A 72,089-nucleotide genomic window follows, 5' to 3' on the forward strand; every position below is an offset into this window, starting at 1 on the left:
CCAACCGCACTTCAGACTGTCCATTCTCATCTTTTGAACCTGTTACAGAAGAGGAAGTCTCCCAACTATTTTCTTCATCTCGCCCTACAACCTGCAGCAGTGACCCCTTCCCCTCACACCTTCTCCAATCTCTGTCGCCTGCTGTCACTACTTACCTTACTAAAATATTTAACCTCTCTCTCTCTTCTGGAATCTTCCCATCCTCCTTCAAGCATGCTGTTATAACCCCGCTATTGAAAAAACCCTCCCTGGACCCATCCTGTGCTGCTAACTATCGACCTGTCTCTAATCTCCCTTTCATCTCTAAACTCTTGGAACGCCTGGTCTATTCTCGTTTAATCCGTTATCTCTCTGCTAACTCTCTGCTTGACCCCTTACAATCTGGCTTCCGCGCTCTGCACTCTACTGAAACGGCTCTCACAAAAGTCTCCAATGATCTCCTAATGGCTAAATCCAATGGTGACTTCTCTCTTCTTATTCTTCTGGACCTCTCTGCAGCTTTTGACACTGTTGACCATCATCTCCTCCTCAATAGGCTCCGCTCAGTTGGTCTCAATGACACGGCACTCTCCTGGTTCTCCTCTTATCTCTCAGACCGCACCTTCAGTGTATCATTTGCGGGCTCTGTTTCCTCTCCTCTTTCCCTTGCTGTTGGGGTTCCCCAGGGCTCGGTCCTAGGCCCCCTGCTCTTCTCTCTCTACACAGCCCCCATTGGACAAACCATTGCCAGATTTGGCTTCAGGTACCATCTTTATGCTGATGACACCCAATTATACACATGTTCCCGTGACATCACCCCTGCACTCATACAGAACACCAGTGACTGTCTCTCTGCTGTCTCAAATATCATGTCGTCTCTCTATCTGAAACTAAATCTCTCCAAGACTGAACTACTACTGTTTCCACCATCTAATAGATCTGTCCCTGATATATCCATTGCAGTCTCAGGCCTTACTATAACTCCTAGGCAGCAGGCCCGCTGCCTTGGGGTTATGTTTGATGCAGACCTTTCCTTCACCCCTCATGTTGAATCACTTGCACGTTCATGTCACCTCCACCTCAAAAACATCTCCAGAATACGCCCTTTCCTTACCAGAGATACACTAAAGACACTTATTGTCTCTCTGATTCATTCTCGCCTTGACTACTGTAACTCCTTACTAATCGGTCTTCCCCTTACTAAACTCTCCCCTCTACAATCTATTCTGAATGCAGCGGCCAGGCTCATCTATCAGGCTAGACGCTACAGTGATGCCTCCGGTCTGTGCCAGTCACTACATTGGCTGCCTATTCAATATAGAATAAAATATAAAGTTATCACACTCATCCACAAGGCTCTCCATAATGCCGCACCTCCCTACATTTCCTCCCTCATCTCTGTCTACCGCCCAACCCGTGCTCTCTGCTCACTCAATGACCTAACACTTACATCCTCTATTATCAGAACCTCCCATGCTTGTATACAAGACTTCTCCCGAGCTGCACCACTTCTCTGGAATGCTCTACCCCGGACAATCAAATTAATTCCCAATTTCTACAGTTTCAAACGCAAACTAAAGACGCATCTTTTCAGACAAGCCTATCACAATGTCTAACGTAAACCCTTAACCCTCCTCTGTCCCCGTTCCCACATTACCCCACATGATATGATGTCATCTCAGGATAACTTTATAGGTCCAAGCTCCATCCACATATTACAGGACACGACTGGTGACGGCTCATAAAGTTTTATGTTTGTGTAATGACAGTCACCTCTATTACAGAAGTGTCTGACCCCTGTATAAGTAATGCCGCCCCTGCTACCTCTTGTGTCACCCCCTCTACCTCATAGATTGTAAGCTCTTGCGAGCAGGGCCCTCAGTCCCATTGTGTGAAATGATTCTCTTTGTAATGTATCTGTCTGTATTTTAACCCTACAAATTGTACAGCGCTGCGGAATATGTTGGCGCTATATAAATAAAATGTATTATTATTATTATTTATTATTCTGTACATTGTACATAGTTACATAGTTACATAGTAGATGAGGTTGGATAAAGACATGAGTCCATCAAGTCCAACCTATAACCCTACAATCCCCTACAGTGTTGATCCAGGGGAAGGCAAAAAACCCCATGAGGCTCCTGCCAATTGCCCTATTTCAGGGGAAAAAATTCCTTCCCGACTCCAAATCTGGCAGTCAGTATAAAACCCTGGATAAACGTGTCGTTAAAATCTAGAGACCATAACCCATTATATTTTTCTCTTCAAGAAAGGTATCCAGGCCCACCTTGAACTTGTTCAGTGAATCCGCCATCACCACTTCCTGGGGCAGAGAGTTCCAGAGCCTCGTTGTTCTTACTGTGAAGAATCCCCTTCTATGTTTCTGGTGAAACCTTCTCTCCTCCAGACGTAGAGGATGTCCTCTTGTCACTGTCACTGGCCTAGGAGTAAAAATATCCTTAGAAAGTTCTTTATATTGTCCCCTCATATATTTGTACATTGTTATTAGATCTCCCCGTAGACGTCTTTTCTCTAAACTGAATAACCCCAAGTTTGTTAATCTATCGTTGTACTCCAGTCCACCCATTCCCCTAATCATTTTGGTTGCCCGTCTTTGCACTTTTTCAAGTTCACTTACTGAGAAGCCGGGGAAAAAAAACTCTGAATCGGGTGGAATTGAAAAAAAAAGTGCATTTGTGCGACTTTCTTAAAGGCTTTGTTACTTGTATTCTATGTTTCAGCTCCCAAGTGGCCGCCATATTTGAATACGTTCGTCATACTATTACTATTGGGATGGAGGCTGGAGAAGGAGAAACAAAATCATCCACATACGCCCATCCCTGGGCCTCCAGTATGGCCCGCTGCTGTCAGGTCCAGTCTGCGCTTTGCAAGACATGACCGTACATTTGGGGGTGTCAATATACAGCTCGATATAGACCAATCAGTGCTGCCAGTCTCAGACTATACAGGGACACACCCCTTTGTCAAGGAGAACAGTAACGCCCAAATACCAGTTTATAAAAGAAGGACAAGACAATGCAAGGGTCTTGTTATTCAATGATGAGAAACAAGTATTTAGGAAAGGCAAAGGGTCCTCTGACTTAAAGAATGGAAGACTTATCATAGGGCAGAAACTTTGAATACCAATAAATACCCCAACACCTTTACATTTCTTCATCACACCCTCAGCCGATAACCAGCTGGAGGTTAAGGAGTGCTTGAAGGACTCTATCATCAACCTGTCCATCATTCCATCATGACTACCCTCAGCCGCTCTCTCCAACCCTAGGGCATCATAACTCATTCTATCCTCCAGGACGTGTGGACGCATGTCTGTCCGAGAGCCCCCAATCTTCCTTCTAAATCCTCCTTCACTGCATGCGCCATCTGCGCCCAATATCCAGGGACGCCCTTGACAATTCAACACACGGGTGGGAAACTTCGCTAGTCTAACTTTCCGGGGGAGTGACTTCTTCCCCCTCCAGAGCCCTCTTATTCCTTTGTCCTCAAACACCAATTGCTCCAACCCTAAAAGTTGTCAATCTCCCATGCACCTGACTCCATTTCTCAAGTCCCCTATTGCTGGCCCTACTTCTTTCCCCCAAGTGATGCTCCATTGCTCTCCATTAATAATGGTTCACATCTGTTTCCGGTTTCCATTCTTCTGGTCCATCAGATAGGAACCGAGCACAAGGCACAGATGTGAACCCAGCGTAAGAATTGTCTACTTAGGGGTAGATGTTCTTTAGGATTACACGAGCCACCATACATATTTTCAGAACATACAGAATCCACAGGGGAGTCTTAGCGAGTCTGTGGGCAGCCAAAAACTTGACCCGTCTTCTGTCCTGACATGGATGTTTGTGCTGAATGCCAAAGCTAATTCATCCCAACAGTGAAAAGAAGATTTAACGCGACCCTGTGGGTGCAGCAGCTGTCCGGGCCCCTCTCTGCTGCGGGGTGGTCATGGTTTTGGATGTGACTGATCTTATAATGTTCAGTATAAATCATAGACACGTCTGCGTCAGATATCAGAAATTTCTACAAATGAGGCCATAGAAATAGAAATATTCCTTCCCAATAATATCGGACCTTTAGACCTCCCATTTTTCATAGGTTTTTATGGTGTCTGTAATACCAATGGGCTCCCATTTAAGGAGGAAACGCACTAAGTAACCCCTTTGATATATCAGTTCTCAAATTCATCCAATCCATCCAAATTTGTTCTGCATAGACTTCAATGGGTATCAAGAAAACAGATAAAAGCTGCCCATGCTGTGCATGATCAACATGAGACCTAGCGTAATGGGACAAGCCACGGAAATTAAAAATGACTCCCCCATGTGGACATAATGTAATGCAGAAAATTATGGGGAGTCTGTCGGGTCCAACATGGGGAATAAACTAATAATCAAGCCATGTGGGGGCTTTTAATAGGAGCACAAACCTAAACCAATGTGGAGATGTCGTCTTGTTACGGATGTGTCAGATTTGCCTACAAACAACCTGATCCAGACACAACTGTTTGTTAATGTGATATTATATGGAGACCTCCAATTTGTGGTGCAATGTATCCGTAACTTCTAGATCTTCAACCACAAAGATCCTCAATGTGTCTATTGAAGGGATTATTGATCTCTACGATATCTGGCCATTGTCCGCACCAGATAAAACCATTGATCCCATTGGTTGGATGTTATCTTCTCTGTGTGTACAGGCCTCAGTACTCATTTGCTGATCCCTCAGCCATATCTATTTGGTATCCGGAGAGCCATCTGGAGCGCGGCTATTACTGATCCATCTATGTCTATGGGTACTAGAGATTACACATAGGGAGGTTCCTCTGGGACTATTTTCCAGTCTAATAGAGTTACTATTAGTTACTATTAGTTAGAGTTACTGGTATTGTTATTTATGGGGGGAGGGGTCGTCCTTATATTACTATTTTTTATTCGTTGTAATTAATACTAAAACCACAAACAGACCGTGAGCAGATGTGGCACAGAGTTTGGAAGAACATAACCATGTTGTTTTAATTCTGCGCTATCCCTTTCATTTACGATTGTTGAGGTCCATACGCTCTAGTCACATGACTGAGCCAAGTCTATGTCTTGTGTGAGATCTAGGAGAGAATAGAGCGTGCTCATGGCTGACGTCACGTCTATAGGCTCTGTCACACATAGACTGGTTTGTATGTGCCTTTGAATTGCCAATAGGCGGAGTCACACTGGGCTCCAGGTCTCAGGGGCCCCACAGGTAATTACATCTACAGGGTCACCATGGCTGGAGATCGGGGACCCCACAGGTAATTGCATCTACAGGGTCACCATGGCTGGAGATCGGGGACCCCACAGGTAATTGCATCTACAGGGTCACCATGGCTGGAGATCGGGGGTAATTGTATCTACAGGGTTACCATGGCTGGAGATCAGGGGCCCCACAGGTAATTGCATTACAGGGTCACCATGGCTGGAGATCGGGGGCCCCACAGGTAATTGCATCTACAGGGTCACCATGGCTGGAGACCAGGGACCCCACAGGTAATTGCATCTACAAGGTCACCATGGCTGGAGATGGGGGCTCCACAGGTAATTGCATCTACAGGGTCACCATGGCTGGAGATCTGGGGCCCCACAGGTAATTGCCAAAGTCCCCAAACATAATTTTGCTCATGCCCCCCCAAATGACAAGTCCGCCCCTGGGGGCCCCCTTTACGTTAGATCTGTTCACACCACCATTGACATTATTACACGTGGCACTGTCAATAACACAGAAGCAAATGGATGAAATCCAGCACAGGCGTGTGTAACTACAATACGTCCTGCAGAAAGCCATAAATTTTGCTCTTTTAAGCTGTTTTCCAGGACACCCCCCACTGCGGCCCATTGTCTGACCACAATAAATTACAGAATGGGTAGTAATGTGGTGTCTGACCCCAGTCATTGCCTTATCCCATCCCATGTGCATCCAGGAAAGCTGAGTCAGAAGAGCCTGGTGTGAACCACAGGCCGGCCACCCCTCTCCCCCCACCAAGACCGCCCCTCTGCCCCCACCCCGGCCTTTGTCTATTGTGCTCCCATCTCCATATTTCACCTGCGGGTCACACAGACAGGTTCTGCACATTTCACAGCTCTTTGACCCTGTTTCTCACCATTCCCTGAGGACATCTTCTACTTAAGACTAAATTTCCTCATCCTCACATGAGCATGGCCTGCAGGAAATCCAATGTCAGCTCATAATGTTCTGTGAAATCTAGGAAGGCTACAGGTGCAGGCACTATATTATCCTTATTGTGGAGCTTCTGTTCAAGAAGGGGCGTCATACAGGACCCCATTGTTGTAAGGTCAGGGGGACAGTAACATAGGAAGCAATGGAGGCGTTACATGTGCAAAATCTGTACCAGGGCACCCAAAATAATGTATTGTTTAGAGTAGGGGTCTCCTATGTATGGGAACCTAAGGCTCCTGGGCTTGGGTGCAATACTAGGCTCTGCACCACCTTACGTTATGCCCCTGGAAAGCAAGTTCCAAGCAAGTTACACAACATTTACATCTCCAACTATAGCATATGGCTAAATGTGTGTTTAGTTGCCCATACACCTTCAATAACTGTTGGTCAACCATCTGTTCCGCTCACTCCTCCATACACACGCACACTCAGATTGGTCGGGGCATGCATGTATTCTAACTGGGATGAGGAGTAGCTGCAGCAAGACAAATCCCCAACATCGTCTGTCAGGCAAGTCCCCGTTCTCCTACATCTTTCTGTCGTCCAGAATTAGGGGCACTGCTGACCTGTGTCCTGCACAACCTCTTTAATGAACTTTGAGGAAAGATTTGGATTCCAGTAGAGTTTTTCCTTGAAATTGAGGCTAAATATCTAAAGACATATTATCCGTCTCCTTGGGTGACTTTCATTGATCCCGAGCAGGTTCTGAGGTCCTTGTGTCTGTCAGCAAAGTCTTGTTAAGTGAGTCCCGGACATCGGAGGTCCTTAAATCCTCAGTGCACCACCCATGATGTCCCGAGTCCATTAGGATATCGAGTAACTAAGAGGTCTGGCCCTTCACCACCAGGACACAGACGGCTCTGCACCTCCAGGGATGGGATCAAAGGTTCTTTACTGCCTTAGGCATCATTCACACCCCTTGTTATAGGGTTAATTGTGTTGCTCTAACCTTCCAGGTCAATAGGTCAAGCCCTTTAAGTGAGAGGACCAGCCCAAAAACAGACAAGCCCAGTGTCAGGTTTACCATCCTTGAATGGCATTTGCAAGGACTAGACATGAGCCATCTAGCTTGTTACAAAGTCTTCAAAAAGTTCTGGTCCAACTGAACCTTAAATTTTGGGGGTTTGCCAACACAACCAATTACAATTATACACTGGGGTCTCTTCAGATCTCAAAGTATTATAAGTGAAGCCCCAAGGGGAAGGGTCTTCCTGGTCCTCTACTGTTGCCTTCTGATGCCATCGCAGCCCCCCAGGGAACCACTGAGGCCTGTGATTGAGCTTCGGTGGTCACGTGGGTCACACCAACGTCATGAACCTTGTGTTAAAGTTCCATTGTGTTGGCGCAGTGCGTGACCACTGAGATCCACTCACAGACCTCAATGTCCCGAAGCCCATGAGGGCATTCAGGAGGCCAAAAACAAGTTTTGCTCCTCACTAACAAGGACAATGAAGTTCTACCTGGTGCATGACAATGCCCTTATGTGGCAGTATTGGTATTAGATGTAGGTATTTGGGGCCCCATCCTGAACTGGGGCCCCATCTCCGCTATGTAAGACAATGCATATACAGGAGGGCGTTCTACCCCACACTCTCTTTACTTCCAGCAGGGAGAATATTTTGGCTTGAGCAGCTTTAACCAATCAAACAAAATTTTTTTGGTATACTCCTTCTCAGGAAGAGGAAACAATTCCCTCCCGACTCCAAATCCATATCACTAGTCATGCGTCAAGGCTCTACAACTGGTCAGACGTTGTTCTACACTGTAGATACCTATAGGTGGTGCTAGAGACACTGTCTCTTCCTTTAGTGCAAAAATAAGATCACCAGAGCACAACACTATGGACATGTTCACACAGCAGTTTGTACATGCTGAAAAATTGAGCTGCAGTAATTAGAGACCAAGTTGTTCTGCTTCACCAAATTCTGCTGCAAAATCTACCACAAAATTTGTAAATGCCAAACCAGGCAGGCAGAATTTTTTTTTGACTCCCATTCAGTTCAATGGATATTATCAGGTGGAACCGACCTGTAGACCGAGTATAACACTTCATTTTTACCCTTATATGCCAAATGAACAGCTCGATCATTTTGTGGGATAATCCCTGGGCTCTATAGAGTGTCAGATAATCCCAGGGCCCTATGGAGCATCAAATAATCCCAGGGTCCCTATAGAGTGTCAGATAATCCCAGGGCCCTATAGATTTCAAATAATCCCAGGACCCTATAGAGCATTAGATAATCCCAAGGTCCTATAGAGCATCACATAATACCAGGGCCCTATAGAACATCAGATAATCCCAGGGCCCTATAGAGCATCAGATAATCCCAGGGTCCCTATAGAGTGTCAGATAATCCCAGGGCCCTATAGAGCATCAGATAATCCCAGGGTCCCTATAGAGAGTCAGATAATCCCAGGGCCCTATAGAGCATCAAATAATCCCAGGGTCCTATAGAGCGTCAAATAATCCCAGGGTCCCTATAGAGTGTCAGATAATCCCAGGGCCCGATAGAGCATCAGATAATCCCAGGGCCCTATAGAGCATCAGATAATCCCAGGGCCCTATAGAGCATCAGATAATCCCGGGCTCTATAGAGTGTCAAATAATCACAGGACCCTATAGAACATCAGATAATCCCAGGGCCCTATAGAACATCAGATAATCCCAGGGCCCTATAGAGCGTCAAATAATCCCAGGGCTCTATAGAGCATCAGATAATCCCAGGGCCCTATAAAGCATCAGATAATCCCAGGGCCCTATAGAGCATCAGATAATCAACGACCCTATAGAGATTTGTTACTGTATATTACTTGTATTCAGCATCTTTTTGCTATTCTGGTCTGATGGGAATGTTGTGCACGCGTCCCTAATCCATAGGTCAGGCAATGTTCCTTTATTTGGCTCCAGATACGTCCTTCTTGATGCCACCCTATGCCAAACACACACGACTGACTCTCTAGGGAGCCACAGGACCATAAAGTACAGAAACTGGAGGTTTGGACAAATGTGAATGAACGGTAAATTTTTTAAAAAAATTCTATGAAATATTATAATCTGATATCTGGACCTACAAATACAATTATGTAAGGAATTTTCAGGCAGTAAATCATTTTTTGGCTGCCTCCGCCTGATGTTATGTTACGTTGGACAAGTCACTATAAGGCATTCACTTATTATTTAGGTATCTTGCTTCCATAGCACAGATCTCAGTCCTTGTGCTTAGTGGGGCCCTCGGTCTACAAGGGCCAATATACCTGGGTATGTTTTTGGAAGAAGCTGGAGGACTCCTGAGCCCTTGGATGTCAGACATTAGAGCGGTGCACTGCGCCCCTGGGATCCCCTCCCTCCTCTTGTGAGTAGTTTGAGCTCCTGCTAAGGAATGTTCCCCCTCTGCTATTGTACAAGTCTTAGTGGGTGTGTGAGTCACCAATGGAGGGGCAGAGACAATCCTTCCCTCTCCTCGCCCGCCCCATGTAACATAATTCACTTCCCAGCTCGCTCTCCTCATCCTCTCTCTGCACTTTGTGTCTCTTTCAGGAAAGTTAACTTTGCAAAGTTTTTTATTTTCTATTTTTGAGCTTTATTTATAGGCTGGGACCTGCAGATTGTGGATATTTATTCGCCTTATTTCGGGTGTTGGACCTGCTTCGTTCCTCTGACAGTTCACCGCCTGCCATTGTTTTGGAAAATAAGTGACAGCCGGGACTTTGGATATTTTCGACCTGGTAGAAGTTCCTCAAGGTTGGACTCTTTGGCTCAGATGTGGAGTTAACATCTTGTGGGGTCGCCTGGGATTTTGGAGGGGCTACGTCTTGTCATCTTCAGCATGAAACTGATGTCAGGGGTGCTGGTTCTCCTGGGAACATTGGGAGTCGTATTAGCACAGAATGGTGAGTACAGACCCGTCTATTGTCTGCTGATTATCTGAGAAACAATGGGAAGAATGTGTTGTCTGAGGGCGAGACAGACAGGGGAGACCTCCTCCTAAGAAGGAACTCACCTCATCCCAAAATACACATAGCAGGACCTCTCACCTCCTCCTCCTCCTAAATCATAGAAACCAGGACAATGGACTCTATCAGGGATTCATTACAAATAGGTGAAATTCCAAACAAGACTACAGGACATTGAACTCTTCCTAATACTCAGACACAAGTATGAGCGCATAGACCAGGTGCGGACCTTCCAAAACAAGCCAAGACACCCAGCCCCCTCCACCTTATAACATAAAGACATACCTTACCCAACCTCTAACCATAACCACTTAGAGTTGATGTTTAGGTCAATGGTCCACGTCCTAAGGAGGGAGATATACAGACAGATGTTCCACCAACACTTGTAGTCCTTGAGACATCTCCCACCAACAGATCCCCTACAGCTAGTACAACAGGTGTAGGGTCACCTCGGTAGGTCATGTATGGCCATCAGGACGGAGATGTATCATCTCCTTGTAATATACTGGACAGCCAAGGTTGTTCTCCTTGAGTTTGAGACTTTTCAGCTCTTTCAAATAGACTCAGAATGTCCTGAAGAAGAGCTTGTCCTATAACTCAGCGTTATATTGAGATATATACAGGTGTATACATTAAGGGGATGGGTCAGGGTGACAGGTCATCTCAAAGGAACATCTTCTATAAATAGAGTTCCTCAGAAGATTTCTTTAGGACGTTTTGGAGTTCTTGGCTTTTTGGGTTATTCTGAAGGAAGTTTGTAAAACATTTATGGAGATTTTGGTTTATAGGGTTCTGTCACAGAGAGGCTTGTCCACATATTACAGGTGATTATGGGTACAGCTTCAGGTGGCACCATTTTCACTTGCAGTGATGTAGTCAGTCCCAGCGGGGCCATATATTATTCTGATCTCACATAGACACTGGGGGCAGTAATAGGAATCCATCGTCAATCAAGGATGGAGGAGAAGCCCAAACAAGTGGAAGGAGAATGTACAAACTCCATGCCCATGGTGCCCTGGTCCCAGTGCCCACTACTGAGTCCTCATGTACAAGCTTTTTAGCAAATGCTCAACCACTATGTGAAGTTGTCCATGCACATTATATACATATTAGGGTGTCCCGACTGTCCTTCCAGCACCAGTGCAACTATATATATATATCCTTTTCACCTGCAATAGTGCTCTGCCTTCATCTTGTTCCTACTCCGGTTTTTGCACCCATGAGCCCAATCCTAGCATTGTAATAACCTGAAATTGTATGCAAATGAGGGCGATCATCTAATGTGTACGGGTATGTATCTGATGTTTGATCGGCTTACATAGGGTAAGAAAAGTTGGACATGTTGAATTTGAACATGACTGATCCTTTTCTGTAAATTGGTTGTACCCAATTATAATAAATCACTGCCAAGATGGGACAAACTGGCTGTAAGGTCCGACCACCGAGTTCATCTATGGTCGCCTTCGTAGATGTTACGGAAACAGTTTAAAGCGGCGTCACTCATCTGTTTCCTTAAGTGTCGCTCTAGACTGCAGAGATTTGCTGAGATGGAAAAAAGTCTTCAGAACACATGCACACTTGGCCGAGCTGAGTATGCACATGTATGGGGAATAGCTATTGACCTTAGAAGCTCTGGGGCAGATTTACAAATCCTGACACCATAAACTTGGTAAACCTGGTGCTATACCCCGGTCTGTCCATTCTAAGCTGCTATCATTTGGCTGGCACTTATTGTTGCATCCTAAGTCCCACCGTCCAACCGGGGGGTTGGTGCAAATTAAGGCAGAATTGGCTCAATTTGTTTAGTAAACTGTTACATTGTGTCTTCAAGGTCTGCTGAATCCGTCTTTATGGTACGTTTAATGGATTCATTGTAACATTGTAACGGAGCATTCTTTCATGGATGGGGGGGCTGTGACCCTGGAAAGTATCTTCTGAACTGGGAATATTTAGTCTTTTTTGCATATTTTGTATGTTTTTGCAGTCGCCGGTCCCTGTTTTCAGCGCTCCAGTCTTTGCTGCACCTTACACGCCACTTGGGCCGAGTCCAAAGAGAATAAAGACATTTCTGTGTTGGCCTTTGCCAGGATTTTAGTATAATAAAAAGTTACCCCTAGTTACCCGTCAACACTTGGCTCTGATTGATCTTTTGTAATAAAATAATAGAAGCCGCGCACAAGTCAGCAGCGAGCAGAATCCTCATCACACGGCTCAATGTCACCCAACCAGTTTGTGCCCGGGATCAGTTTCACGTAGATTTGATCATTCACAGAATCTGCAGATTTCATTGATGTTTGTCCAATGAATACAGGCTTTGCTTTCCTAAACTCAGGACTCGCAGAGACTTGGCCTCTGTCTCTGTGCAATTCTGCAGGTTTGTTGCATAGAATTTTCCATTTCAAGTCTAAGTCTGGAGGCCTGAAGGGGACATTGCTGTAGGCGCCCAGTCATTAATGGGGGTGAAGACCCCACAGATCAGGTCAATGTACTGTATGATCATGGCCAGCCATAGGCTACAGGCATCACTATGTCATCCTCAAGTCTTGGGTCATCTCGTACACTTGTCTGTGCCCCAAATACAGACAGGAATGGAAGCTGCTCCATAATCTGTGGCCCAGACACTCATCAGCCGTGTGAATAGGGCCTTAGGGCTTTAATCTGTGCATTTTTACAGGGCGCGTTACCCATCACTGCAGATATATGCGCCAGTAGGTATTGGGGGGGGGGGGGGGGCAGTGCCTAAGGTGGTGTCATGAAGGGCTGCAATACTTACAGAATATAACCAACCCTATCTCATTACTACAAGCATAGTGAAGCCGGTTATTACAGTCTATAGACTACTTATACACTGACTGACCCGAGATTTACAGGAGTTTACTGCAATTCTGCCACAAATTGCCATAATTGCCTCACTCTTTTCCAAAAAGCTACGCCCATTTAAACTAAGCCCCACCACTTATCAAGAAACGTGTCTAAAAACACTAAAAAGATTTTTGTCTACTCCCTCCCCCGCCCATCCGATTTCTAGTAATTCCAGTGTCTTTGCAGAGGAAAGTAGGAATGGTGACAATATATAGCAGAACATACAGCGGCCTCCGGGGAAGAGGGTGCTATAGGTGACCAGGTGTACTATAGAGGGTGCTATAGGTGACCCGGTGTGCTATAGAAGTTGCTATAAATGACCAGGTGTACTATAGAGGGTGCTATAGGTGACCAGGTGTGCTATAGGTGACCAGGTGTGCTATAGAGGGTGCTATAGGTGACCAGGTGTGCTATAGAAGTTGCTATAGATGACCAGGTGTACTATAGAGGGTGCTATAGGTGACCAGGTGTGCTATAGAAGTTGCTATAGATGACAAGTTGTACTATAGAGGGTGCTATAGATGACCAGGTGTACTATAGAGAGTGCTATAGGTGACCAGGTGTGCTATAGAAGTTGCTATAGATGACCAGTTGTACTATAGAGGGTGCTATAGATGACCAGGTGTACTATAAAGGGTGCTATAGAGGGTGCTATAGGTGACCAGGTCTACTTTCTAGGGTATTATAGGTGACCAGGTGTACTATAGAGGGTGCTATAGGTGACCAGGTGCAGTGTAGAGGGTGCTGTAGGTAACTAGGTGCATTATAAAGGGTGCTATAGCTGACCAGGTGTGCTATAGAAGTTGCTATAAATGACCAGGTGTGCTATAGGTGACCAGTTGTGCCACAGAGGGTGCTATAGGTGACCACGTGTACTATAGAGGGTGCTATAGGTGACCAGGTGTACTATAAAGCGTGCTATAGAGGGTGCTATAGGTGACCTGGTCTACTTTCCAGGGTATTGTAGGTGACCAGATGTACTATAGAGGGTGCTATAGGTGACCTGGCATCCAAAGCTTCTGGCCACCACAGTTATTACTAAGCCATTATAGGTGACAGCTCTTACAGTATATAGAGTTATTATATGGTTCCTGTATGTTAGTATTATGTGAGCACTGTATGGTGGGGGTTCTAATGTGCTATTACTATGTGATTTACATTATTTCAGCAGTGCAGGCTGTTATATAGACATTATATAGCACTATATATATAAGCAGTGGTCTGGCAGTATTATGTGCTCATCTCACTGTATGGTGCGGTCATATTGGAGGATTGTATGACTTACATTACTGGTTATGGCTTATTATTGACTTGAGTTATTTAATACTTTAGGATTTATGTTTTGACCCCTTGGACCTTGGAGTACAACGTATAATGGAGTACAATGTGTGCGGTATTATTGAGGGTTTGCAGGTGTATTTGTAGGGTTTGTCATCATTCCCTGTAATATCTCCCCTACGTGTCCCTTTGTCTCTTCCCCCGCTCGTCTATTGTCCTGAGTCTCCCGGACACAGAATTGTCTCTGTTTTGTCTGTTTTGCTGTATTTCTTCCTTATAGTTTTGGGGGGTGACGGCTGACACCACCATCAGTACTCCAAGACACAAGTGGACACATTTAGCCTAAAGTTGGTTTTCGGGGCTGCTGCTTCCTTTAAGAGACCTTTTCAACTTGCACCAAATGTCGTTTCTCAAGATTCTTTCTCATTTCTCTCTTTAAGTGGATTTCACAGAAGAATTTTAAGTGAGTTTTTATGGTGGACGCCGTGGTCAGAGCTCGAGCTTTTCCTACTGAGCTGCAAATCCTCCACATTAAGATTTGTGTGTTTTTCACCGACCATCCCATTGTCAGGGTAGTTGGCGCATCGTGTTTGCACCTTGATATGACAGATCTACAGTCGCGGCTCCCATGGATTAGATGTAAAGAGAACCTGTCACCAGGTGTGAGGGATCCAAGACCTTATTCCATCTGATCGGCACCATCACCAGGTGTGAGGAATCCAAGACCTTATTCCATCTGATCGGCGCCATCACCAGGTGTGAAGGACCTGTTGCTGCAGAGACCTATCTCCCATCTCAGGAGGTTTGTCCTACAGGAGCAGATGGCGTGGCTTTGGTCTATCGAAGGTCTTTAGAGAAGGTTGGGTAGATTGACCACGTTCCTGACTTTTGACTCACGTAGTAAAATTGGTGTTTGACAGGATGTGAATAACTTCCTAAATCTGTTATAAACTGGAGACAATGAGAGTATTGTAGGCCAGAAATCACATCAAATGCCCGGCAAACGAAAGGAGCGCTGCCTGCCAGAGGTCTCAATGACTCAGAACCACCATGGAAATACTCGGGATGTTTTAGACTTTTTTGTGAAGGTGGCCAAACACCTCCAATAACCCTCCATCAGGCGCTCATTCTGCTCACAGCTATTCCTTTCAACCTGTTCATACACATGCACACCTGGTTTAGCCCAGCATGCATGTCTTCTTAATATGGACGACTTAATAAGATACTTGCCCCTTCCTTTTTCCCCTCGTCTGCCAAATGAAACTCAGATGGGGTCTTCATTTTTTGAGTATGACCTCAGTCTAAAGCACCATAGACACAAAAAAATTGCCAGGGTATTATGGCTGGCCATACACATGAGATATTTATCTTAAGACCTGTGGCAGATCTACCTAAATTCAGTTAAATCTGCAGAGAATCTGAATCTGTGATGGTCATAAATATACAAGTAACCTCAGATACTACTAAGATAAGCCAGATCTGCCAATGATCTGCAGATAAATATCTGATGTGTATGGTTGGGTTAAGTCTGATGATGATTTCTGTGATGTGGATCGGGCTATGGATTGTGTCACATGTCCAGGCACACAGGGTGCAATACTAAATCATACTGAAGGGGGCGCCGATAATGATCTAAAGATGCCCATAGACATTAGATTTTAGACTGCTATTGTTCACCGATTGTAACAGTCAACTGTATGGACAAACACATCATAATATGTTGGGAGGGGATTCTGAGGACGGGCAGATGTCTCACAGACCCCAGCTCTGGACACCACTGTCCACCAGGATGGACTCATTGATGTCTCACAGACATCCCGCTCATGGACACCACTGTCCACCAGGATGGTCTCATTGATGTCTCACAGACCCTCCCATTCTGGACACCACTGTCCACCAGGATGGTCTCATTGATGTCTCACAGACCCCCCCTCGCTCTGGACACCACTGTCCACCAGAACAATCTCATTGATGTCTCACAGACCCCCCACTCTGGACACCACTGTCCACCAGGATGGTCTCATTGATGTCTCACAGACCCCCCGCTCTGGACACCACTGTCCACCAGGATGGTCTCATTGATGTCTCACAGACCCCCCACTCTGGACACCACTGTCCACCAGAACAATCTCATTGATGTTGCACAGACCCCCCACTCTGGACACCACTATCCACCATGATGTTCTCATAGATGTCTTCTCTGCTTGATGCAGTTTGTTCTTCCATCTTTCACCCGCTCAGGCAGCATCTCATGAACTTTAGTCTTTTGTTTCTTGTAGAATCCTTCGCTGCCATGTACGTGAATCATTCTCGGCATCATCTGGTTCTCCAGGCTGCGATTAGTCAGAGGCCTCTTGGTTTAGGGGATCTCCGACTGATCTGGAGCAGCCGGCCTTCTACCTTATTAGGGTACATCACATTCCTCCGGATTACTCCATTGTTGTACAAATTTTTCGCTTTCTCCTTGTTGTTTTTGGAGTGTGCAGAGATACGGAGAGAACTTGTACTTGAGCAGATCGCATGGAAAATCTCGTGTCTTATAATAGAAGGTGCTTGTGTTTACCGAGTAGATGAGAAGAAGAATGTGAGATCTCCCAGAAGATAGTTGGGAATGTGGAAGGCTTATTTTGTCATTTAAAGGGGCTCTCCTAAGGGTCACATGATTGAGTATACAGCATGTGCTTGTGGTTTAGTATCTGTATATACATTGTGTCCCTGCTATAACAGAATTCACCTCTCACCTGCGGTGACTTCCCGGAGCCGGCGATGGGCTTGTGTTTATATACAGCAGCCAATCAGAGGAGGCAGAGCTGCAGGGGGAGGGAGAAAGCAGCAGTGGGTGTGTCTCAGACTCCCTGTAGGACCCGCCCATGGGGCACTTGTGAGCTCATTTGCATACATAATTGTTCTCTGTCATTCTGACTTTTTTTCCATCCATGCTGGATTGTCAGTTCTTGTGTTTAGGCTTCCGGCCCAAGTATCTGTCAGACGCCATGTAAAGTCAATAATCTCTCGTAAATTCAGATTATTCTATGCGGCCACACTCCGTCTACATCAGCGCAATAATTACTGACAGATTGTTGTTTTACTGACATAAGTGAAGCCGCACATGTGCTCGCGAAATGTTACAAAGTTGTTGATTTGCCGGTAATTTGGGGTAATTAAAATGTTCTGATCTGATATTACTGCTCGCGTCTCTCACACTCAGAGCTCGGCAAACAAGGTTACACAATCCGATGGTCAGGAGTCTCCTATAGGACAGCCGGCGCCACAGGCTGACACCAGGGCAATGGTATCCCAAAATGTATACTGACCGAGGTCTTAAAATATCAATTGTGAGTTTGCTGTCACATCATAATGTGTGGGGTCATTAAAGGGGCATTATAGTGTGTGGGGACATTAAAGGGGCATTATACTGTGTGGGTACATTAAAGGGGCATTATACTGTGTGGGGACATTAAAGGGGCATTATACTGTGTGGGGATATTAAAGGGGCATTATAGTGTGTGGGGACATTGAAGGGGCATTATAATGTGTGGGGAGATTAAAGGGGCATTATAGTGTGTGGGGGCATTAAGGGGCATCATACTGTACACGCAGGAACTAAGGGGGACTTATACTTGTAGAAGACACTAAGAGGGCATCATACTTTATATTATCTTTATTAGTTTATACGTATAGGTATGATACAGCTGATATGTATATATATATATATGATATGGATTTATATGTATAGGTATTATACGGATTATATGTATAGGTATTATACGGATTATATGTATAGGTATTATATGGATGATATGTATAGGTATGGTATAGATGATATGTATAGGTATGATATAGATGATATGTATAGGTATTATATGGATGATATGTATAGGTATGATATAGATGATATGTATAGGTATGATATGGATGATATGTATAGGTATTATATGGATGATATGTATAGGTATTATATGGATGATATGTATAGGTATTATATGGATGATATGTATAGGTATTATATGGATGATATGTATAGGTATTATATGGATGATATGTATAGGTATGATATGGATGATATGTATAGGTATGATATGGATGATATGTATAGGTATGATATGGATGATATGTATAGGTATGATATGGATGATATATATAGGTATGTTATGGATGATATGTATAGGTATTATATAGACGATATGTATAGGTATTATATGGATGATATGTATAGGTATTATATGGATGATATGTATAGGTATGATATGGATGATATGTATAGGTATGATATGGATGATATGTATAGGTATGATATGGATGATATGTATAGGTATTATATGGACGATATGTATTGGTATGATATGGATGATATGTATAGGGATGATATGTATAGGTATTATATAGCTGATATGTATGGATATTATATGGATGATATATATATAGGTAATTTATCATATAGCTGAGTACGGTCCTTTTATCTGACAGACGTTTTCACACAGGTAATGCAGGTGAATATGTGAGCGCTCACCTACATGACTCACTTCTAGTGAGATAGTAAATGATTGTGACCGTGTTCCCGCACATTATTGCACGGTGATCGCACTCAGGGATATTCTGGCAATGCAGCGCAGGCCGTTGTCAATGTCTTTAAGATTCCTTCACATGCATCGTGTGAACCAGGGAGAACTGAGCTCTAGTTAATATGGACAAACGTTCCCGAGGTCCGGAGGTCACTTTCTTGGAATGTTTTGGACTCTACAGAGGAATTTTCCACTTGTGCCATAGAAAGCGAACAAGGATCAAAATGCAAAATTACTCCTCGAAAATGGGAGGATTGTGTCAGAAAGCAGATGTGTAATGGGGTGGTCTATATATGCATGAAGTCTATAGACGGTATATTGTATGTGTATGTATGGAACAGTCTGTATATGCATCAAATGTATAGATTGTATAATGTGTATAAGTCGTGTGCACCCTCGGTGGGGCCATGCACTTGCACTTGCACTGAAATCTCGTAGTAATTTTATATGATCTGATGCTGATTTATCCAGACCTGACCCTCCAATGCTGTGCACTACTCCCTCACTTTATGACATTGCTGCAAAAATTCCACAAATTGGACAAACAATCCCCCTGAAAGTTCTTTATACAGCTGCTAAAAAGTCAGCTGACTCCTAAAGTCATTGTTCTATCCCTCATAGTCAAATTTCATGTCTACATTAAAGGGGTTGTCCAATTGGCCTTCTGTAAGTGAGTAACCTCTGGCGATCAGTTATATTAAGGTACCTGATTCTCTTACAGTGACCACTACAGGAGAAAAGTGGTATTACATGGCGGACAATGTAATGAAGCTTGTGCTGAGTCCTCCACTGTGGAATTGCTCTTAGTGGTTGTCTGTTCTGGTATGATTGGTGAGACCAGTGGATGATTTCTTTTGTCTGAAGGCCTCACAACTCTCCATCCATGGCAGACATTGGGTCGGGCATGTTGGATTTCAGTGCGCCCAGTCTTTTTGTTATACTGGTGTCGCTCCCACTATGGAAAGCACATGTAGGCTTGGCCAAACCATGTCTATAGGGCATCAGGAGAGTGTTCAGACTACAGCAGTCTAATAAGTAGGCCCCACTTTAGTATCATCTTTCTACAGGATTCACCATCATGGCCGATAGCAATGTATGTGGTCTGTGTGTGGCGGTATAATAGCTGGCTTGTCTCCAATGTTTGCTTAAACTCAGTGCACATGAAGGCCCCGGCACCATCAATCTTACACGGCCACTGCAATGTCTGAAAGCTTCTCCTATATCTGTATATCTCAGACCCATCAATGGTAATGATAAGACATGACTACCAACAATGGCCGCTCTGTTCTATGAGTGTATATGTGTGTAATACATTGATATCCATCACAATGCACTGATAACAATGAGCCCTGATATTACTCACCCTCCTCCATGTCAGGCCGCCCCTACATTTACCCCATACCCGTAAGTGGACGTGGGACTTTCTCTAATGACTATTGCCCCACGTGTCACAATGGATGAAACAATACGTTACGTTGCACATAACAATACGGTATCTGTCTATTCTGTGGCCTTGCAGCTACTAGTCCTGGACAATGCCAGCGCAGTGATGATGGTGAGTCAGTCGGTCGCTGGCAAGAAACACTCGGCTGCTGCATGAGGAAGGTCATTCATCATTGAGAGGAAAAGAAAGTTTTCACCAAAGTGAATTATCGGTCAGAGCTCGGCCTTTCATGAGCGAGTTTGCCGAGGACAATGACATCTTTATAGATAAGATCTGCACAACAACATCTCTCTCCAGTGTGCGGTTTAGCCAAGTTTTGGGGCACAAGTCGTATAGTTGACAAAGGCTTTCATTACTAACCTTCTGTCAATCCATAGGAATGGGATTCCCACCATTATTGAATGTCACATAGACGTATATGACATAGACTTATACGCGCCGCCCTGCAACCTTAACTAGAAGAGAAACTACACAGATACCTACAGTTCCAAGTAGTCAAAACCATCAATGTTACACCTTGGAAAACCTGTCTGTTTTAGCCAATCCTTTTAAGTTAGGAGAGCAATCAAAGAGAAGCTTGTTACAAAGTGTCCCGCATTAGACCTCCAGCGAGCAGCAAGAACGCGTGAAATCGATAGCTAAAGATCAATTACCCCCCCAGCAGCGCCATCACAGGGAGAGCGTTGTATTACATGTTCCTCGTTTAAAGAGGACCTTTTACTAGCTCTGGTTCTTTGTAGCCTTTATTAGCCCCTGCTCCACTGATTCCGGCACAGTTGTAATTTTTTCTGTAGCCCCCAGTATTCCTGAGCAATCAGTGCTGTGGGTTTTGGTGCCTGATGTGTCAACTAGACTCCCTAATGTCCAGTGGGTGGTGTCAGGCAGGAGCAGGTAAGGGGCGTGATACTGAGCTCTGGCATGTATGCCTCTGATTGGCACTCTGAATAACACCCTCTTGTCTGCTCTTGGATGACTCCACCCACTTGCCACTTGCCTGGAGTCTGTAACCATGGAGACACGTATTGTCAGTCTGCATAGGTATGACAAATACAGAATTGAGTGAATAGATTTATTGTTCCAAAGCTTCTCTGACCTTCTATCTGTGTCTTCCTCTAGGCATTCATTTCACTATGGACCCAGTGAATATCACCTCTTCTATTGGCAAGGACATTGTGCTTCGCTGCACTCTAACCGTGAATGGTGACGCCGATATTCCAGATGTGGAGTGGCTGAGGAACGAGGAACCTTTGGCCTTTGCTGATATCAATCAGATCCAGATGCTACAAGATGACGACACCTGGCTGGCCATCAGCGAACTTAGGTCAGTAGGTACTTGGCTATGGATCCAACTATATGCTGCAAAATGATCCGAATGTCTGGGGCGATGACTGTCATTACATCTAGCACTTTATAAGATGGAGGCCCTATGAGACAGATAGATAGATAGATAGATAGATAGATAGATAGATAGATAGGAGATAGATAGATAGATAGATAGATAGATAGGAGATAGGTAGATAGATAGATAGATAGATAGATAGATAGATTAGATTAGATAGATGGATAGATAGGAGATACAGTAGATAGATAGGAGATAGATAGATAGATAGATAGATAGATAGATAGATAGATAGATAGATAGATAGGAGATGTATAGATAGAAGATAGATAGATAGATAGATAGATAGATAGATAGATAGATAGAAGATAGATAGATTGATAGATAGTAGATAGTTAGATATATAGATAGATAGATAGATAGATAGATAGGAGATAGATAGATAGATAGATAGATAGATAGATAGATAGATAGATAGGAGATGGATAGATAGAAGATGGATAGAAGATAGATAGACAGATAGATAGATAGATAGATAGATAGATAGATGATAGATAGATAGATTGATAGATAGTAGATAGTTAGATATATAGATAGATAGATAGATAGATAGATAGATAGATAGATAGATAGGAGATAGATAGATAGATAGATAGATAGATAGATAGATAGGAGATGGATAGATAGAAGATGGATAGAAGATAGATAGACAGATAGATAGATAGATAGATAGATAGATAGATAGATAGATAGGAGATAGATAGATAGATAGATAGATAGGAGATAGATAGATAGATAGATAGATAGATAGATAGATAGATAGATACAGATATATAGATAGTTGGACAGATAAATAGAGATCGATTCCTCCCAATTCATTGACACACTGGTTTGGTATCCTGCAATGTTATCCTCCAGCAGGGTCATGTACCAGTGCAGATATGTAGATGAGACTATACAGTATATGATGGATAACTCGCGGGATCCTTGGAGGAATGCAGCCGACTCCCAACATGTCCAGCTGGGGAGAATTTCACCAATGTAAACATTAGCTGTGAGTCAGCCGTATGCCGGGTGTAGATTTCATAGACATTCTAGTGTAAGGCAAGAGGTCACAGCAGAGAATGAGGAAGGAAACGTAAGACTCCCTGAAACGGTGATGTCCCTAAATATCTGTCATCGTCACAACCCTTTGTTTTTGGGTGCGCCCCTCTAGCTATGACTACTTATCCTGGATTGTTTATGTTCTTCCCCATTTGCTGTCACTTCCTCCTCGTGGCCACATCCACCCCCCGGATAGTCACTGTAATGATACAAAGTGTATAGAATACTGGGGTGGTGGTCTCTGAAGATACCCGGAGCACTGTCCGAGGGGGGTGGGGGGGATAAATCCTACTGAACATGGTGACTGCTAGGGCCAAGAGACCTGGGGCTGAGCCTCGGATGCCGAACTCCATCAACATCTCTGTTTAGTTGAACCTGTTAATTTTGGTTGGACTAGCTGGATATCTAATGTGTATGAGATGGTTGGCCGAGACTTGATTGGCAAACGTCAGGGGAAGAAGAGATCGGGCACTATGGCTGTTATCAAGGCCCCAGGAGATAATCTGTCGTCTGCTCTCCTGTCCCCTTGGTCGAACCAAACATGGACAAGTGTTCACCTATATAGGAGGTGTAGGGTTACCTTTTGGGCCACTACTTGAAGGACATCTCCACCTCACGTCCATTTCTTATTCTCCAGCCAGCTTTGACCCATTGGAGGTTTTGTCTACAGTGAAGGAGATGCCATTGACGTTTTGAATGGCGTGAACCACTTTGTTGCTTTCATCCATCAGTGACTTGTTTCCTCTGTATTACATGGTGTTGGTCGTTGACTACATTTCTATGTTTTCTCTCCTCCATCCTGAGGACAATCACGTCGTTGTCTTCAGTTTTCGGTTAATGCCATTTCCGTTCTTCCTTTGCCAGTATACACGCTCTACAGTTGTCGGATTCTGGCTGGTATCAATGTGCGGTTGAGGGGGAGGACGAGAAAATCTTATCTGAGCCGGCATTCCTGCAACTGGAAGGTGAGACGCGGCTTATCCCGTAAAATAAGTCAGATTCTGTTTTTCTTCCTGTTAAACCTTGGACAATTCCTTTTTGTTACATCCCCCTGAAGGTAAAGTAATGATGGCGGGAAACCAGCGGATTAGCTTTAATTTGTAGAGACAACAGACCATAGGTGTTGTGTTTCCCTGCAGCGCCCCCAGAGGTGAAATGCTAACTCCAACTCTTCGCACCCTTTCATAGGCACCACTCCACTGATTTTGGCACAGTTGGAATTTTTTCTCGAGCCCCCACCATTCCTGAGCAATCGGTGCTATTAATTTCAACACCCAATAGGACTCTATAATATAGTTCTAGGTCGGAGCAGATAACCTGGGACCGCCCATTTGACAATAGAGAGCCTAATTAGCATATTTTATGCAAAAACTAACAGCACCGATTATCTAGGAATGGGAGGGGAAGGCTAGAGAAAAAAAATCCAAGTGCACCAGAATCAGTGGGACAAAGTCTATTGTATGATGGAGATGGTGGAGACGGTGGAAGGTTCTCGGTCAATGTTTCCTTCACCTTCAATGAGCCCCATATCTGCCGTCCCTTTATTCCTTTGTATCTCCATCCTCCCCGCAGTTCTCATGCGCTATCTTCAGATTTCCTTTGCCCATTCATTCTCTTACTATTCCATGGCTAAATATTAGTATTACTCATCTTCTTACAATCTCGGATAGAATGAGTCACGGCCAGAGCCGGAGACCTCGGACATATTTGTGCTGAGGAATCTTTTCTTTTATGTGGTTTGGGTTTTCTCAGCTCTGTAAACACATTTGTCAGATCTGCAGGAGCCGCGTAATCCTCAATGTCAGAGTATCATTGATACCTTTATATCTTCTTATACCCAGGTCTACCAATCTTCATCGATGAACCTCAGGACATGCATGTCTACGCCAACGCATATGTCAACCTCAGCTGTGACGCTCATGGTCCTCCCGGGCCTGTGCAGGTGATTTGGCTGCAAGATGGTTTCCCTCTGAACACCCTCAAGGATGAACTGGCTTGGACTCCATCTTTGCTTCAAGTGAAAGGTAAGCAGAATTCTAGGGGGATTAAGAACATTTCTTGGGTAGAGTTGGACATGGATGGCAGAGATTATATATAAGATGTTTTTGTACCCATTGTGGGCAAAATTGCTTTTTCGTCCTGAGACCATAGTGGGCATCTACTGTAGTCTTCTCCTGCTCAGGCAGAGACATCGCTAGTACCTCCTTTCTTGGATCTTGGATCATCTTGACCTGCATCTTCAGCACCCCCTATAGCTGACCCCCCTATATCACCCCCATATGAGTACATGGCTGACTACAGTTCTGGACCCATAATCTCATCTTTATCACCCAGTAAATGCCTGGAGAGAATTACAATCGCCAATGGCCAAAAATAAGCACATTTGCCCCCACGAGCCTTGTGATTAGAATACGGCGCCCTGAAGGTTCTGCTCGTTGTGTTGGGACTGTCCTTGGCATTCCACCCAGCACTGAAGGTTCCTCATTGTGTATCTTGTTTTGTGTCTTATTGATATCTTTGTTATTTCGTTCTCCTGGATACAAGTAACTTTTGCCCATTCTTGTGACATATTTCAGACGCTGCTCGCCGAGGTCACTTACATTTCTGCTGTTACTTTTTGTTACATTTCTTTCTATGAACAACAAGTTTAGTAATTGGTATTCAGTAAGAGATTCTAGGATCCTCCAGGTCACACCTCACGTTACTTATTATACATCAGAGGTGTCGAAAGAGTCTTGATTGGGTTCCAGATGATCTCAGATGTCTCGGTGCGGGCAGTAACATTTCCCTTCTGCCTCCGACAAATTGTTATCACTAAGGTTTCTGGGCAATTTAAGTAAATGTTACTCTGGGTCTGAAGTTCTCGATAATACTTTACATTGTAGTCGTAGTCCACGTGAGGTCTTGTCGTGAGGTCTCGCTGGTTGATGTCTCCCAATCCATGTGGAGATGGAGATGAAGCTTTATGGAGGTGAAACACGAAGGAAAAAGAAAAATCCAACTTGTCATGAGACCCCAAATCCTGACCCATTCTAAGGCTATCATGTGGCGAGACCCCAAATTCTGAGCCATTGTAAGGCTATCATGTGATGAGACCCCAGATCCTGACCCATTGAAAGGATATCATGAGACGAAACCCTAAATCCCTACTCATTATAAGGCCATCATGTGATGAGACCCCAAATCCTGAGCCATTGTAAGGCCATCATGTGATGAGACCCCAAATCCTGAGCCATTGGGCCTCTCGGAGGACTGGAGGGATGTTAATAATTAGGCTCTTCGGGCTGACAAGGAGTCTGTCTCCTCGCTCCTTCGCTCCTATTAATCCCCCCCTCGCCTGTACTTGTGTTCCAGGGACTTTTCCATTCTCATCCTATTCTTAGAACTTTTGCATTTCTCTGTTTTGAAGGGGAAATTCACAATTTCCACTGACATCTGTCCCGAAAATCTGAGGGAAGCGAAAATTCTGCAGAGTTGGCAAAGGGAAGAGAATTAGAAACCAAATGTGAACCAGAAGTGCGCTGCCCTCGTAAGGGTCAAGAAATGAGGAGATCCTTAAACGTATCACCAAGGATGAGCAGAGATTACTACCAGGGTCACCAGGGGTTAATAAGTGACGCCGTTACGGCAGATATTGTGGGAATCTCCATGTGACTAAGAGGAACTTCACTTATAAACTTCTAGCACTAGTATCATCTTCAGGACTTAGTACAGGATTAGGAACAGGGCTGATGCTGTGCAAAGATAGCGCCACACTTGTCTACAGGTTGTGCATGGTATTGCAGCTCAGTCCCATTCACTACAATAGAGTTGCAATGCCAAACCCCAACGATGTGGATCTGATTTGGAAAGGTCCCAGTCTGGTAACAGCAAGTCTTAGAGGTCCAGGTACAGCACTGTCATGGCCATGGGCAGCAAAAATCTGGAGCCGACTCATTGAGGTCTATGGGAGTTTTCTAGACATGTTCTATGCGGGATGAAAAGAGATAAGCCGTAACTATCAGTCTATTATTAGGCTTAGTAGTCACAGTAAGCATTGCAGCACATTGTTTTGTGACATGGAAAATCAAAAATTCCTAAAGGTATATTTATATTTATGCCACTCTAGTGACACATTCTCTTTAAATAATTGGGCCTACATTATTACATTATGGACTCTCTGCTGTCTGTTGATTTTGCTGGGGGTGCATGTCCTGCTGGACTACAGGGGGGCCCAGGTGCCAGTAATAGTGTTTGGGCCCCTGATCTGACAAAATCTTATTTGCAGGGTGGACATCATAAATGAACGTCTTATGGCAGGTAGAAAATCAGCTGGTCCTAAACTTTCCAGCAGTCAGCCCCATGGACATGGACATGCATGCCCGGCTTGGCTGAGAGTGTATGTGGTTTCAACCGGAAAAGGGGAATAATCTGCTGCAAACTTTGGCAGAACCTTTCTTTGAGAACAAACGGATCCGACATGTTGAAATATAAATCTTTGCCCCAACATAAGATGAACGAACTTTGTCAGAGCGTTTTGTCCATTTTGGATGGTCGGCCGCCTGATATCTTTAGCCAACCTTTGTCTAATGGGTCCATGACATTATTCTATATTATCAGCAGTTTGGGATACAACCCCCATATGTAGTCTCCTAAATCATGTCTCTGCTATACAAGGCTCTCCCACAAAGGGCCCCATTAAAGGGCTCTGTCCTCCCAGGGCGGGCCCCTCCTTAGTATAATGATGTAAGGATTCGGAGTGACGAGCCAATCTGTATATGGGGTCAGTCCCAGGCGGTAATCACTATTATATAACAGCTCAGCGCAATGGTGCGCTCTCCTCCATACAAGACGTCATTGGGCTGACCACAAGGCAGCTGTGTTGTTGTCTCTGTTCCTCTGTCTGGATTGGGGAGGGGGGGGAGACATAAACCAAGGTCTGATCAATTCCAGCTGCCGCAGTCCCTTTGCATCACATCTGGCAGAGGATTGGGGACCTGGTGCCCAGATGGAGCGGGATTGGTGACCACATTGGCCCTAGGAGCGAATATACGGCATATCCAGTGTCCAGTGCAGGTGGCTGGAGGAGATGTCCGTCTTATATGGACCCTCTTCTTCAGCCCTCACCCTGTATATACCCCTGCGCCCCCTCCCCAGCCCTCATTGTCTGTCTCACATTCCTCTCTCTGTGGTGTTCTCTCCATCTCACGCTCTCTGGGCACAAACTTCTTATTAAAAACGTTTCCTTCCAGCTAAATTTACACACGAGCCATCGCTGCTTGTTATTAGGAGGCGAAAACTAAGAGGTTAACCCCCAAATCTCTGCAGAAAGATTATACAGTGTCCGGCAATGCACATACAGCGGGAATGAGACTGTATAGACAAGGTCTGTGTGTGTACATATGTGTATATATATGTGTGTGTGTGTGTGTGTGTGTATAGTGACTTCTGTTATTGGAAGTAACAAACACATCTACTTGAGAGATACTGCCGAGCATTTCAAAGCAGACAAGTGATTCCTGTTATATTTCCATATTTGTCATATATATATATAAATATGTAAAATTATATAAAGTCTGAAGCATTTACACCATAAATTCTGCAAAAGACAAAATTTGGGCAAATCAGAAAATCTGATGCAGACTTCTTCTCTAGGATCATACCATAAACTGTAGACTTTCACCTGTCCTGGGGGAGCATACCCTTACTAGACCCTTACTATACCCTTATACCCTTACTATACCCTTATTATACCCTTACTATACCCTTATGCTCTTACTATACCCTTACTATACCCTTATACCCTTACTGTACCCTTAGTATACCCTTATTATACCCTTATTAAACCTTACTATACCCTTATTATACCCTTACTATACCCTTATGCTCTTACTATACCCTTACTATACTGTTGCTATACCCTTACTATATCCTTACTATGCCGTTGCTATGCCCTTACTATACGTTTACTATACCTTACTATACCCTTACTATACCATTACTATACCCTTATTATACCCTTATACCCTTACTATACCTTACTATACCCTTACTATGTGCTTACTATGCCCTTATTATACCCTTATACCCTTACTATATTCTTACTATGCCCTTACTATACCGTTGCTATACCCTAACTATACACTTTCTATTCCTTACTATACCCATACTATGCGCTTACTATACCCCTACTATGGGACTATCTACTAATGTTGTACTGGTGGAGACCAGCAGGGTCACCCTGAGCTTCTGCTCTTCGTCTTATAGACATAAATACCTTCCCAGTTTCTAGATCTCTGCTGTCAGGGAATCGAAACATTGTGGCGTAAACAGAAAGCTTCTGTGTAGACATTTGCAACTTTTTGAGTTTATTTGGTTACAAAATCTTGCAACATTCTGCATCTTTTCCATAGTGGCCATGTTTAGCCGCTTTAGCTCACTCACTCCATCTCACTCCAGAGTAAGATCTTGTACAAGAAGTGTTAGACTTACAGATTTGCTAAGTGTAAGAATTATCCTGCGACGTTCCATCATTTTACACACTCCAGCAAAACTAGTACAGAGAGAGATGCTAGACTGTGCGCGTCCTGTATCTGTATAGAGAAGATATTCATGTATGTAACGATAATGGATGTTTCTATTCCCAGACAACAAGCAGAGCTCCTGCACTGGATGCACAATCTGTATTAGGAAGTTGTAGGGTTTTACTTTATACAATGCTTGAGCCCCCTTGATCCATTTGAATAAATCTCGTCCTCGTAGATTCCCAGCGTGACCGATGGTATCCCAGATTTGCACGGTGTATTATGGAGCAGTTACAGCCCCCTCCTCACATTGGTCTCAGTTCACATGCTATAAATAGAGAATAGTTCTGCTAAGATGACAGAAAACTAAGTTTCGGCCTCCAGTTTAGAGGAACGCCGGCGGCCTCTTATTCACATGTAAATCTGGCCTTTTCTTTGCGTCCTGGCATTCCTGTAGTGGTGCAGACCCCCGTCCTGTGTGTGGGGGCAGACACAGATTATGACGTCACAATTGTTTGTTTTGGAGCCTTGCACCTATTAGATCATGTTCATAGAGCGCTTAGACATGCCTGCCTGAGATTTGGAAGCAAAATGACTTCCCTCAGGGGAACATATACATTCAGGCCGTGCCAAAAGTAAGAGCTGAAGACGGGAGGGGCAGAGGTTGTGCCAGCCTTACCCACGCACCGGGCGCACAGATTTACAGAGGTTCTATATCGTAATATGTCATTCACCCCCTGGTCACACTCACGGGGTGCAAAGCTCAGATGTGTGTGATCACTTAGTGTCCGCACCCTGTAGAGGTGTCCTAGATACCCCTCTGCCCACCTGATATGGAGATAGCAGGTTTAGTAGGGTGGTCACCTCCATTGTTGAATTGAGGGCCCACCAGATAACATGAGTCCCATCCTCCTACAACCCTGAAGAAATTGGTCCTAGTCCTTGAGGGTCTTGTGCCGGACCACTATTGTGACTGGAGCGTAGACCCAGTGGAGGATCCTGTGACACTGTGATGGGTCGGTCCGGCCCTGGGCACCAGTGAATATATGTAATAGTAGAGTCGCTAGAAGGATCCTGGCAGGGGCCGCACGTTACGTTATTGGGATATAGAAGACTTATTGTTTCCTTTCGTCTCCCCTCAGGTCTCAATAAATCTTCAATGTTTTCTTGTGAAGCTCATAATGGAAAAGGTGTAACCACATCCCGGACCGCAACGATTAAAGGTGAGCAATAAAGAGATCAGAACCTGGGCAGTACAATACGGGGGAATTAGGCTTGGCATTGTACAGTATGGGGGAGGGGTATAGTATGGAGGAGAGCAGATCCTGTGTTGTATGGGGTCCAGTATTATATAGCATGGGGTGAGATCGGATCCTGTATTGTATGGTCCAGTATTATATAGGATGGGGTGAGATCGGATCCTGTATTGTATGGGGTCCAGTATTATATAGGATGGGGTGAGATCGGATCCTGTATTGTATGGTCCAGTATTATATAGGATGGGGTGAGATCGGATCCTGTATTTTATGGGGTCCAGTATTATATAGGATGGGGTGAGATCGGATCCTGTATTTTATGGGGTCCAGTATTATATAGGATGGGGTGAGATCAGATCCTGTATTTTATGGGGTCCAGTATTATATAGGATGGGGTGAGATCGGATCCTGTATTTTATGGGGTCCAGTATTATATAGGATGGGGTGAGATCAGATCCTGTATTGTATGGGGTCCAGTATTATATAGGATGGGGTGAGATCGGATCCTGTATTGTATGGGGTCCAGTATTATATAGGATGGGGTGAGATCGGATTCTGTATTTTATGGGGTCCAGTATTATATAGGATGGGGTGAGATCAGATCCTGTATTTTATGGGGTCCAGTATTATATAGGATGGGGTGAGATCGGATCCTGTATTTTATGGGGTCCGGTATTATACAGGATGGGGTGAGATTGGATCCTGTATTGTTCAGTGGAGGTCACACGGGGCAGATCCTTTTCTGTACAGATTTGGGGAGTATCAGACCCCGTATTGTACTGGATAGGGTCATGCTATACCCTGTATTGTGTGATCCAGTGTAGGATAAGGGCGTCCCTTTATTATAGAGCCTGAGATCAGATTCTGTATAATACATTATGAATAGATTGAGGGGTCGGGGTTGGTGTGGAGTTGGGGGATACGGGGACTGCATCTTGTATAGTACAGAATAGAGGACAGTTGTGCATTGTATGGCCCGGTATATGCAGATCCTGTATTATGGTGCAGCATTGTGTGTCATCACTGTCACGGTATATACAATCATGTGTCACGGTGCATAGGACAAGGTGCGGAGAGAAAGACCCCTTTATGAACCCACCGGCTTTGGTTTCACGCTGATCATTCCCACCTGCTGACTGACTCAGTGACACATCTCTGCGGCTGGAGGAATGCGACTGATTCACTTGTTTAGATCCAGCGAGATCTGACTCAGTGCCCACTAACCTCACTGGCATCCGAGGGGGGCTGGGGGGGGCAGGAGGGGGTTAACCGCTTCATTACTAATCTGATATATACTTTGTTTCAATCTAGGTAGGAATAAGTCATATCTGGTATTACTTTAATGGCATAATACAGTAATGTGCAAAAGTTTTAGGCAGGGGTGGAAAATTTTGGGCAGTAAGAATTCAGAAATAGAAGGGTTAATAGTTTGTTAGCACGGAAATAAAGAAAAGTGAAATGTCAATCTCATCAATATTTGGTGTGACCTTTCCCCTTTGGAGGAGGAGTCCTGGAAGTGATGATCAGAGATATAGCACATCATCCAGTCTGTCTGGGATGAGAAGAAGAGAGACGGATTGGAGCAAGCAACATCCACAGAAGATCCAAGATGGCGGTGGGAACAATCTGACAAAAACTGTCTGACCTGAGAAGAAGGCAAAGGGCAAAGGTCACACCGAATATTGATGGGATTTACATTTCTCTTTTCTTTATTCACAGAAATAAAAGATATTAACCCTTCTATTACTGAGAGCTTTCTTTTTCCTATACCTGCCTGAAACTTTTGCACAGTAGTTGAATGCTACATATGACATAGGTGACCCTGGGTAACGATCAAATGGTTTGGGCTCTGTTCACATTAGTCTTTTTTCCCCCATATCTTGTAGTTTTACCCAGGAAGCCAAAAGAACTGACGCTGGTGACTCGTAGCACCACCCAACTGGAGATCTCATGGCAGCCTGGAGAGAGCGGGGCTCACCCGGTGTACGTGTGCACGGTGCAGGTGGGTGCCGGATCAGATACAGCACAATTATCTCAAGAACATTGGGGCCATTTCATTGCATGCCACTTTTCAGACTTGGCTTATTTTTACTATTGTGATTTTTTTGCAACAAATGTATCCAAATGTCTGACGTTGGTTCATGAATTTGTGCTGGTTCTCTCGGCGGAGGGCACCAGGGGTCGCTAAGAGATTGGGGCACATTTTTTTAAGTCAATTAGCGGTGGAGCTTCTTGTGCAAAAAAAAGTTGTTTTTGAAAAAAAAAAGACCCAAAACAAAAAATAAATAAATAAATAAACTGGCTGCAACCATTCAAAAAGTTGCAAAATTTTAAAAAAAACATAACAGAATTCTGGTGTAAAATGAGCTTTAGGATCAATGTTCCAATCAAGAACAGTCCATCTCCGTAGACCCCTCCAGGACCCCTTAGCAATTTGTCCTGTTATTGGGATGTTCTGCCAGACTGATGCCGGAGATCTTCAGGACCTTCTAGAAAGAGGGGCATTGGGCGCTGACCCAGTTTGTGGGTCATGAATAAAACCATCTCCCTCCATACTGTACAGATGTTACTGCTAATTAAATTAACTGATTAATTGCCAGATTATGGGACCTAATTGGTTTGTTTCATTCCTGGGGACACCTTGTTTTTAGTTGAGGGATCATCGGGGGGGGGGGGGTCAGACAGGGATAATAGTCAGTCAACAATGGTGACTGGTGAATGTAATAAAACCTCAGGGAGTCCGGTCTATTATCACCTCCTCCATAATGAGGAGGGGGGGATGAAGGATCTGAGGGGGGGATGAAGGATCTGAGGGTGGGGTAGGTTTGTTTTGTCAGGTGGGATCTGAAGAGTTGAAAAGACATTGTCAGGCTGGTATGTAACAAGAGACCTGCGGGGATGACTTGTTAAGGATCATTTACACCTCGCAATTACCAAACATATTACAGACATTGGACGGAATGAGAATCTGGGAATTTGCAAAATGAACAAGTTAAGGCTGAGCTCATATCTGTGCCTATATCTGAGCTCATATCTGGGTCAGTCTCAGGTGACTCCATTGCAGGGGCTGAGGAAAATCAGCAGAGAAAAAATCCTGTAAGGAGAACTTGTTTTCTCCGCTGTTTCGAAACAACAGACACTTGACAGACTCCATTATAATCAATGGGGTCCACTGGTCTCGATGTGGAACTGTTATTCAGGTCCCCCGATGGAGACCCCGGTGCTAATGTGAAGCAGAAGATAAAGTCTGTGTCAGACAGCTGCTGTAAAGGCCGTAGACATGGGGGAGGAAGAATGTCCAAGTTATGGACACAGCCTCAGAAATAAGGGTGTCCATATACATAAGAGCCAAGCTGGTGAACCATATTGTATAGGTATGATTGGTGGATGTATATGGTGTGGATGTATATGATATGCTGATATGTGTGTAATGACTTTATGGTGTCAAGGGAACAAAGGATGGTTATAAATAACAAACATTGGGGTCACTTATCGCCCTTTCCCCATCCTATACACACTGGCTCAGGACTCTCAGGTCAGTCCTTGTGGACCAAATTGTAACAGAATAGACATTGGTGGGATTTACCAACCCATAAACTCCAATGGCTGACATGACTGGTGAGGTGTCTGCGATACATTGTATCAGGACACTGCCCCCTACTGGTGAGAAGGATTGTAAACAAAGGGCACAATGATAACCATTCATGAATCATGGGCCGCATCGCTGCATGAATGAAACTTCCTGTCCTGGGTTTATAAACAGAGATCGAAAGAGGAAGAATTAGTCGCTGACTGTCAGGACTCACTTCCCTTTTAATGGAAACTAAGTTAAAGGGAAACAAAGTCCCTGGAAATAAGACAAGGGTTAAATCTTCTCCTAATAACAGCAGGGAACATGATAGATATCCGCAACATATCGCAACATTGCCATCCCCGGTGTGGACACATGTATGGATAGGACGGCAGGTGGGGCCCCGGGGGCTCAGATAGAGGCAGCTGTGCCTTGTAGCCCTTTGCAACATCTAAAAGGAGTTTGTAGGTTTCCCCAGGTTTATGGGGGTGTCCTCTGGGTGCTTTTGCACAGCGCTGTCAACGTTTACAGCTTTTGGACTTGTATAGCAAAAGTCTTGGAAGAGTCTTTGATGTTGACTTTGCTCTCCAGGTGGGAGATAGTTCCTTTGTAGTTGAGTAAAACATTAGGGAGGTCCCGTGTGGTGGTCTCGTGATGACGAGTGATCTGGTGGAGAAGACACGTGTTCACATAGATCTATTAGGTAACTCTGGGTTTATAGACAAGTCTGCCATTTGGTGTCCTCATGTATCGTTGAAGCTGAAAACATCTACAAAGTGGGAGGACGCAACTAATCCATGTATTATACATGTAGCCCATTCATTTCGGCTATAGCTGTGTAATGCTCATCATGCCCTGCGGGGGAGCTGTAGGAGAATGTCACACTAGTTTCCGGTAGTTGGAAAACAGTAAGTAAGTCATCGTCAAGAGACCCTGCCAACAACAACAAAAAATTCTCCAAGAGCCTGATCCACTTGGGGTACAGCTATGGAACGTGGTGCTGTTTCGGACCATGCTACAGTATTATAGGTCAGTGGCCCATAATTCATTTATATCTTGACCTTGTCTTTTAGGATGTTTTTCGACAATAGGTTTCTAGTTTTGTTTTCTTCTCCTGCCCCAAGTTCCTCATTGCTGGTGGGCTGCGGTTTTCACTGGGGCTTTTCATTCTTACAGAGCTTTCTCAAAAAGAAGAACTACAACCAATTTTTGGATTTCCAAACAAATCTCATTTTGTCTTTTTTTTCCTCCCTTAGGCGACCGTTCCTCATAACCACTTCAGCCCTACGCCCCACCATAAGATCTACAACCAGAACATCAACGTGCCCCCCTATACTCATATTATCGATGACCTCGCTCCTTATACTATGTACAGTGTGCGGGTATCCTGCCTGAATAGTGAAGGGGTGTCCCACTGGACGGACTGGGTGCCAATGGAAACCTTGGAAGGAGGTATGAGAACATGAAGATTAAGGATGGGGTAAAGGGGACCTCCGCTGTAACAAGGGTGCTCCATCATAAATAAGGGCTCCTTACAATGTAAACAAGGAGCAGGAAGCAGAGGCCGAAACATCGCTCCACTAAGGACCGGTGCGCAGGACCCTCGCTGTGTCCAGTCATCTTTACAAAATAGTCGTAAAATAGTGGTTACAAATCCTCAGATCATCCAGCTGTCATCAAATATGAACTTCCGGCTGCAAAATATTAAACCTTAGTTGGGATTTACGTGCAGGATGGATTCTTTCGTGTCGCTCTCTCCTCGGCCTCTTCTCCTTTTCTTGGCAGATACTATAAGGGTCTGGGTTGGTTCAAGGGGTTTCCATTCAGCCCCGGCCCCTTGCAGTAATTAGTATACAAGGCACAGGCATTGCTGTCTGTGTCTGCCATCCTGCTGCCAGCGCTCCTCCACTTCTCCTTGTGAGACGTCTTTTTCACCAGTTGTCCCACTTTATTTTTCCATGTTACGTCTCCTAATTAGTCAGGGCTTAATATACTGACTTAGCAGAAAGTCTTATAAATGTGTTAATGGGTTGTCTAATTATAGTGACATTCTCGTCTAAGGGCTGTGTCTGCAAATGCTATTCAGTCTCTTTCACTTGACTGTAGATAAGCTGCAGTACCAGACAAAACCAACATACAAGAGTGGCGCTGTTTATGGGGTTAAAAAACACACCGTCAAGATTGTATGCTCGTATCCTAGGCTCATGAGAGATTTACCTTATGTTTCCTGTTGTAGTTCCCTCTGGCCCTCCTCAAAATGTCACCGCGATAAAGAACGAGACCGTTATCATAATCACATGGAAGGAGCCAAGAGCGCCACTGAATGGTGTATTGAAGGGTTACAAACTGGCCTATCAAACGAAGGACCAACCAGAGGTACAAGACTCAAATCTACCCCCTGGTACAAGACTCAAAACTAACCCCTGGTACAAGACTCAAAACTAACCTCTGGTACAAGACTCAAAACTAACCCCTGGTACAAGACTCAAAACTAATCCCCGGTACAAGAGTCAAAGCTAACCTCTGGTACAAGACTCAAAACTAACCTCTGGTACAAGACTCAAGCTAACCCCTTGTACAAGACTCAAATCTAACCCCTGGTACAAGACTCAAAACTGACCCCTAGTAAAAAAAACTCAAATCTAACCCCTGATACAAGACTCAAAACTGACCCCTGGTACAAGACTGAAATCTAACCCCTGGTACAAGACTCAAAACTAACCCCTGGTACAAGACTCAAAACTAACTCCTGGAACAAGACTCAAAACTGACCCCTAGTACAAAACTCAAATCTAATCCCTGGTACAAGACTCAAAACTGACCTCTAATACAAAACTCAAATCTAATCCCTGGTACAAGACTCAAAACTGACCCCTAGTACAAAACTGAAATCTAATCCCTGGTACAAGACTCAAAACTGACCCCTAGTAAAAAACTCAAATCTAATCCCTGGTACAAGACTCAAAACTGACCCCTAGTACAAAACTCAAATCTAACCCCTGGTACAAGACTCAAAACTAACCCCTGGTACAAGACTCAAAACTAACCCCTGGTACAAGACTCAAAACTGACCCCTAGTACAAAACTCAAATCTGACCCCTAGTACAAAACTCAAAACTGACCCCTAGTACAAAACTCAAATCTAACCCCTGGTACAAGACTCAAAACTGACCCCTGGTACAAGACTGAAATCTGACCCCTGGTACAAGACTCAAAACTAACCCCTGGTACAAGACTCAAAACTGACCACTAGTACAAAACTCAAATCTAACCCCTGGTACAAGACTCAAAACTGACCCCTAGTACAAAACTCAAATCTAACCCCTGGTACAAGACTCAAAACTAACCCCTGGTACAAGACTCAAAACTGACCCCTAGTACAAAACTCAAATCTGACCCCTAGTACAAAACTCAAAACTGACCCCTAGTACAAAACTCAAATCTAACCCCTGGTACAAGACTCAAAACTGACCCCTGGTACAAGACTGAAATCTGACCCCTGGTACAAGACTCAAAACTAACCCCTGGTACAAGACTCAAAACTGACCACTAGTACAAAACTCAAATCTAACCCCTGGTACAAGACTCAAAACTGACCCCTAGTACAAAACTCAAATCTAACCCCTGGTACAAGACTCAAAACTAACCCCTGGTACAAGACTCAAAACTGACCCCTAGTACAAAACTCAAATCTAACCCCTGGTACAAGACTCAAAACTAACCCTGCACCTGGTCTGGAGATGCTGCACAGTAAGAACCCTTTCAGAAGCAGAAGGGTTAATAGTTTACATCTGATAATTAGCAAAATGAAGTGAATGAAGAAAAGAAAAATGATCACCCCATCAATATTTGGTGTAACCTTCGCCTTTTAGAGGAGGAGTCCTGAAAGTCTAGTCTGTCAGGGGTGACATGAAGAGACAGACAGATTGGAGCAATCAACATCCACAGAAGTACCAAGTAGCAAGTACCAAGAAGAACTGAGGGAAGGCAAAGGGCAAAGGTCACCCCTAATATTGATGGCTTTATATTTCTTTTCCCATTTTCTTCATTCACTTCATTTTATTCATTGACAAGAAAAAATGATTAACCTTTCTACTTCTCACATAGATGCCTAAATCTTTTGCACAGCTCTGTATATGACTCGTACTTAATGTTGTGTCTTTGATACGCAGGTTGTGGTCGATGCCGGCCTGACCACTGAGGTGATGCTAGAAATGTTACAGCCTGTGGAAAATCTGACTGTCCGGGTCTCCTCGTACACAGTCTCGGGGGACGGTCCTTGGAGTGACGCTGCCTCTGTAGTCACCTATGGTGAGGACTCAGTAAACCTCTCGGTATCTTATAGATTCTATACGTCCACCTGGGGTCTGACCAATGTCTTTTTACCTTTTTTCTAGATTCCAATTCTCCTCAAGGTGAGAACAAGAACAGAGAATCCAAAGTCCTTCTACAGTCCGAGACCCATCAGTGTCCTATATCATGAGCCATTGGATCTCGCTGTATCTATACATGTCATGTCTATAGGGGCTACTGGTGATAGCTATAGGCTGAGCCTTAGAATGTATGAGCATAGCCTTGGGCAGGGATCACCTGGCTGAGATACCCTGAGGAGCAGAGATACACTGAGGAGCTGAGATACATTGAGGAGCTGAGATACAGTGAGCAGCTGAGATACATTGTGGAGCTGAGATACAGTGAGGAGCTGAGATACATTGAGGGCTGAAAAACATCGAGGAGCTGAGATACGTTGAGGAGCTGAGATACGTTGAGGAGCTGAGATACGTTGAGGTGCTGAGATACATTGAGGAGCAGAGATACACTGAGGAGCAGAGATACACTGAGGAGCTGAGATACATTGAGGAGCTGAGATACAGTGAGCAGCTGAGATACATTGTGGAGCTGAGATACAGTGAGGAGCTGAGATACATTGTGGAGCTGAGATACACTGAGGAGCTGAGATACATTGAAGGGCTTAGATACATTGAGGAGCTGATATACACTGAGGAACTGAGATACACTGAGGAGCTGAGATACATTGAGGAGCTGAGATACACTGAGGAGCTGAGATACTTTGAGGAGCTAAGATACACTGAGGAGCTGAGATACATTGATGAGCTGAAATACACTAAGGAGCTGAGATACACTAAGGAGCTGAGATATATTGAGGAGCTGAGATACATTGAGGAGCTGAGATACTCTGAGGAGCTGAGATACACTGAGGAGCTGAGATACACTAAGGAGCTGAGATATATTGAGGAGCACATCTATAGAAAATGTTACTCTTCGGAAGGTCAAGGTTCTTCTGTATGTGGCTCAGTGTTTTCAGCACGTAGCGTCCATATCTATATTTTGCTGTAACAGAAGAGACCCCTCCGATGTCCCATAACCCCCCATGTTTATGTCTTATAACCCCCCATGTATATTCCCCATAGCCCCCCATGTATATGTCCCATAACCCCCCATGTTTATGTATCACCATGGAGGTTCCTTGTCTCCTTCCTACTCTCAGATGCCTTACTTTGTGTAACGTCTCTGCCTTGGATCTCCCTTCTCTATGTGATAACATTCCATGAGACCACAATCCCTGTATTTTTCCCATAGCAGTCAGCATGGCATCGTCCATCTTCTCCTGGCACTGGTGGTACGTCATGCTGGTGGTCGCCGTTACAGCTTTCAGCGCTATCATCGGTGCTATATTCCTGGCCCGTATCCGTAAGAAGGAGACTCGATACGGGTGAGTGCAGACATGTCATATATTATTGAGGCCTATGGAAGACATTGGGTACAAGTCAATAATACTGAGGTGTATATTTAGGGAGGCCTTTGAACCCACCGTGGAGCAAGGAGAACTCGTGGTCCGCTACCGAGTAAGGAAGTCTTATAGTAGAAGAACCACCGAAGCCACCTGTAAGTCTGACCCGTCTCTGCATTCCCAATAACATGTACATATCTGGCCACAGACATCAAAGAGTCCTCATACCTAGTAATTGAGAACTGCAAAGTGAAGTCCTATAGACTATCCTCGGCTACAAGGGCGATCTGGTGGCTTCTGACTACACGACCCCAATCATGAAGGACTAGTAAGCCATGGGGAGATCTTGTGGTTTCCAGCTGAACTAAACTTCAGATCTGAGCTAAATTCCATCTTATGTAACTACTAAGTATTTCTGACTTGCCAGATGTCATGATGGCTCCCCCCCAGGTACCGACGACCAGGCCTGTAGTATTGGGAACTCACACAGGGATAGGTGGGGTCGCCTTCTAGACCAGATTGATAGACACAAGATTTGGAGGAGTCTGCAGAGAATCTGTTCGTTCTCCGTCCACTTGGCTGAACATCAGGAAATTCCTGCTCATGTTTTGTGCTGAATAACATTGGGCTCCAGACTCTCCATGGTTACTACACAGACCTTTCTCTTAGTGATGGCTTCCTCCATGCCGTCAATCTAGCTTCAGCCTCTCGGGACCAGCTGGGGAGGGGGGGGGGGGACTTAAATGTTTTCGAGGAAAGACATTGTATCAATTCTAAAGAATAACTCTTGCAAAACTGATAACGTTACAAATGTTGTGTGTTCTCCCGTCTGCCCGGGATTTCTTCTTGCGTTAGTCAGAACTTCAGCACATTTAATATTACGGCCCTGTCTGCACATCTGAGGGTAATTAGACCCTATTACGCCGGATAGATAGAGTCTAGGAAAATATTGCGTATTCCCAGCTCAAAATGTATTCTATACACCATCAATGTCCGATAGACAAATCCCACCTCTGGCACCCAATCTTGAGATCGAGGATCCTCCACCCCCTCTTTCTCGGATCTTGTAATTCTGTGCCTTGGAATGACATCATGATAAGTACTAGATGGTAAAATTTATTACAAAGCAGAAATTTACACCCCTAGGGTTGTTTCGGAGAGTACTGGACGGCCATGATGGGCTTTGGTAATCCAATAGTTTGTTATTGTCCTTCTCTTAACAGTGAACCGATTGGGCATTAGTGATGATCTTAAAGAGAAGCTGCGAGACGTGATGGTGGATCGGCACAAACTCACACTCGGCAAGACCCTTGGAGAAGGTCGGTACAGTCACTGGGTTGATCCGTTCTCTTGTCTCATTTTTCGTCAATTTCTTATATGTATTTTTTTTCCTGCCTTGTTATATCCTAAAGGATTAAGAATGGATTCATCCCTAGACTATAGCGGTGTGGTCAGTATCACTCACTTCAGCTCTTATATACTCCTCAGTGGTTCGCTCATAGATTATATATACCCCACAGGGGACCATGAGAAAGGTCCTCAAAAGGTCCTTCAGCCATGAGAGAGGTCCTTCCAGGCTTCTCTAACTTATTTCTCTCTTTCCTTGTAAACAAACATCTAATGTATTCTAAGACAATTACAAGTCTAAGAATAGAACCAACAGTTGCTGAATTGGTCTATATGTAGCAAAAATTTACCTAAAATATGTCCCGTCTCCCCCCCCCCCCCACCTGGTTGGACTCCAGTATTAAGTGGCAGTGATTTATTAGACTCATCCACTGTGGCTTCTCGGATCAGAGAAAGTCGTGTCTGGTGCTGGTTATATTCTGAAGGAAAGAAAGTCAAATAAAATCCCCCCCCAGGACTTCCTGCAGTTGTCAGACTTTCTTTCCTCCCATCTTTCCCATCAGACCTCAGTTGTACGGCTCATAGGACGGGTTCTCGCCGTCTCTGTGTTTTCCTATGTGTGGGAACAGTCGCAGAGTAACACGAGCCTTGCAGGCCCCACTTCCGTTCTCTGTCTTATCCTACACAGTCTGGAAAAGCCATCGGAAAACAACCCTTGGTCTAATGGCTTCCTTCAGCTTCCTCCTGGGGACTGATCTCCTGCCAGATTCTCTCAATTATTCCTGAAGGACAACCAGTTAACCCAGCGGCTGCTGGTTTCTGAGGGGTCCCCGGGGATCAAGAATAACTCTGTCCCTCTGTAATAGAATAACCATGGATGGATGTTCTAGGTCAAGGAAGCTTCGAGCCTGTGTATTTGTAGGGAACATTAGTCAATGACTATATTATTGGCTTAGCTGTAGGATGGCAGCCATCACCAGCCCGTCTCCAGCTATTCAGTGATGTCATCACGGTCAATGCAGCACCGAAGGGCAATAGAAACGAGGATGAGGGATGAGTGGCCAGCTTATAATGAATATTAGGTGTTTTGGGTTCAGTTGCCCCTGAGATTTCATTATTATACTAAAGTGTCATGACCTTGACACCCCCTTATGTGAGCCCTGAAGATGGTGACTGTGACCCACGAGATGGATCTGACTCTGCGGTGGAACCCAAAAAAAGTGCAAAAACGTTGATATGAGTTCTTTTTTTTTTTTTTTTCCACACCCCCTCAAGACTATTCCTCCAGATGATGGGGTTGTCTCTACAGGGTCTTACATGGGGCATCTTTTATTGAGTGTGTACAAGAGGTTTTGGTTTGATGTGTGAAGCAACACAATAAGATTCATGATCTTGTTCCTTAGGAGAGTTTGGCTCCGTCATGGAGGGTCAGTTGAATCAGGACGACTATATTCTCAAGGTGGCGGTGAAGACCATGAAGAGTAAGTGATTGTCTAAGTTAGTGGATTCCTCTAGGTCCACACCTGGTTGCATTTAGGAGAGGGATACTCTCTAAATTTTGGTATATATCCCGGGTGGGGAGAAGGAACTGGGGGTCTATGATAGTAAAAAATAAATGGCCAGTGTTTGGAGGAAGGAAGGGATGTATCTACTGACCCACCTCAATTCTACTGTTCTATAACATATGGGACCTTCCTGGAAGAGAACGATGACCACTTACCCCACACTAGAGCAATGGTGCCTAAGACCAGGGCAGGATGTGCATCAGGAATGTAGCGCCCTCAATTGATACCAATCTCTGAGGCTCCATATCAGCCAAACACAGTCTAGTATGAAAGTAGGACTAGTGATGGTATTCTGTGATGAATATTTACTCTAGATATTTCTATCCAGAAAACAGATGGGTGCCATCCAGAGTCATGGGTGAGGTGGGCGCCAGCAATGCCAACAAGATCTGCCAGTCTATGGCCATAGTTACATCTACTTCTCCCAAAGGTCTCAGCATCAGGCGCCCTTGCACATTCTAGAGAAATATGTGACTGTGCGTTGGAAAGACTATTTTTTTTTTCTACCCATTAGTTGCCATCTGCACCCGCACTGAGATGGAAGACTTCCTGAGCGAGGCCGTGTGCATGAAGGAATTTGATCATCCCAATGTCATGCGTCTCATTGGTGAGTGATGAGTCCAGCGTAATATGTCCAATGCTACTGCCATTGCCTCAAAGAGCTCAGCAATGGAGGCACAAGGGGAAAAACCTGTTTTATTCAGTATCAATAACCTATCTATCTGCAGGGCTGGGGTGATATGCTGGTTCTGGTGACAGTACCCTATCTATCTGCAGGGCTGGGGTGATATGCTGGTTCTAGTGACAGTAACCTATCTATCTGCAGGGCTGGGGTGATATGCTGGTTCTGGTGACAGTAACCTATCTATCTGCAGGGCTGGGGTGATATGCTGGTTCTGGTGACAGTAACCTATCTATCTGCAGGGCTGGGGTGATATGCTGGTTCTAGTGACAGTAACCTATCTATCTGCAGGGCTGGGGTGATATGCTGGTTCTAGTGACAGTAACCTATCTATCTGCAGGACTGGAGTGATATGCTGGTTCTGGTGAAAGTAACCTATCTATCTGCAGGGCTGGGGTGATATGCTGGTTCTGGTGACAGTAACCTATCTATCTGCAGGGCTGGGGTGATAGGCTGGTTCTGGTGACAGTAACCTATCTATCTGCAGGGCTGGGGGTGATATGCTGGGTCTGGTGACAGTAACCTATCTATCTGCAGGGCTGGGGTAATATGCTGGTTCTGGTGACAGTAACCTATTTATCTGCAGGGCTGGGGTGATATGCTGGGTCTGGTGACAGTAACCTATCTATCTGCAGGGCTGGGGTGATATGCTGGTTCTGGTGACAGTAACCTATCTATCTGCATGGCTGGGGTGATATGCTGGTTCTGGTGACAGTAACCTACCTATCTGCAGGGCTGGGGTGATATGCTGGTTCTGGTGACAGTAACCTATCTATCTGCAGGGCTGGGGTAATATGCTGGTTCTGGTGACAGTAACCTATTTATCTGCAGGGCTGGGGTGATATGCTGGGTCTGGTGACAGTAACCTATCTATCTGCAGGGCTGGGGTGATATGCTGGTTCTGGTGACAGTAACCTATCTATCTGCATGGCTGGGGTGATATGCTGGTTCTGGTGACACTAACCTATCTATCTGCAGGACTGGGGTGATATGCTGGTTCTGGTGACACTAACCTATTTATCTGCAGGGCTGGGGTGATATGCTGGTTCTGGTGACACTAACCTATCTATCTGCAGGACTGGGGTGATATGCTGGTTCTGGTGACACTAACCTATTTATCTGCAGGGCTGGGGTGATATGCTGGTTCTGGTGACAGTAACCTATCTATCTGCAGGACTGGAGTGATATGCTGGTTCTGGTGACAGTAACCTTGGAGGAGTTCACATTAATCTTTATATAGGGGCAGATTTCATGACATTGTAATAACTTGACCTATTACATGTGTTCCTTTGTTGCCACCTACTGGCAGAGGTTATGTCCTACACTGTTGAAACCCATCTGCCAGAGCACACATTGGCCTCCGCCCTGCTCCTTGCACAATACATCATTTTTATCCTCCGTTTCGAGCTGAATATTTTTCTCCTCTGCAGACATCTGATTTTGGGTGTGCCGCCATTACCACAGTGTTTTTCATTTTGGATGCGGTTCGGTTACGCCGTCACTTTACTTGCAGCCATTTAACTTTTTTTTTCTGATAAATTCCGCCAGATTTGCTCAATGATGTCCAGGATTATTATTTCTTATAGATTTTAGTCTAATTATATTAATTATAGAATAAGTTGCTGCAGCCCCGGCAGATGTATAGGATCCATACATAGATATACAGCTGTGGTAATATGGCGACTTGTGTCATGGTACAAAACGTTGCAGAGAAGTCTCACAATAAAAATTTCGCTATATCTCTGTTGTATCTCTGTTGTATCTCTGTTGTATCCTGTTGTATCCTGTTGAATCCTGTTGAATCCTGTTGTATCTCTGTTGTACCCTGTTGTATCCCGTTTGTATCTCTGTTGTAACCTGTTGTATCCCTGTTGTATCTCTGTTTTATCCTGTTGTATCTCTGTATCCTGTTGTATCTCTGATGTATCTTGTTGTTTCCTGTTGTATCCCTGTTGTATCTCTGTATCCTGTTGTATCCTGTTGTATCTCTATTGTATCTCTGTATTCTGTTGTATCTCTGTTGTATCCTGTTGCATCTCTGTTATATCCTGTTGTATCCCTGTTGTATCTTGTTGTATCCCTGTTGTATCTATGTTGTATCCTGTTGTATCTCTGTTATATCTCTGTATCCTGTTCTATCCCTGTTGTATCTTGTTGTATCCTGTTGTATCTCTGTTGTATTCTGTTGTATCCCTGTTGTATCTCTGTTGTATGTTGTTGTATCTCTGTTGTATCCTGTTGTATCCCTGTTGTATCTTGTTGTATCTTTGTTGTATCTCTGTTGTATCTCTGTTGTATGTTGTTGTATCCTATTGTATCCTGTTGTATCTATTTTGTATCCTGTTGTATCTTGTTGTATCTCTGTTGTATCTCTGTTGTATGTTGTGTTGTTGTATCTCTGTTGTATCCTGTTGTATCCTGTTGTATCTATTTTGTATCCTGTTGTATCTCTGTTATATCTCTGTATCCTGTTGTATCCTGTTGTATCTCTGTTGTATTCTGTTGTATCCCTGTTGTATCTCTGTTGTATGTTGTTGTATCTCTGTTGTATCCTGTTGCATCTCTATTGTATCTCTGTATTCTGTTGTATCTCTGTTGTATCCTGTTGCATCTCTGTTATATCCTGTTGTATCCCTGTTGTATCTTGTTGTATCCCTGTTGTATCCTGTTGTATCTCTGTTATATCTCTGTATCCTGTTGTATCCCTGTTGTATCTTGTTGTATCCTGTTGTATCTCTGTTGTATTCTGTTGTATCCCTGTTGTATCTCTGTTGTATGTTGTTGTATCTCTGTTGTATCCTGTTGTATCCCTGTTGTATCTTGTTGTATCTTTGTTGTATCTCTGTTGTATCTCTGTTGTATGTTGTTGTATCCTATTGTATCCTGTTGTATCTATTTTGTATCCTGTTGTATCTTGTTGTATCTCTGTTGTATCTCTGTTGTATGTTGTGTTGTTGTATCTCTGTTGTATCCTGTTGTATCCTGTTGTATCTATTTTGTATCCTGTTGTATCTCTGTTATATCTCTGTATCCTGTTGTATCCTGTTGTATCTCTGTTGTATTCTGTTGTATCCCTGTTGTATCTCTGTTGTATGTTGTTGTATCTCTGTTGTATCCTGTTGCATCTCTGTTGTATCCTGTTGTATCCCTGTTGTATCTTATTGTATCTCTGTTGTATCTCTGTTGTATGTTGTTGTATCCTATTGTATCCTGTTGTATCTATTTTGTATCCTGTTGTATCTTGTTGTATCTCTGTTGTATCTCTGTTGTATGTTGTGTTGTTGTATCTCTGTTGTATCCTGTTGTATCCTGTTGTATCTATTTTGTATCCTGTTGTATCTCTGTTATATCTCTGTATCCTGTTGTATCCTGTTGTATCTCTGTTGTATTCTGTTGTATCCCTGTTGTATCTCTGTTGTATGTTGTTGTATCTCTGTTGTATCCTGTTGCATCTCTGTTGTATCCTGTTGTATCCCATTGTATCTCTGTTGTATCTCTGTTGTATGTTGTTGTATCCTATTGTATCCTGTTGTATCTATTTTGTATCCTGTTGTATCTTGTTGTATCTCTGTTATATCTCTGTTGCATGTTGTTGTATCTCTGTTGTATCTCTTTTGTATCCTGTTGTATCCTGTTGTATCTATTTTGTATCCTGTTGTATCTCTGTTATATCTCTGTTGCATGTTGTTGTATCTCTTTTGTATCCTGTTGTATCCTGTTGTATCTATTTTGTATCCTGTTGTATCTCTGTTATATCTCTGTTGCATGTTGTTGTATCTCTGTTGTATCTCTTTTGTATCCTGTTGTATCCTGTTGTCAGCTGCAGCTTTTTTTACCGTAGACATTTCGTGCAGGTCTCTGATTTTACATAAAGTGTTTTTGTTGTGTGACTTTTTGTCATGTGACTTGTCGCCCTTTGTGTCCTTTCTCCCATGATTCAGGCGTTTGCCTTCAGAATACAGAGAATGAAGGATATCCGTCACCTGTTGTTATTCTGCCATTCATGAAACATGGAGACCTGCACAGCTTCCTCCTGTACTCGCGGCTCGGAGATGCCCCCCTGGTGGGTAACAATATTCATAGAACTGTGTAATGCCGAAGGGATAATCTCCCTGAAATGGCAATTTTGGAGCATTTTCTCTGAAAACTTTGCATTGTGTCATCCCTCTGCTATTCCTCCTGGAAGTGCATAATTTAAAGGACAATGAAATATTACCACTATTCTTGCCATTGAGATGTGTATCTGCAATTTATAACATTGTCCAGTCAGTCCTAGCAGTGTCAGTGCATGTATAGACACATCCTGGGGACAAAAAGTATGGAAACTCCCTATTGTCAACATTTTGATATTCTTCCAAGAGGAATAACTGAGGAATGACACAGTATAAGCATTTAAGAAAAAAATGTGATATACAAGTATTTACTAAAATAAGACTGAGATTATATGATCCAAGGCTACAATTTACCCACGGGGCAATTTACAAGGCTACAATGATGGACGGTGTATGTGTTCCAGTGGTCAGGTTACAAAAACTGGGTCCTGTCTCCCCCCCTCCCCCCCCCCCCCATTTGACTGAAGACATAGCCGAGTGTGCATGTTGTTGCTCCACTTATCTGATGAATAATAAAGTTTAGCAGTAGATTTCCTGGCAGCCCTGTTTATTTCATGTATGTAGGGTTGTTGGGGAGGCCAAAGTTTTGGTTATGCTCTCCCCTCCCCGCAGTCTCTCTGACATCATCGATTCCCCTCTACTTAGGTTGCGGGTCCACTGAGTAGAGCAGAGTCGGTCATGTGACTGGGAGTTGGAGCGTCAGCAGGGGGGACAGAGGAACTAAAGGTCCGGCCTCCCCTACTGCCCTCCACATAATGGGGCCAGAGTGTAGTAATAACCCAGTGTGGGGAATGTGCTGCTTAGCTTTATTATAGCCCAATGGCCCCTTTAAAGGGCTTGTCCAAGATAAGGAGGGTGGGAAAGGAAAACAACAAAACCAATAAACCCCATACTCACCTATCCCACCGCTGTCCGGTCCTGCTACTTTGGGGTCTTGTTTTAGCAGAAAGGACAGGTGACATGTTCGGGTGACGTCCCGGCTCCCTAAGGCCGTCATCCTGTGAATTTTGTGACACCCTGTGACCTACTATTATATATTTGCTTGCAGTACCTTCCAACGCAGATGCTGGTGAAGTTCATGACGGACATAGCGAGCGGCATGGAGTATCTGAGCAGCAAGAACTTCATCCATAGAGACCTGGCCGCGCGCAACTGCATGTAAGGCTCATAGGACAGACAGACTATTATCTGAACATGGACAGAACAGTTATCTGGATGGGGATGTCCAGGAATTTAGGTTTTTATGGCCATAAATATCTGATCAGACAGGGGGTGGGGGGTGACAGCGAGCCCCCCGCACCGATGAGATGGAAACTGAACTGCATTAGTGTTGCCCCATCTCTATACAGTGTATAGAGCTCTCTGGTGCTGGCTCTGTGCACTGTATAGTGTGATGATAAGACACAACACAAACTGATCAGTGTTCCATCGCATTTCCAGAGTAAGATTGAGCAGGACACTTATATTTTCAGCTTCCTGCTTCCATCTCTGCTCCTCATTGATAACAATAGCAGAATCTGGACGGAATCCACCCCCAAATCCTCTGCATGTTCCTCCATGTCAACCCACATTGGGACTTTTACCTTCCGTACATCCCCCAGTGATTTCCTAGATGTCTTCTCCCCAGGATGTCAGGACCTGGATTTGGTTTCTTCCCCCTGACCATCTCTAGGTTCTTCCGTGTTTGACTTCTCCATCTCACTCCTTATTCTCCGTCACTTCTCGCAGGTTGAATGAGAACATGAACGTTTGTGTCGCGGATTTTGGACTTTCCAAGAAAATCTACAATGGAGATTATTACAGGCAAGGTCGGATTGCCAAGATGCCAGTCAAATGGATCGCAATAGAAAGCCTGGCAGACCGGGTGTACACCACCAAGAGCGACGTGGTGAGTCACAAGATGCCCTGTACGGTCACATTTTACGATGGGCTCACACCTGCATTCCAGTTTCCATCTGTGGGGATCCACTTGGGGACCCTATGAATGGAAACCTAATCCTCTTAATATAGCGGACCCCATAGAGTATAACGGCGACCTTGGGGTTTCTTCCTGGTTTCCATCTGAAAAATGCAGAAAATTGTGGAGAGAAAAGTTCTGCATTTTTTAAGGGGAATGATGGACGGAAACCCCAAATGGGCAACGACAGCTGGTGTGAACCCAGACTTATAAGCTTCAATCTGCAACCAGCAATCACTGAAATATAAGATGGCAAAAAATAACTGGAGTCGTTATATCTCCTGCGGGAATCCAAGCAGGTCTTCTTTTTTGTTGGTCAGAAAGTATATATTTAAAAAAAAACAAGCAATCTCACACACATTGTAACAAAATCGCATTGTGTGACATCGCTGCAACATCACGTTGCAATAATGTGGCCCTAGCCTTGCCCTCAGAATGTCCGTGCATTACATAGGCGACCCATTCATTCCAAAGAGATTAGTGTAATGCCTCATTTGGCCTGTGGGGGCAGTGCAGGGAGAGCAAACACTTGCTGCCAACGTCCTCCATTGATTACAGTGGATTCCTGGTTCAGGAGGAGTAGTCGTCAGGCTGACCAATGTTCTTCTCTTGTTAGTGGTCTTTTGGAGTCACCATGTGGGAGATCGCCACACGAGGCCAGACACCATATCCCGGGGTGGAAAACAGTGAAATCTATGACTACCTGAGACAAGGGAATCGTCTAAAGCAGCCACCGGATTGCCTGGATGGATTGTGAGTATCCTTCAGGGTTGTACAGTCTCTTATTTCTATACACAGTGTAGGCAGAGTCCACATCGTGACTTTCTCCATTGCAGTATTGATGTATTCACCACATCTGTCCCTGTAAATGGCCCAGACACCAAACCTGACCCAGCCCCTGTGCCCACAAATTCAGCCTTGTTACTACCGTGTGTTATCAGACGACCCGCTGAATTGTACGGTGGACATTTATTAAGACCGACCAGTCTTCATACGCCCTGCACGGTTTTAGGGTGCTACTTATTTATAAAGGGTGCACACCTCTTCATGAATCAAGTGCACTCTGCAGCGGGCTGTGCACCTGCACTAAAATCTATACCAACTTGTAAATCTAGTGCAACTCCCACACTGCGCCCCCAATGTGTACATCAAATCAAATGTCGAAATTTTGCACAAAAACCCAATGTGCACCCAAAAAACTGGAGTTCCAGGCAAAATATATCTGCCCCTATATCTATCCAGATGCCTGTTATTTCCTGCGTACTGTTGCGTGCACCACTTCACTCCAATTTTTTGGCCAACATGGCGCATTGATGCCACGGATCATTGCTAGGAGATGCCCTGAAAATTGGGTTTGTGCAATTAGGTAGCAATTGAGTATAAAACCATAGAAAACTGAAAAAAAACTTTATGAATGAAAAACTGATGTGTGGACAAGGCTTTACTGTCTACGCTAAGCAATATTGTCAAGTTTTTTCAAGTTTTTTTCCAAAAATCAGCTTTTGGAATATTCCTAAGCACTGCCGCAGGTCTTCAGCCCTGACTGTAGCGATGAGCTGCCAAATATTTCAGAATTTTATTGATAATTCTCATATTGTTTTTATTATTTTATTTCATTTTTTTATTATGAATTCTTTAAAAAAAATTATTGCTATGAAGTTGGGCACTTTCCTTAGATGTCGGCTTCCCATAGAGTAACCGATCCCTGGTCGCCATCCACCTTGGTTTTGCAGCAGGATGGGAAATGATTTAATTCCTGATCTGAAAGACATTAAACCACATCCTGTTACTCAACCATCTCGGACGTCTGACAAGAGATTCCTGACACGAGCGTTTGAAGTCCGAGCCACATGATCTGCGAAGGAATGTCAATGTGTTGGTGGGCCACAACTTCACCCACTAGGATTCGCCAAGCAAAACAAAAATGTGCCTAAAAAGTTTCCGACTAGTATAGCATGAAGAGTATAAAATATAAGAGCTGAACAAGCAGGGGGTGCAGGGAGGTGTGAGCTCGGACACCAGTAGTATTGGGAATGAACTAGAGGATAATACAGACTGTACATCAAAGGGATGTCCCAGTATTGTCCACCCCGCCACAGCAGCCCATCCATGTAGACAAGTGCACCCGGCCCCGGAGTCTTTCTCATTCACTAGAACAAGGCAAACTGCAGCTCCGAGGGTAAGCACATCTACGGAAGGTCCATCAGTGTAAATGAGGAAGATGGTCAAGTCCCGGAGGTTGGACCTTCATCAACCAAATGTGCTGTTTCGGTGAACTTTTTGGAGTCAAACACTCATGTGGATACTTTTTTTTTTCTCCCTTCTGCTCCCCCAATTATACAACCAAAGATCGCTTCATAGCTTGCGACTCCTTCGTATATGTAGTCACACTGCGACCCGGGGGTTGTTGCAATTTTAGTTGTAAAAAATCCCGCACTTCTCTGTTTTTGTAGCAGTAACCCTCAGGGACTCCATTCACTTACTAATGAAGAAGTGGCAGGTCAACAAGTGACCTTCGGTTATGTGATGGAAGACGCAGCCATAGTTGCCGTGTAACCGTAGCCTAAAACTCAAGCCCCAATTATTGAGTTACGGAACCGTCCAATTTACTCACAGACCATTCTGCCGTCTCGTTTTTGTGATGTGTAACTTTATATTGGGTTGTACAATAGTTGCATGTCCTTCACACTTTCTCCAGTTGATAAATTTGACTTCCAGACATTTTTGGTGATCCCCAATCTCTGTCTTCTCTCTAGGTACGAATTGATGGCCAGCTGTTGGCAGCTAAATTCCAAGGATCGTCCAACTTTTGAAACGCTCCATCGAGAACTGGAGAAGATTCTTAAGAATTTACCTCCAGCCAAAGACCCTGAAGAAATTCTCTATGTCAACATGGAAGAGCCTCTTTCCTCTTCCTTTAGTGATGATGGTGAACTTGGAGCTGTGGGTGGTTTGGATACCAAGGATTTTGGTGATGACCTTTTCTCAAAAGCTACTTCTGTCACAGCCGAGGTCCATCAACCCGAGAACACCAACCGGTACGTGATGTGTCCCAGCCGTGAAGCCACAAGACTCCTTACAAATGTATCCACAGATCATCCACGTTACAGTTCTGCTTTAGAGGAAGGAACTTTGGAAGAACTCTTGGCTGGACAAGGGTCCAGATAATAAGCACCAGATGTTTCATAAAGACTTCTCCAAGAGTTTTAATCTTAACTTAGGTGGAATTCTACCTTCTTCAACAACTTTCCACGAAGTCCTTTCCATACTTTAAGGCATTGCTGAAGCAAATCATGTCTTTGGCCTTCCAATTTTTCCACGTTTCCTGTGCCGTTGACCGATTTTGGTAAAAAGAAGACGATGACCCAATTTTTTTGGCAATATATGAAGAATGGCTAGATACATGTAGTCATGATAGCGCAGTCTCGACGATGGCTTCACCAGCCATTTATATTGTGGTACAATGAACTATGTAAAATATTGTAAAGAGACTCGGAGCATCCCGATAATACGTGAACTCAACGTACAATGACATGTTAGGGAGTCAAGATGGAGGGTTTACACTTGTTTAAATGTATCAGGGTATGTATAATGGAAGAGGGGCTTTACGTAGCCCTTGAGGTTTCACCTATAGATGGACAGAAAGCAATGAGCCAAGAAATCAATAGATGAAGTCTCTCAACTGGTTGGTTACTGTCTACTTATACCTTGTCATCAACTGTGTAAGACGAATCTGATAATAACTTCCAAAAACAGGGAAAAACCTGTTCATGAGTTATCCCTGAAGGAAGAGGGACTGAACATGCGACCACTTCTGTTATGGAGGAGTGACGATGTTTATGGAAGAAAGCAGTCATGTTTTTTTAATCCCATATAAGCCTCTGCTGATGATCTGATGGTGTATTTAGTTTTATCAATGTCAACTCTTCCCGAGGCCAAAGTCACAAAATTGGAGTAAATGAAACACATTCCAAATTTCCACATGTAAAACAAACAGGGTTGAGATACTTCAATACAGATTCCTACTTCCACCATCTTGCATTGGCGCCGAGGGAATTTGTCCATTGGCCTGTAAAGCAAATTTTTGTTGATTTCTTAATCTCTAGCAGATGGTTTGATGGCCAAACCAAGTGGCAAAGAGGACTCGGAGCTGAGTGTGGTGGTCTTCAAGATCTACAGACAGACCATGTATGGCAAAACATGGAACCTGGACCCCAAATATCATGTGCCATTTATATTACTGATCTCTTTTTTGTGACTTTGGCCTCTATGTAGGTGCTTGAGCGTCACTCGACAATAGGTTGAACAGGTCAAGCGATTTATCCTTAACTACGTCAACTGAGCAAGTCCAATGATTCAGATTCGGATACGATTATCAGTATTATCATATAATTTTCGTGAATGGCTCACAATGTGTGTATTATAATATACGGTATTCAGGGTGACCCCCACGGTGGGGGACGGTTTTAGTACAGTCACTTCTGTTTGTGACACCCCACACTTAAAGGGATGACTCTGTATTTCACTGATTCCTTAAGTCGCTCTCTATTGCGAGGGTGAGTCCTGTGATATGTTGTCACTTACCTGTATGTAGCACCAGCTAGTTGTCACTGCCACGTTCCCATCCACTCTTTGCAAACTTTGTTTTTTTTATTATTATTTGTCTCCAGGGTTTTCTCCACTACATATATTGGGGGTTCGTCCGGGACTGATGAAGAGGTCGGTTGTTGCCCCAGATCCAGCACCACTCCATAGCTGTTTCTAGATACAAACCAGACCTTTTAGTGTCCTGGACAACCTTCCTAACAATGCAAAATGAAGGACATTGTCTTGTTGGTGCTGGAGAGGAGATACCACATACTAATACTATTCAGCCATATATATATATATGGGGCCTCCTAGGTTGGGGGCCAATGTTATAAAGCCTTAGTGTGGTCGTATATCATGGTCCATATTACAGCTGCAGCTCCAGGACCATCCGAGGTGTCTACAGAATTGACCTTTGATCATCATAAGGTTCTTAAATGAACTAAGTTTGGTTCAGTAGGACCTTGTGGGGTAAAGGTGTCTGATCATATTTTGGCCATGTAATAACACAACATCTGACGAGACAAGGCGAGATAGCACATATGGATAAGACCATGAGACTTCTGCACTTTGGTAACAGCGGTTCTGTGAAGTTCCACCTCACTTATTATAATGGTGACACTCCTGGTTTATGCCGCTGGGCTTGTTTCCGGATAGAGTCCCTTCACCTCTATTGTAGGCCATCTTTACAAGGCTGTACAATCGCAAGGACTGTATTATGGAGGCAATCGGTACTAGAAGTGTCCAGACGTTGGGATCTACTAAACAGTCCGGCTCACCACGACACATCGTTAACTCCAGAGAATCACTTTAATGACTTTACTTCTTCTTAAAGGCAATGTCCACCTTTACAACAAATCTTTTATTGTTCAAAACTATCGAAGATGAAAATGAAGACAACATTGTGACAAGTTTAAAGCAATCAATGGGTAGGTAAGTAAGATGAATGCAAGGTCCGACTACACAGGGCTTGTAGTCTGTTGCCATGGAGATGCATACGTCACCAGGGTTGTATAGCTGTTGCTTAGTTTTCTTCATTTTACATTCATTGGAACAATAATGTGAATGTGGACTTTCCCTTTAAGGTTGGTTGCAGTCATTGAGGCCCCGTGCACATGGAGGAATATGGGTTGGTAAATCCAGACCATATATCGTCAGACAACGAGACTCCTGACCTCCATAGGGATCTGTGATTCTGGGAGTCCCTACGTCTTCCAGGTTCTACTGATTCGGTATTACATACCGTATGTGACAATGAAGTCCAGCATGGACTCTGAGCATCGTAAAGGACTGTGATGTAAGGAGTCCCCTCTCCTGGTTGGGTTCAGGCCGTGAGATCCTGACAATGTACGGGACAGATTTTCCATTCTGAATTTCCCTGTGTGTATGGGGCTGTAATAAAAGGGACCACTAAGTGTTGTTGTGTCTGACATTCCACTATAAGTGTATACTGAGTCTATACGTGCAATCACATGGTGAGACGCTCCTTATACAGGTCTGCGTGGAGAAACCTCTACGAGACAAAGTGACCTATATACATTGCAGACAGAATTGTCCGTCCGCGGATACATTCTAGATACTTGTTACAATCAATTGTTTTACAAATGTACAGACATATTTTTTGTATATGAAATGAAATCTATATTTCTTTACACTTTGCCGATAGTGAAGCTTAAATGGTCAAATAAATGCTTATTTTTAATCAAATTTTGTAGATTTCCTATTCCTATTAACCCTTTCAGGCCCTAGGCAAGGGCTTAAATTTTGCAGGACAAAATGCATCTCATAATGTCGCCATTTATGATTCTGTAGTTGCAGAAGTGACCGGTTACCTGCATTCTACATGTTGGCACTAAACAAGAATGCCCAGATAAAGGGGTTTCCATAAAACCACTTGACCCTCTCTTGGGTGCCAGCAGCCCGACTCGTAATAATTGTCCATTTCAGGCTCTCTGGTAAGGGGGAGTTAATGGGGTACGTAGTTTCGTCTTATGCACACCCTGACATTCCATCTGCAGTGGAGCCGAGAGTCAGACCAGAACCAACCTGCCCATCTGATGTGCCCATGTACAGGATCCATCCGCAGCAGATGTTGTAGAAGGTAAGTGCCAAGGAGTTGGATTTCATCGCTTTTAGCCACTGGTCACAATTACATTTAAAGGAGCTCTCCATCATTATAATGGCCTATATAGTGCAGCATGTGGCTATAGGCTTTCTAACTTCTTGGCAGCATCTTCCCTAATAACAGACATTCTTAACTGGACCAAAGCCACCGGCAGCAGGAGAGTTGGCTGATGGCCCCCTACGTCTCCAAAATGATCACTCAGGGGGAGAATATAATATGTGGGGGCACTGTACTGTGTAAAGGCACTACGGCTGGTATATGGGGCACTATGGCTTTATCACTGTGTGCTATACAGAGAAGGGCACTAATACTGTATTGGGGCACAAAAAGATTGGATGGGTTGAAAGGGGGCATGGATAGAATTGGGTGGGGTTAGATGTATGTATTACTATATGTTGATGTTGAACATGTTCAGCTGAGACCTTCATCTGATGGTAGACCGCTGTTAGCAGACCTCTTCTAAGTGTTTCAGTACCCCTGCCCTATAATATAGGTCCACAATGCAGACTACTTTTCATATCCTATCGTATCATCCTGCAGGGTCTCATTGTATTTCTATGCGATACAGCTTTAGACTGTCTCCCCTGCCTCCTGCTTCTGATACTGTAGATTTCTCCTTTTCATCTCATACAAGCAGGAGGCAGAGATGCGTAATGTGGAGTCTCGCTGCCTTCTCTGCAATGAGTCCATGTCTCCAATGGCAAGGTCTCTCTTTCGGCAGCTGCAAACTCAGCAGAAATGCTAGAAATGTCTCTGTCGTTGACAGCATTGTGTTGGAAAATGTTAGGTATTCTGCAAGAAGTTAAAGGGGTATTCATAGTGACATGTGACTTGTCGGGGTCTGACACCCAGATACCTCACAGATCACCTATTCTGCCGGAAGCTGCTAGTGGACATGTGGCGCATGCGTCAAGTAATAGAAGCTGCACAACAACCTCATCCACTGTATAGCGGTAGTTCTGGTGGACTGGTGTCTCCTATTGCAGCCTCATCCAGTAGCATCTTTTGTGACTCGATCAGATGATCTGTGCGGTTTCTGGCTGTAGGACCTCGGATGATCACCTATTGATGTGAAAATTCAATTTTGGAGCAGAAACCCCTCTAAAGACATTTCACTTATAATAATTCAGTACAAAAAATTCCTTGTGCTAAATCAACATTTCATCCAGTGCAAAGTAATAATAGAATAATGAACCGCTGGTAGTGAAGAGGTTTAATCAGAGAAGAAGGGTTAGATAGAAAACTTCACAGTAAGTAAAAGTCCGCGCCGATCACTTATATTTATTCCATCCATATAGAGAGAAGGGCGTGAAATCCCCAGAGACCTAATGGGAATCTGTCAGCGACTTTGGGACTGTACATCACTACCAGATACTTATAGACCAATTACTTCGTGTCCCAAATAGCCCAATGTGAAGATGCTGTCCACGGCCGCTCCGAAGAGAGAACCTTTATAGTTACAGAGATGACTATCATGACTCTCCTCTGATTGCAAGTCTCAGTCTCTGCCCGCCCGGTCTGATCGACAGGTTGTAGTTTGCGAAGTGCAGCAGCCAGAGAGCCCGGACTCTGAATGGGGCTGATCGGTCAGGCTCGGGGAGGGGCGGGGGGGGGGGGGGGGTCTAGCTAATCTAGCTCATGAATTCACTGGAATCAACAACCCCAGCAGGATTTAGTGTGATTAAAGGGATCCTATCATTCAGAAGTCATTTTTTCTGCCTAAGGGTGCATTCACACTGAGTAAACGCTAGCTTATTCTGAACGTAAAACACGTTCAGAATAAGCGGCGTCTAAAGCAGCTCCATTCATTTCTATGGGAGCGGGGATACGAGCGCTCCCCATAGAAATGAATGGGCTGCTTCTTTCACTCCGTGCAGTCCCATTGAAGTGAATGGGGAGTGCCGGCGTATACGGCAAGCTCTGCTCATCGGGACGCAGGCAAGAGCCGAGTGCACAGGCCGGCTGGCGGCCATTTTTTGGAGGCTGCTTACGCGCGCATGCGCAGTACGCTCCTGTAGTTCTATGGAGAACAGAAGAGGCGGTTGCTGTTGAAGATGGAGGTGTTGCTGGAGAGAGTTCTCTCGCAGCATTGGGGACACCCCCAGTACTGTTTCAGCGCTGGGACCCACCCCCGAGAGAACTCTTTTGCATACCGGTAAAAAACAGTATTTCTACCGAACGGCGGGCTGGAGACCACTTTTAAAGGTACGAGACGAATAGCCTTTCTTAAGGCTATTCTGACATGTTAGGCAGAAAAAAATACTTCTGAATGATAGGATCCCTTTAAGATAATGATTATATTAATAATCATGCGAGAAAACTTTCAGAAAGGACCAGACGGTTATGTGGCATTAGGAAAGTCCTCCGATCTCATCAGGTCCAGAGATCTATTTAGATGTATGTAATGTATAGAGGATGGCTCGGTGTCTCCAGTACATACGCAGAGAGACTATGGATAATCTGAGATTACAAGGGAATCACAGATTTCTTAGGCAGGCTTAGGTATTGGCTTGAAGTCCATATTGTATGTGACCAGGTAGCCATCATTGTACATGTACATCTTGTGGTCATTGGGGTTGTAGGAGAGACTCTGCACGTTCTCCATCATTTTGTCAAGGATGATGCTCATCTGACCTTCCTTGCCTGTCTTGGTGTCGTACATGTAAAAGATTTCTTCCTTTCTGGTGCTGAGGGTTCTAGTGGCGTATAACACTCCACACACCATGAAGGCATTGGTGGCACTTGGCTTGTATTGGGATGTCATCCAAGTCTTCTCCACCACCAGGGTTAGGGGGTTTAGTTTCCCAATGACAATGTTGCCAGAATTTTTCTCCGTAGAGTAAATGACCCAGAGGCCATCTTCATCACTGGCCAAGTCAATGTCTTGCCAGTTGGAGGAGGCGTAAGAGAATCGGTTGTTGAAGGTGGCATCTGTAAGTGTCTTGCGCTCCACTCCACTGGTGTCTACATTGTCTTTACAGATGTCCCTGTTGTTATAACAATTGTAAAACAACGAATTGTTGAACATGATGACGCCTCCGCCTTGGCCGCTGTTAGAGTAGTCATAAATAGCACTAGTGGGTATATATCTTGCAAGTAACTTTTCTGTGGCCCCTCTATAGAGCAAGAGATCATTGTATGTGGGGTAGAATCGAATAGTGGTCATCATACGAGCGTCTGTTGCAAGAGGGGCCACCCAATGTACGTTCTGACTCGCACCTGAGTAAGAGTCTTTCCCCCATCCTCCAAACTTATAGGGAAACCCTAACCAGTTCAACTGGACCACAAATGGTTTACTGATATTCATGATTCCTCCATGATTGCAGGATCCTAAAAATATCAGAAATGGAACAAATTATTGAGAAATACATTACATAAATGACAGCAGTGCCCTGGTCATAGAACTCGAGCGTGACAACCTCAGAGGACTCATCATGTCAACCCAGCCCCATAGATAGATAGGTTCAGATCACCTTTTATATCAATATTGAAATGAGCTCTTTGGAGCAACAAGGGCATTGCCAATGTTCTAAAGAGCGAAGTGCCAAAGCATAAACCGGTTCATAATGAGCCAAATTTATTACAACATTTTGGGGGTTTGCCATCAATGAACCACTATTATATGCTGGGACCCCAGGGGAGGTGAATAAATATAAAAAAATTGTCTTAGGGATCTGTAGTGGCCCTTGGAATCCTCTTTGAGTCTCTTCTGGCCTCCTGAATGACATCAGTGGCCCCCAGGGACAGCTGTGATATGTGACTAGGCCTCAGCAGTAACATGGTGTGGACAGATGTCAACGCGCTTGCATCTAAGCCAATGATTGCTAAAGGCAGAAAAACGTGAAAGGACCAACAGTGACAAAATCCCTTTAATAAATACAATATCACAGGCCATGTATCCAGAGGAGCTGTAGGTCGGAATGATACCGGTCTTCCTAGTTAATCATAGAAGGGAAACCTCATCCTAAAAGGAGACCCTGCTTTGAAGTTAGCCCTAATGCCGGAAATGAAATACCGGAAACGTAAAATTTTGTCTTCAGAGGAGTATGACTTAAGGGTTAAAGAGTATTACAATAACTAGTCCATAAGCATCTGAGCAAACACAACAAAATAATGTCCAGGATACCTCTGAGGCTTTGTTCACTCCTGCGCCTGCTCACTGTTCGGTCCCCAGAGTAGAAAAATGCAAGCAGGACTTTTCTTTGCATTTTTCGGGCGGAAACCTGATTGACCCCTTTATGCGGATTAGGTTTCCGTTTCTCAGGCCCTCAGTGGACTCAAGGAACAGAAAGTCAAGCACAGGTGTGAACCTAGTGTAACCCCTGTGTGCAGTTCAAGGCAACGAGGGGTTAACAGTTTGCAAACATTGTGCATGCAGCATGAAAGCAATTGTGATTGTTTATCAAATCCTTGGAGGATGGGAGGGGCTGCTTGGCAGGGGAGACCATGTGCTCAGGGAGTCTGCAGGAGAGAGGGATCACAGGTGGATGCAAGAGTAAGATCTCCTGAGCTCCCAGAGGCTGAAAGCAAATGGAAAGAGGATTTAATTCCTTCAGAGAAAAGGTTACCAACTCTACAGGACGATTTGCCAAATAGACGGGGTATCCATACCCTCCCCAACCGACGGAGGCGCCTCCCTGCTACACCGCAACGTTCTTCCAGACTTAACCCTTTGGCAGCCTGTTGGACAGGAAAGCGTTAATTCTTCTGGAACTGTAAGTGTACCTACCACCAGCATTCTTATTTAGACTGCATCCTATGATCCAGGAGTAAATGGTTCTTGGCTAGTATAACTTTTTAAGCTGGAGCACTGCAGAAGGAGTAAAAGAGACTTGATGCATCCAGACACCTGCTGTGCTGCCATGTTCTATTGTAAGGGATAGAGCCTGCTGCTGCTGATAGATGATTGTAGCCAGTACCAATATTACTCTGCTAGGAATTAAAGGAGCATTGTTCATTTTTGACATATTTCATGTGCACCAACGAAAGAAGATTCTTTCCAGAACCGCGGCAACAGGCCTTGTATTACGACTGAGCTTTGTGATTGTTATACATTGTACTAGGGCTTTGCCATATAGACCTGCCATTTTCTAGATAGGTTTATCGTTTAAAGTATTACATCTTACTGATGCTGTGAATGTTATTGCATATTGTACTTCACCATTACTTTATTAAGTTCCATATAAAGGTTTCTTTGTTTATACCACAATCCTCTCTGGCGTGTTGGTGTGGGCGGGGCTTTCCCTTGTCAAGCCCCGGACAGAGATCTGAAGAAAGGTACTGTCAACCCGGAAGCACCAGAATATCACCGACAAGGGTGGAGGCACTGCGCTAAGAAAGGTAGAACGGCAACTAATACTTATCCGAACGCCCCGCTACCCAGGGGTGTGGCCAAAGGGGGTGTTACACTAGTGTAAGATTGACCGACACTGGATGAGTTGGATTGTTGTTATTGGCCTTGAGGTTTGGCTAAGCTGCAGATTACTACACAATTGTTAACCATCAAACTGCTTTCTGGTTTCTCAAATTGGAGATTGCACCAATCTCCAGGTCTGTGCAATCTCAACAACAATGTCCCAGTCTAAAATGGTGGGTTCATTTGGCAACATGTGGCAGTAAAGAGCCCAATGGAGAAGATTCAACAAGTAAACATTGTCGGGTGCAAATTGTACAAACGAGAGCCCACGAGACATGTGAGCCGGAATATCTGGTACGGGCACCAAGAAATTGCAGCAAATATTTTGATAACTTTGATATTCTTTACTTTAAGATTCCTCACACTTTTCCTCAACACTTTTGAAAACTTTGCAAGTTGGCGTAAAATCTCACTAGAAATCTAATATTTCCTTAAAGGGGTATTTCCACGTCGCATACTCACCACTCTTCGCTGCTGTAAGTTCTTCTTTCTTCCGGCTTTTTGCGTCATTGGTGGGCGGGGTTACATATGCAAAGCCAGCGGCGAGAAGTCGTCGCTTCTATGCCACTGGCCCTGCGTGTGCGCTCCTGATGCAGCTAGGCATCGGACGTACAGCCTTCACAATGCAATACAGACCCGGCATCCGCTGTAATAGAGAGGCGGATGCCGGGGAGTGTTAGACGCCGGCACAGGTGCCTGCAACATCGATACGCTCTTGCCCTGCATGAAGCCAGCAGCGGCAGGAGCGATGCTGCTATTCCGCTCCTCCGCCCCCCCCCCTCCCTCCCCCTCCCCTCCAGAACAGCAGCATTGCTCCTGCCGCTGCTGGCTTCATGCAGGGCAGGAGCATAGCGATGTTGCAGGCACCTGTGCCAGCGTCTAACACTCCCCGGCATCCGCCTCTCTATTACAGCGGATGCTGGGTCTGTATTGGCGGCCCCTCCCCCCCCTCCCAAAGTGTAAACTACCCCCCCTCTAGGCTCGCTCCCGTGCACTTAGCCCCTCCTCCCTCCCCCCTGAGAGCAGCAGATACATCACTTGACTTTTGACCAGATAAGTCAAGGGATGTGTCAACAGAGAAATGAATAAAGTAATATAGTGGACAAACAAAGCAGTTTTGCTGAAGCAATGTATTTAGGAAAAGTCTTATATTCACATTAACAAGCAGTATAGATAGGATCCTTGTGATGGGACAACCCCTTTAAATCTCCCCCGGGACAGTTTGGACCGATCTATGTACATTGACCATAACTTCCACTTACCGTAGGTGATTGGTGGTGGCTCTTGGCTCGTTTGGTTCTTCTCACAATCTTGAAGTCTCTTACGTAGTGCAGCAATCTCTCGCCTTACCGCTAGGACGTTGTTCTTGTCGTAATATTCCAGTTGGTTCACTATGTCTGATATATTGCGGATCTGGGAATTAGACACAACAGAACAATGATTAGATTTGCCTCAGTTATGTTTTCCATACTGGTTTATGATATGACGTTGTAACCCTTCACGTGCTGACTTACCTCCATGTACAGAGCTTCTACCAGAGTATTGGAGCCGTTGATAGATTCTCGAAGTTTGTATACCATTGACTCCATTTCTTTGATCTCCAACTTAATCAGTGTGAAGTCCAACTCAGTGTACACGATGCCAGCGGTCTCCATGGTCTCCACCCGTCTGGTCAGGTTATTTAGCTTCTGCAGATATTCGGTCAATGTCGCTTGGTAACTTTGCACCTAAAATATTTCATAAAGACATCCTGCATCTCAAGAGAAGCACCAACAACAACCACCAAAGTCAGAATCTCATCTCGTCTTACCCTGGAGATCTCATGTTGGGCATTGGCGCTCAGATCCTTGTAGGAAACTTCCAAGATCTCCAAACGATCTGCTGGGAAGGTGGAATTCGGGAGGGCCACAGAACAGTGACAGATGCCCATCTCGTCCATGGTCCCAGTGGTGTTTATCTGTATAAGGACAAGAAGTTGTTGCGTTTTCTATGGCTTCTCTATGAAATCTTTCTATTGTCGGTACTCACCAGATTGGCGGCAAAGCCGTGAGGACCATACACAGTGAGAACGAGCAGAAGAAACATCTTCACTCCCGCCCTTGTATTAAACAGCAGGAGTAGATCTATATATAGGGGAGGGTATAGGGTGGAAAATCCACCTCCCATTGCTTTCAGCACACGCCTGCCCATTATGCTTGTTACCTGCAGAACATGCAACCTGGGGATAATAAAAGAACAGAATATATTAACCCATGTTGAGCTTGGTCATATTTGCAAGATCCTCCATTTAGGTCCTAAGTTGAATTGCTCTGCAGTAACGTACACATTAGATATCACTCAGCTGCACGCTCAATGTCTTTGTTCACATCCAGGGGTCTAGATAAGTGGTGAATCTAGACTGGATTGGGTCTATGGGAAGGATAAGTCATCAGTATTAGATTGGTCCGGGGCCTAGATCTTATACAGTCCTATGAAAAAGTTTTGGCACCCCTATCAATCTTAATCATTTTTAGTTCTAAATATTTTGGTGTTTGCAGCAGCCATTTCAGTTTGATATATCTAATAACTGATGGACACAGTAATATTTCAGGATTGAAATGAGGTTTATTGCACTAACAGAAAATGTGCAATATGCATTAAAGCAAAATTTGACTGGTGCAAAAGTATGGGCACCTCAACAGAAAAGTGACATTAATATTTAGTAGATCCTCCTTTTGCCTCTAGTCGCTTCCTGTAGCTTTTAATCAGTTCCTGGATCCTGGATGAAGGGATTTTGGACCATTCCTCTTTACAAAACAATTCAAGTTCAGTTAAGTTTGATGGTTGCCGATCATGGACAGCCCGCTCTCAAATGATCTGAAAACAAAGATTGTTCAACATAGTTGTTCAGGGGAAGGATACAAAAAGTTGTCTGTGATTTAACCTGTCAGTTTCCACTGTGAGGAACATAGTAAGGAAATGGAAGACCACAGGGACAGTTCTTGTTAAGCCCAGAAGTGGCAGGCCAAGAAAAATATCAGAAAGGCAGAGAAGAAGAATGGTGAGAACAGTCAAGGACAATCCACAGACCACCTCCAAAGAGCTGCAGCATCACCTTGCTGCAGATGGTATCACTGTGCATCGGCCAACAATACAGCGCACTTTGCACAAGGAGAAGCTGTATGGGAGAGTGATGAGAAAGAAGTTTCTGCAAGCACGCCACAAACAGAGTCGCCTGAGGTATGCAAAAGCACATTTGGACAAGCCAGCTTCATTTTGGAAGAAGGTCCTGTGGACTGATGAAACAAAGATTGAGTTGTTTGGTCATACAAAAAGGCGTTATGCATGGTGTCCAAAAAAAACAGCATTCCAAGAAAAACACTTGCTACCCACTGTAAAATTTGGTGGAGGTTCCATCATGCTTTGGGGCTGTGTGGCCAATGCCGGCACTGGGAATCTTGTTAAAGTTGAGGGTCGCATGGATTCCACTCAGTATCAGCAGATTCTTGAGAATAATGTTCAAGAATCAGTGACGAAGTTGAAGTTATGCCGGGGATGGATATTTCAGCAAGACAATGATCCAAAACACTGCTCCAAATTGATTCAGGCATTCATGCAGAGGAACAATTACAATGTTCTGGAATGGCCATCCCAGTCCCCAGACCTGAATATCATTGAACATCTGTGGGATGATTTGAAGCGGGCTGTCCATGCTCGGCGACCATCAAACTTAACTGAACTTGAATTGTTTTGTAAAGAGGAATGGTCCAAAATCCCTTCATCCAGGATCCAGGAACTGATTAAAAGCTACAGGAAGCAACTAGAGGCAAATGGAGGATCTACTAAATATTAATGTCACTTTTCTTTTGAGGTGCCCATACTTTTGCACCGGTCAAATTTTGGTTTAATGCATATTGCAGATTTTCTGTTAGTACAATAAACCTCATTTCAATCCTGAAATATTACTGTGTCCATCAGTTATTAGATATATCAGACTGAAATGGCTGCTGCAAACACCAAAATATTTAGAACTAAAAATGATTAAGATTAATAGGGGGGCACAAACTTTTTCATAGGACTGTATCTTCACCATTCAGCCATTCTCAGCAGCAGATACACAGAAAATGGAGCAGGATGCAGACAGCGCCGTCTCTGTGTAGTGGCTGAACCAGGTTACTGCAGCTTAGTTCTCATACAAGTAAATAGCAGCTGAGCTGCAGTGTCTGGTCTGGCCACAATGCAGAGAAGGAAGCTGTCTGCTAGATGCTACATTCTCTGTGCTGATCAGTCGGGGTGCCATCTGTCAGACCCCCCCACAAACCTGATACTGTGGACTTATCCCACAGTGCCAGAAACAGTTCCTAACATGAAGATTTACAGGTGACATAGGAGCTCTGGCAGGCACGGCCATGCCCCAGGGGCACCGGATTAAATGTTGATTTTCTTGACAGCTATTTCCTGCTTCCAATGCATTCCTCAGTTACTAGAAAGTGTTTTATCTGTAATTTCAAAAATGGCTTTGTTTTTGTACAAAAATAGCGCCACCCTTATCCATTGGCTGGGTTTGGTATTGCAGCTTCTTACAATTCAAATAAAGTGGGTGAACTGCAGTACCAGGCCCTGCCCCGGAACAGGAGAGATGCAGGTCCTATATAGAAAAGTTGTATTTAGATATGGATAGAACTTATAAATATTTTTATTATACTTAACATCCCCTTTAAGAATTCAGAATGGCCGGTATTGTCTTCTCACTGCTGAACAAAAAAAACCCCCATATATTAATATTTTAGCCGTGCCAACAAAACTTCAACTATATTGAATGTAAAGTAGAAATGGGACTTCAAAAGCGGAAACCCGGATGCTATAAAACATGACATAGCTACAGCTCAATGGCATAGACCAGCTAGGCAAACATAACGTATGATGAATGGCGAATACCGCAAAGGTCATGTCAAGCTAAACTTAATATTAGAAATCGAAAACTAACACAAAAAATTGAAGTGATGATGTGTGCACATGAGGAATAACACTATATCTATCTGCCTGTGATGTGACTTGTATCCTGCAGTTTTTACCTTTGCAGGCCCTACTTCTATTTCTCAGTTTTCCCTGAGCTGGTGGAGACTTGGTGCTATGATGTAGTCCAAGTACAAACCTTCAATAGAAGTTTTGGAGAAGGAAGGAGGGCGGGGGAGGAAGGAGTTGCTGGATAGAGACAGATGCAGAAAGGTCTGCAGCCTCTAGTAAGACTTTAATCTCACACCAGTCCATGTTGCACTGCTCAGTACTGCTGTATACTATCCTCCATGCTGCTGATGCCAGAAACACATAAAAAACACTGCAGAAAAACATCCCATTTTTTTCTGTATAATTGCTCACTGCGATTTCACAGAGTTTTCCTGTCCTGACATTTCAGTCCCACCAGTGTTTCTTCAGATATCGTTGACATGTGATTTACATAAATGTGGAAAACACAGTTTTTCCACTGCAGATTTTTTTCTGCAATGTGTGAATGGAATTAGCTAGAATCTCAATCACTTTGCAGGTAATGTAAACCATGCTGCCGCAACGTGAGGCTTCAGCCTTAATACTACAATCCTAGATAGCCCTAGACTGTTTAAGGAAAGGGCTGTGGACTCATTGGCTAGATTATTAAATATATTTGGTAAATATTGGTGACGTTTTTGGTCATAGTCCATAAAAAAGAGAGCACGTAGGCGGGTACTCACCTTCTACCACGGACGTTTTGGTGAGAGGAACACTACCTGCAGATGGCAGACTCTTTGGAGCGGTTGATTCAGGAGAGGGTGGCCAGCCAGGGCCCTGGCTGGTTGCTCAGCATCCTGCAGCAGTCCTGCGACTCCGGCGTCGGCGGCTCCTCTTCCAGGAGTTCGGGCAGGCCGCAGCGGGTATCTCGCCCGCCGGCGCGGTTGAGCCCCAGCCCGCCACTGCGCGGAGGTGCCGGCGCTGCCAGGCAGCGTAAGGAGACTCGGGCTCGCGGGGGGCCGGCGGCTTCAGACTGCGTCGGGACAGGTGATCAGTCCGGCGGGGTTGCGCAGCGGTCCGGGGGGGTGGGTCCCTTGTTCCCGTGGCGGTCGGCTCTCATAGGCCCAACATGGCCGCCGCCACGAGGTCCGGCGTTATGGCTGCTGCAGTCTCGGGGGGGGGGGGGGGGGGGAGGAGCTTCTCCTCTCCTCTTCGATGACGCGCCGCAGGGCGGAATTTCCCCCTCCAGAGCTGGTGGGACGGCCGGAAACGACGAGGCGGAAGGGGCGGGGCCTAGCTCCGTGCGTGTCGGAGCCGAGGAAGAATTAACCCCGGAAGGTCTGGGCAGCAGTGCGGCAGCAGCAGGTTTCCCGGGCGGCGGTGAGAGACCTCAGCCCCCTGCAGGGCTCTGCATTGGGAACCGGGTGCGTGCGGGTGCCTCGGGCATCGCGACGTCGGGGGGCGTGGCTTCGGGGGTTGTCATGGCTACGGGCTCCGCGGATACTGCGGCTGTGCATACGGCTGGGACGGCACGCGCCGCCCCTTTGGGGGATTTTTCTTCGGGGGGTGGGGGTGGGGGGGCCAGAGGGGTCCGCCGGGTTGTTTCGGCCAGCGCAGCGGCGCTCCGCGCGATATGGGGGTCTGCAGGTCCGCAGGTTTTCGCGTCATCGTTCTAACGTGTCTCCCTTTTCTGAGTCCTCCTAATCAGAGGACGACAGGTACCGCCGTGGCAGTGGGCGTCACCTGGATTCTTCTAGAAGGCACGGCAGCAGGAGGAGCTATCGCAGTCGCACAAGCCATACCGGACGTCGCACCCCCAGCAGTCGTTCGTCCTCCAGGTCACGTCGGAGCTACAGCCGTTCAGACCGAAGGCTGCGGGACCGGTCGCAAAATTCTTCATCACGCAGAGGGAGTCGTCGGGGATCTCCAGCTGAGGCTCGTCCAGAGAGGGCTACGTCTTCTGCATCCGATCCTAGACGTCAAGAATCACAGCCTCTACCGACCGCTCCAGTGCCGGCTGCTCCTCTTCCGGTCCCTACAGGGCCGCAACCTGGTGAGTACGCCTGCGCTTGGGCACCTCACACTGCACCTACACTAGCTCCCGGTCAGGACCTCTCTTCCTTCCTTAGGCAGTTACTGGCAGTCTCGGAGGGATCGCAAGCTAGACAGGACGTGGTTTCCGCTACTGCACCCGGGGGGGTTGCTCCCTCACCGGCCGTAGAGTTGGTTTCCAATTGCATGCTCCGGAACACCATGTTCTGTGGGGTAGCTCCGTTAGGGACTCATGTCCCAGCGGAGCTTAGAGACAAGATAGTGAAAGGGGAATTTGTAGACATTTGGTCCTTGTTGTCGGCAGACCATATTGCCGTCGACAAGGAGCGAACGTTTGAGAAGGGTTCTGAGCGTAAGCAGAAAGTGGCCAAGACCTTCGGCAACTGGCTGCAGGCTTTCGCCACTCTGGCTTACATTATTTGCCAGACTTCTCCGTCGAAGGGCCCTGAGCTCTTTGTTTACCTGGACACGGTGTATAGTGCATATAAATTGCACGGGGGTTCAGCCTGGTGGCGGTACGACGAGGAGTATCGTCGCAGCCTGGCGCTTACCCCCGCCGTCGGTTGGGCCTCTAAGGCCACCGACGTTTGGATACAGTTGATCCTTTCCCAGCGTCCCCAGCGGCCATTTCCCTCCGGTGCCGCCGGTGCAGGGCAGCAGCCCGCAGCGGCGGCACAACGGCAGAGTGGTACGTGTTGGCTCTACAATGAGGGCCACTGCCGTTTCCACTCTGCCTGTCGATTCAAGCACGAGTGTTCAATCTGTGGTGGGTCGCACTCGGCTTTGCGCTGCTACCGCCGCAACAGGCAGGGCGGAAAGCTGGGTGCTGCCGGCAGCGCGGAGAACACCAGTGAACGTGCGGCTGCTGGAGCAGTGGCTCGCCCTCTACCCCAGGAGGCGGGAAGCAAGCCTGCTTCTTGAGGGTTTCTCCAGTGGTTTTTATATTCCCCACGCTTCTTCTTCGGTTATGTTTCTTTCACCTAATTTGAAATCGGTCAGGGAGAACGAGGAGATGGCTTGGGAGAAGGTAATGAAGGAGGTGATGTTGGGCCGGATGGCCGGTCCTTTTGCCGATCCCCTGTTGTCAAATTTGAGAGTTTCTCCGTTGGGTTTAGTGCCCAAAAAGGAGGCTGGTAAGTTTCGGCTCATACATCACCTCTCTTACCCTCCCGGGTCGTCGGTTAATGACGACATTTCAAAGGAGGATGCGGCAGTGTCGTACACCTCCTTCGACAGGGCCGTTTTTCTGGTTGGTAAGGCTGGTCGGGGTGCCCTGTTGGCAAAATCCGACATTGAGTCGGCATTTCGATTGCTGCCGGTGCACCCCGATTGTTTCCATTTGTTAGGCTGTAGGATTAGAGATGGTTTTTTCGTCGACATGTGCCTGCCTATGGGATGTTCCATTTCATGCTACTATTTTGAGTTATTTAGCTCCTTCTTGGAGTGGTCTTTGCGCTATGAATCGGGCATCCCGTCGGTTTTGCACTATCTCGACGATTTCTTGTTTGTTGGTCCAGGGGATTCACCAGTTTGTGCTTATTTATTAGCTACCTTTCGGTCTTTGATGTCCCGGCTTGGGGTTCCCCTTTTGGCCGAGAAAACGGAGGGCCCATCTACACGGCTGTCGTTTCTTGGTATAGAGATCGATTCAGTCGAGATGGTTTTCAGGCTTCCGCCGGATAAGCTCGACCGTCTCCTCGGCATGGTTGGGGAATTCCTTTTGGCTAAAAAGGTCACGTTACACCAGATGCAGTGTCTCCTCGGCCTCTTGACATTCGCTTGCCGGGTTCTGCCCATGGGGCGCGCCTTTTGTCGCTGGCTGTCGCTGGCCACAAAGGGCGTGCTGCAGCCCGACCATTTTATTCGCATTACGCGTCCTTTAAAGGAGGATCTGTGTGTTTGGAGCGTTTTTCTCTCTCAATTCAATGGTCGGGCGGTTTGTCAGCAGGCTGAGGTTGCCAATGCCGAGCTTTCTTTATTTACGGATGCGGCTGGTGGTGACGGTTTCGCGGCCATTTTCGGGGATGAGTGGTGCAGGGGGTCTTGGCCACTACTGTGGTTCGAGACGGGCCTGGTTAGGAACTTGGCTTTATTGGAGTTTTTCCCGATTGTGGCCGCGGTAGAGCTTTGGGGAGATAGGATGGCCAATCGTAGGATAGTGTTCTGGTGTGATAACCTTTCGGTAGTGCAGGTCATTAATAGTCAGTCTTCCTCCTCACCTCCGGTGCTGGCGCTGCTTCGGCATTTAGTTTTGCTTTGTTTACAGCGTAATATTTGGTTTAAAGCGCGTCATGTGTCTGGGGTGCGGAATGAGATTGCTGAAGCCTTGTCTCGCTCACGTTTTCAGGTCTTCCGTGCCCTGCATCCGTCGGCGAGACCGGAGGGTTGGAATTGCCCCGATTCCTTGTGGAGCCTGGTAGGGAACAACTGCTAGAGCTTATTCGAGGTTCGGTATCTGCGACTACTTGGAGGAGTCACTACAGTGCCTGGGTCCTTTGGTTGTCCGTGTCTGGCGGTTCTGTACCCGCGGACGCTCCGAAGCTGCTAGATGTGTCTTTGGAATTTTTAGTCAAGTTGAGGAGCCAGGGGCTGTCTTACTGCGCTGTAGTTAAGAAATTGGCTGGGGTGGCATTCATGCTCAAGCTTTTTGGTAGAGTTGATATTACAAAGCATTTTGCTGTTAGACAAGTTTTGAAGGGGTGGCGGAAGGAGAAGCGTGGGGGGGATCGGCGCAGACCGGTTTCTTTTAGTTTGTTACGTCGTTTGTTCGGGGTTCTAGAGGTAGTGTGTCGGGATGGGTACGAATTGGTGTTGTTGCGGGCCGCTTTCGCCTTAGCCTTTTTTGCGGCCCTCCGTATTGGGGAACTGGTCAGTCCCAGTAAGTCTAGGCCTGGGGGTTTGGGGGCGGGTGATGTGGTGGCTTCTGAAGCAGAGATTAAGATCTGTCTTCGTCGCTCGAAGACGGATGTTTTCGGGCGGGGAACGTGGATCATGATTGGGCGTACGGGGTCGGAGTTTTGCCCCGTGTTTTTGGTGCGGTATTACATGTCTCGGCGCCCCCAAGGGGAGATCTTTTTGTTGCATGAGGCCGGTGCTCCGCTTACTCGTTTCCAGTTTTTGTCTGTTTTTCGTGCCTGTATATTTGCTGTAGGGCTGGAGCCTCGGGACTTTGGCACCCATTCGTTCTGTATCGGTGCCGCTACAACGGCCGATGCTTGCGGTTTGGGCGACGAGGCTGTGAAGCGCTTGGGGCGCTGGAGGTCCGACTGCTTCTGGTCCTACATTTGGCCTGACCTGATGACTCCCTGAGCCTCAGCGTCCGCTGAGCGTGATGGGGTGCTGATTCGGGCCTTTACGTCCTTTTTTGTGCATGCTATCCATATTTTCTCTTTCCTCTCTTTGCAGATAATGGCCCGGTAGTGGTGTGGCTCATCGGCCACTCTTTT

At 45.1% G+C, this 72,089-nt stretch overlaps 2 protein-coding genes across 2 annotated transcripts; one reads left to right on the plus strand and one right to left on the minus strand.

Annotated features, from left to right (window-relative positions):
• The first annotated feature begins 9,720 nt into the window (after nt 1-9,720).
• Nucleotides 9,721-55,790, plus strand: AXL (AXL receptor tyrosine kinase). The gene is made up of 20 exons (XM_075260088.1): nt 9,721-10,101; nt 21,427-21,631; nt 23,618-23,718; nt 24,595-24,777; nt 30,399-30,479; nt 32,399-32,514; nt 35,340-35,535; nt 36,320-36,459; nt 38,256-38,394; nt 38,481-38,498; nt 39,685-39,817; nt 39,899-39,990; nt 41,059-41,154; nt 42,586-42,663; nt 43,262-43,354; nt 47,371-47,492; nt 48,590-48,699; nt 49,270-49,429; nt 50,115-50,251; nt 52,255-55,790. Exons 1-20 carry the CDS (start codon nt 10,038-10,040, stop codon nt 52,664-52,666), a joined length of 2,676 nt encoding a protein of 891 aa, XP_075116189.1. The 5' UTR covers nt 9,721-10,037; the 3' UTR covers nt 52,667-55,790.
• A 2,908-nt stretch (nt 55,791-58,698) lies between these two features.
• LOC142184209 (olfactomedin-4-like) lies at nt 58,699-63,711 on the minus strand. The gene is made up of 5 exons (XM_075258966.1): nt 63,655-63,711; nt 63,437-63,583; nt 63,141-63,353; nt 62,889-63,039; nt 58,699-59,540 (listed from the first exon to the last, which is right to left on the minus strand). The coding sequence occupies exons 1-5, from the start codon at nt 63,709-63,711 to the stop codon at nt 58,699-58,701; spliced, it is 1,410 nt and encodes a 469-aa protein (XP_075115067.1).
• Between the last annotated feature and the right edge of the window lie 8,378 nt (nt 63,712-72,089).

Source organism: Leptodactylus fuscus, chromosome 11 (genome assembly GCF_031893055.1).
Source record: "Leptodactylus fuscus isolate aLepFus1 chromosome 11, aLepFus1.hap2, whole genome shotgun sequence".
In the NCBI taxonomy this organism is placed as follows: Eukaryota; Metazoa; Chordata; class Amphibia; order Anura; family Leptodactylidae; genus Leptodactylus; species Leptodactylus fuscus.

Bases quoted from the DNA above. Each gene is read 5' to 3' on its own strand.
- AXL (XM_075260088.1), top strand. From the start codon at position 10,038: ATGAAACTGATGTCAGGGGTGCTGGTTCTCCTGGGAACATTGGGAGTC. The intron at 30,480-32,398 runs GTGAGCAATAAA...CATATCTTGTAG, and splicing joins CCGGACCGCAACGATTAAAG to TTTTACCCAGGAAGCCAAAA. The intron at 32,515-35,339 runs GTGGGTGCCGGA...TTCCTCCCTTAG, and splicing joins TGTACGTGTGCACGGTGCAG to GCGACCGTTCCTCATAACCA.
- LOC142184209 (XM_075258966.1), bottom strand. From the start codon at position 63,711: ATGTTTCTTCTGCTCGTTCTCACTGTGTATGGTCCTCACGGCTTTGCC. The intron at 63,584-63,654 runs GTGAGTACCGAC...GTCCTTATACAG, and splicing joins ACGGCTTTGCCGCCAATCTG to ATAAACACCACTGGGACCAT. The intron at 63,354-63,436 runs GTAAGACGAGAT...GAAATATTTTAG, and splicing joins CCCAACATGAGATCTCCAGG to GTGCAAAGTTACCAAGCGAC.